A 62,925-nucleotide genomic window follows, 5' to 3' on the forward strand; every position below is an offset into this window, starting at 1 on the left:
GAACGAAGATCGACCGGTAGATCGAGAGCTTTGCCTTGCGGCTCAGCTCTCTTTTCGTTACAACGGTGCGGTAAAGCGAACGCAATACCGCCCCCGCTGCTCCGATTCTCCGGCCAATCTCATGCTCCATAGTACCCTCACTCGCGAACAAGACCCCAAGGTACTTGAACTCCTTCACTTGGGCTAAGGACTCATTTCCTACCCGGAGTAAGCAATCCATCGGTTTCCTGCTAAGAGTCATGGCCTCAGATTTAGAGGTGCTGATCCTCATCCCAGCCGCTTCACACTCGGCCACCAGCCGATCCAGTGAGTGCTGAAGGTCACAGGCCGATGATCCAATGAGGACCACGTCATCTGCAAAAAGCAGTGACGAGATCCTCAGACCACCGAACTGCAACCCCTCCCCACCCCGACTACGCCTCGATATCCTGTCCATGTATATCACAAACAGGATTGGTGACAAGGCGCAGCCCTGGCGGAGACCAGCATCCACTGAGAACGAAACTGACTGGCTGCCGAGGACGCGAACACAGCTCTCGCTTTGGGAGTACAGGGATTGGATGGCCCTGAGGATAGACCCCCTTACCCCATACTCCCGCAGCACCTCCCACAGTTTCTCCCGGGGGACCCGGTCATACGCCTTCTCCAGATCCACAAAACACATGTAGACCGGATGGGCATACTCCCAGGCCCCCTCCAGGATCCTTGCGAGAGTGAAGAGCTGGTCTGTAGTTCCACGTCCGGGGCGAAAACCGCATTGTTCCTCTTCAATCTGAGGTTCGACGATCGGCCGAACCCTCCTTTCCAGCACCTTGGAGTAGACTTTACCAGGGAGGCTGAGAAGTGTGATGCCCCGGTAATTGGCACACACTCTCTGGTCCCCCTTTTTGAACAGGGGAACCACCACCCCAGTTTGCCACTCCTTTGGCACTGTACCCGACTCCCACGCGATGTTGAATAGGCGTGTCAACCATGACAGCCCCTCAACACCCAGAGCCTTTAGCATTTCTGGCCGGATCTCATCAATCCCTGGGGCCTTGCCACTGCGGAGATGTTTGACCACCTCAGTGACCTCCACCAGGGAAATTGACGATGAAACACCATCAACCTCGAGCTCTGCCTCCAACATAGAGGGCGTGTTATTCGGATTCAGGAGTTCCTCAAAGTGTTCCTTCCAACGTCCGACAACCTCCTCAGTTGAGGTCAACAGAGTCCCATCCTTACTGTACACAGCTTGGATGGTTCCCCGTTTCCCCCTCCTGAGGTGCCGGATAGTCTTCCAGAAACACTTTGGTGCCGACCGAAAGTCCTTCTCCATGACCTCTCCGAACTTCTCCCACACCCGCTGCTTAGCCTCCGACACGGCAGCAGCTGCAGCCCTTCGGGCCTGTCGGTACCCTGCAACCGAGTCAGGAGTCCTCCAGGATATCATATCCCGGAAGGCCTCCTTCTTCAATCGGACGGCTTCCCTGACCACCGGTGTCCACCACGGTGTCCGAGGGTTACCGCCCCTTGAGGAGCCTAAGACCCTGAGACCACAGCTAGCCGCCGCAGCTTCAGCAATGGAGGCTTTGAACACCGCCCACTCCGGCTCAATGCCCCCAACCTCCACAGGAATGCCAGAAAAACTCCGCCGGAGGTGTGAGTTGAAGATACCTAGGACGGGGGCCTCCTCCAGACGTTCCCAGTTCACCCGCACTACTCGTTTGGGCTTACCAGGTCTATCCGGAAATTTCCCCCACTCCCTGATCCAACTCACAACCAGATGGTGGTCGGTTGACAGTTCCGCCCCTCTCTTTACCCGAGTGTCCAAAACATGCGGCCTCAGATCAGATGACACGATCACAAAATCGATCATTGATCTTCGGCCTAGGGTACTCTGGTACCAGGTACACTTATGAGCACCCTTATGTTCGAACATGGTGTTTGTTATGGACAATCCATGGCTAGCACAGAAGTCCAATAACAAACGACCGCTCGGGTTCAGATCAGGGAGGCCGTTCCTCCCCACCACGCCTTTCCAGGTGTCTCCATCGTTGCCCACGTGGGCGTTGAAGTCACCCAGCAGAACTACGGAGTCCCCTACTGGAGCCCCATACAGGACTCCATTCAGGGTCTCCAAGAAGGCAGAGTACTCTGAACTGCTGTTTGGTGCATACGCACAAACAACAGTCAGAGTTTTCCCCCCTACAACCCTTAGTCGCAGGGAGGCGACCCTCTCGTCTACCGGGGTAAACTCCAACACCGCGGCGCTCAGCCGGGGATTTATGAGTATCCCCACACCCGCCCGACGCCTCACGCCCTTGGCAACTCCGGAGAAGAATAAAGTCCAACCCTTATCCAGGAGTACGGTACCAGAGCTGAGACTGTGCGTGGAGGTAAGCCCCACCAGATCTAACTGATAGCGCTCCACCTCCCTCACAAGCTCCGGTTCCTTTCCCCACAGCGAGGTGACGTTCCACGTCCCCAGAGCCAGCTTCTGCCGCCCGGGTCTGGTCCGTCGAGACCCCCTACCTTCGCTGCCACCCATGTGGCTGCGCACCCGACCCCAACGGGTCTTCCCACAGGTGGTGGGCCCATGAGATGAAGAGAGGGGGGGTGCCACGTAGTTTGTTCGGGCTATGCCCGACCGGGCTCCGTGGCAAACCCGGCCACCAGACGCTCGCCATCGAGCCCTCCGTCTGGGCCTAGCTCCAGACGGGGGCCCCGGGCTTCCTCCGGGCTGGGTCCCATCTCCTCTTTTGTCGATATTCATTGAGGGTTTTGAACCATTCTTAGTCTGGCCCCTCACCTGAGACCACTCTGCCATGGGAGACCCTACCAGGAGCACAAGGCTCCAGACAACACAGCCCTCAGGTTCACGGGGACACGCAAACCTCTCCACCCTGTGCAGAGCTTACTATTATAAATACTCAATGGCAACTCCAGTCTGAGAATCTCATTATTTCAAATATCAAGATGAATTTCCATCACAGGAACTAATGCAACAAAAAGAGGACTCTAAACCTAGAGTTAACTATCTTCACCCAAAAAAACTTACATAAGAAATGGGAACAAAAATCCTTACGATCTAATTCAGTCTAGAAAAAAAATACATAAGAGACAGCACCTCTTAACCTACTGTCTCTATCACACATTGACAAACCTACCAAGTGACAGTAACAGAATGTCAGGCAGCCCAGTCAAGCTGCCCTGAAGGGCAGGGGATCTGGGTATATATAATTTTCAGGTTCCTGGCATCTCAGGGATTGGAGTAGTGGAGACTGGGCCGACAAATGACGGAGCAGCAGGGGCGGATTCTGGCATAGGCGACATAGGCAGTTGCCTAGGGCGCAAAATGCCGAGAGGGCACCACAAGAGACTGATATATCATGACGTAACACATGCAGTATAAACCAATACATTCACATCATCTTCTAAACCCTGTGACGTACCGGAGAGAGAAGCACCGCTAAGCGCCACTAAAGCTGTCCTACTCCTTTCCACGCCTATGTTAAATAATGGGGCTGTTCGCACCGGCAGTGTAGTGCCAGGAAGCTCCGGGAAGCGCCGCAGCCGGCTCGCAATCTGCAGCGATGGTTTTGGGGTCTGTTCTATTTTTTTTGTTGCTGAGAGCAAATCGGGGCTTTCGATTTCTCCGCTGTTCTACTGGAGTTTCATTTCCCAGATTTTTGTCCCCACATGATGAAATTTCCCATCTTCAATTATGTACTTAATCCACACATTTGTCAGTTGCGTCTAAACAGACAGACACACACAAGCACATACTCTCTTGTGGGGGAGTGGTGGTTACAGGCTTGCGTAGGTCAGTCACCTGTGAAGACCATGCTAATTTACCCCTGAACCAGCGCGGAGAAATGCGCCTGTGTGAGCAGCCAGGCGGCTGCTCGAACAGAATCTGCGCGTCCGTCTCAGGTGTGTCCCTGACGTTCATGCTGCGGTGTTAGACTTGTGGTAAGAGTCAAAGATGATTCAAAAAAGAATTAAATTATCAGGTGCAGGATTCAGAAAATGCAGCAAAGTAGAGGAGGAGAAGAAAGAACAATTTGGAGGTAAGAGTCACCCCGATTGTGGACATCATTAATGTTTATTTTTGTCAGCATGACATGATATGCTATCAGTACAGCTGACTTCAGACTCTTTTTATATTTTTATTATATATTTTTATTCTTTTTATAGCTTACTTTTTTTTCTGCCTTTGTGTGCATCTGTAAACAGTCCAAAAGTTATTGGGGATGCATGACAATTTGCGTGTCTATGTTAGGGGGCGCCATTCTGAAATCCTGCCTATGATGCCAACATTGCTAGGGCCGGCCCTGCAGAGCAGGCACCAGTAACAGCACTCAAGCAGCTAGTGAGGATGAATGAAGGCCACCTGTACCCAAACTTTTTCATTACGATACATTGAATTCATAATTATCTGTTATAAATTCTTCCTTAGAAAGCTGTCAGAATAAAAGAAATGTCACAATAAATGTCAGACATTGGCAAAATTTGACCTCTAATGAAATGAGTACTAACCAACATATGGGCTGAATCATTTGAGTAGGTCTTTATATCCAACACCTCTGTCAGGGAAGGAATGAATCATCGTCATAGCAACAATATGATTTTCACTCTAAATAGCACATACTGAGAGAGCAACATAATTTAGAGTACACATACAAGTCTCCCAGAACTTAGTCAGCAAAGAATGAGAAAAGAATTGTCAATTCATCACAATTGGCTCAGACTTCTAGTCGGATCTGAAAGTACACTCATCAAAGCTTTTCACACATTTGTGATATTCAAACAAGAACATGATTCTAACAGTGAGTAACTGTTTCCAGAATACATCTGCATATCTGATGTTTGACAATTCATCAAAATCAAACAAATTGAGAATCAGAAGATTTCAAATTGGATAAACTGATGAGCCCTGATACTACTGCCATTTGTCTGCTCCCCAACTAGAACGGCCTTGCATTCTGCTTGAAATAATTTGATATAGCATATTTAACAAAACTTCTAAAAGAACTCTGTTGATCTCATCAGAACAAATAACACAAACTAAATAAAACAAAAATCTTGCAACAGATTCAGTTCTTAGAGCACAGCATACTACATATAAATATGGGATCTGGTCCAAAGTCACCATCAACATTTCACAAATTTCTGCCACAATGTATGCGACAATTTATTAGTCACATACACAATGTGAACATGACTTCAAAAAAATTGTCCTACGAAAGTTTAAACATGTTTTTACTGATTTAAGGTTAGTTCACTTGATTATAAAAATCAAATGTTACTCACAGGCAGGTAATGAACACAAGGCTTAATTTATCTAAATTCAACTATCTAAAAGAGTTTATTTTTATAACACATCTCATTAATTTGTGTCTTAGAATGTCCAATTTCTTCAGAAAATGCAACAACTGCAGTGTTTAACAAATAATTTTAACGTAATCTGGGGAAATTAAGTAAACTATTAAATCAATAAATAATTATAATGGAATCTAGAAGGTGAGATAAAAAAAGCCTTGCTTTCACATTTAGATCAGAAGGCTAGACATGTGCGAAGGTGAACAAAAGCAGTGATTTCCCCAGGGCTTTGTGAACTTTAGCACAAAGATGACTTGTTTGTTCTTTTTATTCAATGTAGAATAGCCTACTTTCCAACGCACATATTTGACATGTAATCAGAGCAGTGTTTTGGAAATATTTTTTTTGGGGCTTTTTTTGAAGTTTTTGGGGTTTTGATTTGCTGAGGAGATGGGCTTTAGGTCTGCTCTGTTTCCTGCTTTGCAAATAAATACAGTGAATATCTCACCGTTTGAATGTGCCCTCTGACATCAGGTGAGTGTGTGTCTTTAACATCAATTTCCTCAAACAATCTTTTAAGGTAGCTTGACTGCATACTATATTTGACCTGATAATCTTAGTTTTCTTTCAAACCAAAAGTTTAAAAGAAAGTTTTTCTTTCAATCTAAAAATATAAATGCATAAGAGTGCTCATTATAAATGGTATGGTTTAGATTTTATAGTGGAGTGCATACAAATTTTTCTTGAGTTCTTCACCTAAATTCTTCAGATTGACATCTGTCTATCATGTTTTTTGTCAAAAACCTTACTTCCTGTGGAAAAACTCCATGTCTGAATCGTTTCTAAGTATCTCATCAGCAGGTTGTGCCTGAACATGATATACGGTAAGCACTAATTTGACTATTTTATCAAAAGTTAAAATAGTTAAAATGGGATCTGCTCAAATGGAAAAGTGCACTCCATATATGTCTTTAAATTTGAAATCATAACTATGTTCAAAAAAATTAATGTTTAGGTGAATCCTAAATCAAATAATTCTGCTTGATTACATTACATACATTACATTTTTCCTTTAGCTGACGCTTTTATCCAAAGCGACTTACAATAAGTGCATTAAACCCTGAAGGTACAAACCCAGAACAACAAGAGTTAAGAAAGCACAATTTCTTCAAAAATGAAACAAAACTACAAAGTGCTGTAAGTAAGTGCCATTTAAGTCTTACTAAATTGTTACTTTAAATTTTTTTATTCAAGGTATAGTCGGAGGAGGTGTGTTTTTAGTTTGCGGAGTTTATTTTTATAGAGAATTCTCACTGACCAGTTTTCACATTTCTTCTCCATAATGGTTCTTCTCAAATAAAGGTTCTTCTCCAATAAACGGTCAATTATAAACTATGATCTATCTGCTCAGAACATTAATATAAATTAGAATTTTTCCAATTAGTTACTCAGCAAAACATTTGCTCATGCCATGTGAATAGAAATGTTTAAATTGTATTTGATTACAGTTTAATTTGAAGTGAAATGGCAGTTAACGAAGGAAACAGCAGAAAGATGTAACTTAATATAAGATGATTCACTGGTCAAAGCCAATTTATTTTATCTGGGTTTCATTCGAAATATACTCACCTGCCTAAATGAACCATTGAATATCTAACAAGATCATTAAATATTTTTTTTTAATGTTTAATGTATTTAAAAACATAACATTCTTTATTTTGTTAAAAATGTTTACATTAAATAGCATCATCAACCATTCAACCAGCATCATCAAAGTCTTCATATATGAAGTACAATTTATATAAGCTTTAAAAGACAATAATTTAATTTGATAATGTGTATCAGAGCAGTTCTCATCGTGTTGCAAGATATATATATAAACATGTTCTTTATATAGAATTAACAGGGGGTGTTAATCGTTCCTTGTTTATCATTAATTACTGAATATTTAACAGTCTTCAAGCTTCTAAAGGTGAATATATAGATATATAGAGAGAGATAGATATACTTCTAGACTCACTTACACATATTTTTCAATAAGTCTGTAATAAAAGTTAAGAATAGTAATTTGTTGTATTTCTCTATTTTCAGTTTATTTGAACAATATAATGGGTTAGCCTCAATGCTTTTCAATCAAATAACCTGACAAGGATGTTGGTTTTTACTGATCCAGTGAAGAAGTAGCAAGTAAAACCATTCAATCCTCTGTTACCCAAAATGTAATCCTGCATGTCCAAAATGCTATTACTAGAGATAATAAAAGATACAAATAAAAAAGCCTGTATTGATACAATACCCAAATGTCCTGTTTACCCTTAGTCCCTCATGATTGATAAAGAGGGAAATCCACTCAATGGATAAAGGATGCAGCCTCAGCTTCAAGATACGAGATACCTTGGTGTTATCATTTACTTGAAACGAATCAGTTTTTATGATGTCTAAATGCAGACATGTTTATAGTCTGAACGGCCTCACATAAAAACAGGACATCCAGTTTTGTTTAAATCCTTCCTTATTTCATCATTAGTATCAGCGAATTGGACAACTCAAAAAATAACTAAATAACAAGTTAACTAAATAACATTCATTGTGAAAGCTAAACTTTTTTTTTTTCTTTCTTGGCATTGAAATAATACACAATCATTATTACAATGACACCCCATGGACACCCCCACCCAAACAAATGAAATTAAATTAAAGTAAACTCAAAAAATACACCCAATACATATATATCATACATGTCACAAATATACATCCATATACATTCTTAATGCTACATCCTCTTTAACAGAACACACACACACACACAACATCTATTAGTAATGTGATTATGTGATTGGTTGTGATGTGTGCTTTGAGATGTGAGACTTTGTAAATAATAAAAACCCACACATAGTAGTAGCAGAATGAGGCATCTGTAGCTTTCCAGACAATAATGTGACTGATTACAGAATCCAAATAGGAAATACTTTATCGAACCCATTTCTTGCCGACAGATGTTGACTCACAGAAATATCAGCCAACCATGACATCAAATGACTTTGAGTGAGTAGTCTTGTATCTAAAGCTCTCCTAATTTAGACAAAGCAGACACACTTTGAACAAAGGGAGACAAAGTGAAGAAGGAAAACCAGAGTGAGAGATGACAGTGAGAAGCCACAACATCTTCAGTGCTTTCACTTTCGACTCAATTCCCGTTTCTGTGGGTGTGCATTTGCAGAACACATATGGTATCGGCTGTGTGGTTTGTTATCTCGATGCATGCTTCCCTACAGCTTTAAAGAAATCTCTGATGTGACAGTGAGATAGCTGAAAAAAAGGGCCCCATTTCACATGATAACTTGCATGCTGTGCACATACCATCGTGACTGGTTCAAGCATAAAAAATATATAAGGAGATACGAGTTAGATGTTTGAAAGCATAGGGGATGGATTTATAGTAGGACTGACATTCTCACTAGAAAGTGAAAATGATGATAAACTAAAAACCATATAGAACAAGAAACTTCAGCTAAAGACTACATATTTACCAACTGAATGGTTAATAAACAATAACGGTAGTGAATGTAACAGCCAACATTAAAATATGATTTTAAAACAGAGAGTAAACATTGTGTAAACAGTCAGCACAGTTTAATTATGTAGACCAGGGGTCTTCAACGTTTTTCAGGCCAAGGACCCCCAAACTAATGGAGATATGGAGCAGGTACCTCCTACTTTATACATTGTATACAATTGTGTTTAATATTAAACTGGGCCTAGTGCCATGTATAAACCTAGCTACCTTGTTATTATGCATTCAATACTCAGCTATTCCAATAATACACAGCTTCATATATTCATGTTTTATTTAAACATGTGCAAGGTATAGGAACTGCAGTGTGTGCATTCCTGACTGAAAGATAACTTATTGTGCATCTATGTATCTGTTCGCTGCAATCTGCTGGATTCATGTTAATGTGTATTTAAAGACTTTTAAATTTGCGGGGGGGGGAAATTGTTGGAAAAAAGAAATACAAATTTAAATTAAATTAAAACTGTCTTATCAGCCCAAAATTCACACCCTGTTAAAGACCTCTGATTTAGACTAAATTAAATGGTCAAATAATTATTGAATATTCAAGAATTTAATGTAGCATTTCACCCTGGTGCCACTCCACAGGTTTCCTTTACAGTTACACTGCAAGAAATACATATTTTTTGATGATGGAAGATATTGATTTACAGCATTGACTAAAGCTAGTTTCACCAAGTAGCCTTTAAATATTAAAACATTAAAATATTGGCATTATTGTGGTAACAATCCTACAATTGCAGTGGCCATCAGAATAAACAATATTAAAGTTTTCTTCATTTCAGTACATTTACATTTTACATACATAAAGGAATATTCCATGCTATATTTTGAATGGACATCTGCCTCTTTTAGAGTTTAAGAGGGTAAATTAGTGTTTGGAACATACTAGCATACTGAGTAATTGAATAATTATTTGCACTGTAGACGTTTTTTTGTTTCTATTTATGTTTTGATGGCCTTTTTCCCCCCATAAATACTTTGTGGTGGCAAAAAAGTGCAGTGTAAAAAGTACTACGAATGTATGTTTGCAAAGTACAAGGGTGCTTGATACTCAAAAGACAAAGTATCACTGGAAAAATTTAGAATTTGTATCACATAGTGCAACAAAACTCCAGGAATGACAACATCTGATCTGAAAATACCATGCCAGCATCTTTGACAAACACACATTCGTTGCAGGTGACACATTTCATGGTGCTGCACAAAAGTATTATGTGTGTGTGTGTGCATCCATTTGTATGTGTGTCACTGCACCTGCTGTGAACAACCACAACCCTTCTGTCAGAGGATCTACTACAGGAAATGTAATGTTTTGAAGACTTTGATGTGTACATGGCGGCTATGAATGTTGGATGTCGATTAGCTTGAGAATGTGCCTTATTTTCAGATTAACTCACACACAGCAGTTTTTATCCGTAGATAGAAAAAATAATAATAATCGTGTAGACCAAAGTACACAATACTTGAAATTAGGAGTGATGAGTTTTTTTAAGATTTTAAGATTTTCCGGAACAACAGATTTTACAAGAATTATGACATCAAATGCAGCTTCCTCAAACAACCAAAAAGTCAATACATCATCTGAAGTACTCAAGGGTGACTTAAATCCTAGGCTAAGTGCCTGAAAACTGTGCTTAAGTTAGTTAATAAGGACAGAGTATTTTATTCAGAGAGCAAACCCAGTACTTAACCTCAATACATAAGAGTAGTTCAACAACGTTGTGCCTACATTCAGTGCATGCATCAGGATCAATACAATATCAATATTAGCAGGTACTATATTTTGTATCAATAGTAGCTGTACAGCTCATGATATAGTGAGTACTGAAAAGAATAATAATAATATATAATAATGATAGCACATATATAAAAGTTATACCATCTTTACATGAGTGTAAACTGCTCACTAGCGACCAGCTGACTGTTTAGTAGAATATTCATATATATTGAAAAAAGCCAGAATAAAGATAAGGACACTATACTGATGTGATGCAAGTTCCTGGTCTTAGTGACCATTCAGCAGCACTGCTCTTCGTCAGCTGCAGTCACTTGAATTATTTTTAACCCTGCGCAACAGGAGCACCCCTATAAGAGTGTGTGAACAAAATAACTCTAAAAGGCATGGAAAGATTTTCAAACTTAATTAGGGTATATATCAGCCCTTGAGCGTACCCCTTCTTGCATGTCTCTGAAAACGCAGACGCATGCGCCGGCCTTAAGTACATCAACCCTGAGGGTACAAACCAGAACAACAAGAGTCAAGAAAGTTACATTTCTTAAAAATACCCCTGGTATATATGGTATCTCAGTGCTCAGGTGTGGTCAGAATGCTGACTGACTTTTAGTTAGGAGGTTTATGAGTGTTTGGAAAATGTATGTGAGCTTGTTATTCATTCTTTAAGTTTCTAGTATTTTAATAACTAAATGGGCCTGTGTGAAAGTCTGAGAGTAATGATTGCAGATATCTGTAGACTACATTGTATCCATTGTTCTACGAGTGAAGAGACCGTCTCTCCTATGAGATAAATACTCAATGTGTATCTCAGTGGAGAGATAACAGACAACATGCTATGCTGTAAACAGTTATTACTTTAAATTTTTTTTAATTTTCAAGTAAATTTTAAGTTTATAGCAGTATCTTGTGCTAGTGTGCCCATTTGGAATGATATTGTGTTTTTTTTCTCCAGAAATCATTTTGGGAGATGTCCAGTGAGAGTGTGCGATGTGAACAGTTCCAAGCCCAACCTCCTGCTCCACCTCAGAACATGGACATGATTTCCCCATGTGCCTCAGAACACCAGGTATGACACAACTGACACAACACAACTATGCTGAGACATCTTAATCGCAGATGTAGCAGACATCCCTTGCCTGGCTCCAGCCCTCACTCCGCCAAATGTGGGAAACCAGATACCATGACCTGCAGGTCAACCCCTTCCCAATCCTTGTACCATAAAATCTCTATTCTCTACATGAAACCAAACACATCCAATGCTATTCTTCCAAACAAACTGCCTTTAATCTGACAAAAGAGATATTTGCCTGGCACTGCAGATATTCGAGCACAACTGGCCGAAGGGGGTTGGCAGGCAACTCCTTAGCTTTAGTTCCTTGAAAAAATATGCAACCTCGCCCTTTACAGGCTAGGTTGCACAATGTAACAATCACAGGACATCCCCAGCGACCCCTTAACGTTACTGTTACCACAGTTTTTCATCTTCCACCATCACAAAAATTATACGTTTTAAATTTCTATAAATCCAGATTTTTCATCTATTCCATTTAGCATATTCATCATTCTTGTAAATATTCCCTTCCTCGTAGCTAAATCTCATATCTTTATATCTATAATTGCAACGGAGATCCATTGAATTGAGAATTCATGATTTTATGATTTTAAGCTGATTATTAATTAAATTCTATAAATTTTCTCCTAAATAAGAGGAGCTGGTGCCCCTTTTTACAACAAGTGCAAATTCATCTAAACGTTTCACAGATATACATCGTTTCTTAGTAAAGATTGGAGTTACAGGGTAATTTACATTCAAAATTACAGTTCAATGGCGTGACCATGTATAAAATTACCACAACAACCCAAATAAAGTTTTGGGTTTATTTATTTATTTTCTTTTTCTTAAAAGCACAACGATCTGTGGTTTGTGATCAGCTCAAACAGTGCTCCAATTGGTGCAGGCTTTAGGCTCAAGGGAGCAGAATGGTTAGTTGGCTTCAAAAGCATTTGCTTTCAGTTACTTGACAACTTCAAGTGTTCAACAAGAGTATTAACAGTTTGAGGGGAGTCCTTTAAACCTCAGGTCAGCTCTATCCTGTATCGTGTTGTGACGTTTTCAAATGATCAGATTATTTTTGCAACAGCTCTTTGATATGATCGGAACTGAGTTGTTCTTGAGGGGCCTATCTTTATATCAGTGTGCCGAATTTCATCCACTGCGATTTGAGGCTGTGCGTCAGTGTTGCGTGCTTCTCTAACTAGTTGTTATATAACTAGCTAGCTAAGGAAACTTTTAAATAAACTTAAAGTAAATCATTTTGTGACATCTAGTGGAGAAGTGTCATGTTGCAGCTGAATACCCCTCCTCCTCCCTCCTTCCAAACTTGAAAGAGAATCTATGGCAGCTTCAGTTGTCAACGGTAAACGGTGTTTAGTTGTCCAGTCTGGGTTACTGTAAATAACATTGCAGCCTCCGTAGAGAGTATATAGCTCCTGATATAAATATTTACTATTTAGATATAAAGGGCCCCTTAAGGGGTAAAGAAAATAACAATTAGTACAATTTAGATGAAAAACACTCTTAAAAACATCACTAGGATTTTTTTATATTGTCTTATTTGCCAATAGATCATTTCACCCTAAATCGTACACAGTGAAACTTTAGAGGGATAGATCACCGAAAAATGTGTGCAGTGTTTGCGGTGTGTGCGGTGAATGCAGCTCAGAGGAGGATATCAGTTGTTGTTCAAAATTTGAAAACTGATTCAGTTCAGCATTTATAAAATATGAACTTGTTCATTGAACACCGTTCATGCACAACACTGTATATAAACAACTAAAATTGGTGTTTTCCATCACAGTGTAGCATGGAAGGAAAATGGCAGAGACAACAGAGACCATCAGTACTGCGTCAAGTTTTCCAAACACCTTCCAGGCAAAAAAATGGTATGGAGACAATTCAATGTACTAAGCTCCACACCAGCCACATACTTTTTCTACATCCCACTTACTGTATGTGTTCTGACTTCTGCAGTTGTGCTTCATTCTATATGTTTTCAGTGAGAACTTATCAAAGTATTAAAGCCTTAAAACAAAAGTGAGCAACTACACTTTTAAAACACAGCATTCTCGAAGTGGTACTTGATTGAGTTGTCCGTCTTACGTAATTGTATGAATTAAAAAAAAAAAATGACCTCTAACCACCTGTATAAGCAGAGGTAGCAGTACATTAATAACCATCAAGGACTTAAGTGAACACAGCACATTGAACATTATGCACCTTGTTGTCTTTTTTCACAAATTCTTATAATTCTGCACTGACTTTTATAGCGTCTTTTACAGTTTTTAGCACACCTAAATCACCTTTATCTACTGCAGCTGTTTATCTCTTATCCCTTTTATTTATGATTCACACTTAGTTTCCAGTATACTATATATGTATACATATTTAAATGTTTCTATTTTTCTTTGGATATTTCTAGCTTTTTTATTTATATATTTAATTTCAATAACTGACAGCACCAGGCCAGACAAGACAACTTAGAATTTTATTGCATTAATTACTTATTATAATATTGTTATTTCTGCATATGACAATAAAGCCTTTGAACTTTTTGAACCTTTACATTGTATGTGTAGGTATTTGAACAGGTCAAAAACCTATACTAATGCTTTCCATTCCTTCTGCCTTTAGTAAATAATGCAACCTCTTCCATTTGCGAGGAAGAGGTGGATGGATGGTGTTTTCCCCAGTCCCCTTCACCACCAAGGGCTTCCTTTCTCAGTCAAAGCCATCGTAAGATCACTTTGACGACAGATGGTCCAACACAGAGCTCCATCGAGGCCAGAATTCATGATGGGTGACTGTTGCATTGTTACATCAACATTTACATTGAATGATACATTAGACATACCAGTGTGTGCAGGCATTCGGCAAATCACTGCATCATAGGATAGGAAGATTTTCTTCTGTGTAATTACTGGTTGAATAAAAATACATATACATTCATAGTGGAATTAAAATAACTTACTTGAGTTCGTCAATTCATGCAGATTCTGTTGTGGTCACGAAAAACTGGACCAGCTGGAGAAGTCATTTTTTCCCATACAGTCGACTTCTGTGTTGTGGACTAAAAAGAGCTAATGAACTTGTCCTATGGAATATCTATGAAGGGTTACTGTTGGAGTATCTCTGTGATTTCATGGAAAGAATCACAATGTGAAGCACAGCCATTATTACTGTCCTGTTCAATGACCAAGGTAGACTGAGCTGATTTTGTACCACTGAATCCATGAAATTAATTGTGGATTGGTCAGAAATCTCACATTCAAATGTTTATTGCAACAGTAGAATGTGTTTGTGGTCTAGGCGCTGACTTCATAATTTCCCCAGATCTGATGACATGGATATGATGGGAGTGATGAGCACATATTTATATATATATATATTATATTATAAATACTATATTTATTCATGGATGATGGAGAGCTGAGTGAGGATAATATTGGTCAATTGTTAGGCCACAGTTCTGAGATTTGAGATCTCGTCTTGGGTTTCAACAATTGTTGGTGAGCAGGGGTGGCAACAGAGGGGTTGGGAAGCAATGCGAGTGTTTCATTATAAAAGAGAAAGAACAGAAAGCAGTATTATTCTTAGCAATGATAATTTGTGTGTCTTGACAAGATCTATCAGTCTTTAAGTACTTATTTGGTATATACTGGGTATATTGGGTACATGTGTTATTCTAAGGTTAGAGAAGGTAAGGTCATGTAGGGGATTAAATTAGAGAATACCCTTATCAGGACTGCTGGCAAGATTGCTTCCATCATCGAATCAATTGACAATTACTTAGTAGTACTATGTAGAAAACCAAACTAAATGATGCATAAACAGTACAATTGGGGGGAATATGAAACCTCTCTTATAGTGAGTATGGCCACAACAAACCAGGATTTAATATCTGCTTGATGACAAACCACTTGTCTGACAGAGATGCTTGCATAAGCAGACTATCAAGACTTATAATGAGATATTCCTTTTGGAACCTTTGCACAGTTGTTGCAAATTGTAATCCTACAGTCAATCTGAGACAGTGTGAAAAACTTCCATACCATCAACGCAGTTTTCAGTGACCAGGCACTGTGTTTATTGGCGATATTTTCCATTCCGATGAATAAATAATAATATAAAATTCCCATTATCGACCAATAATATATATCGGACCAATATATATTGTCCATCCCTATTGATATATTCTTTAGGAAGTGTCCATGACCATGGTAAATCATTGTCTCTGTAATGCTCCTGAAGGGCTGAAGCTGTTTTTTCCATGATTATCAGAAACAAATATGTTTTCTCACTTTCCAGTTCATAAGTATGATTCTTTTCAATTATGTATAAGCTAAATATATATATGTATTGCGCCTTCGCTAGATAATCATTTATACTACAATGGAGAATTTAAAGTATGGGATGCATATTTGGTAATTTATATCATATAAAATATGTCAACAATATCGTTTAAAATTATTTTTCAGTGTGTTTCCTGGCGCGATACGCTCGCATCAAGCGCAAAAAATAGACTCAACATCGAAACGATCGCTGCACGGTGCGAGGCAGCCTTGGCGCAGCGCTTCAGCCTCTGTTGTGACCCGCTCAAAGGTTTAACATGGGAGTGGATGGGAGCCAGCTGTTATTTAAGGCTTGGCGCTGCGCTTAATCGTCGCTTTAGCGTCGCATCTGCGTCAGCTGTGAACCCGGCGTTAGTAAATAACTCACAATACGTTGCTTAACATACCTCAAATACTACGTTGCTCTGATTGGTTCTAGGTCTATCCAATAGAGCGAAGAGGCATTTTATTTCCTGGTTTGGTTGAAACACACCCCATAATCACAGCCCAGTGGAGAGGTCTCAGACTCACATTCTGACTAGAATTGTGAGTATGACAACGTCAGGATAACGAGTCACATGACCATGGTCAGAATTGTGACATTTCCTCAAACCATTTAAACATTGAGGTGCAGCGAAGGTTGATCCTTCGCCAAAAGAGACAAAGCTGTCATAAATCCACTGTGCATTGTGCACCAAAATACTCATCTATCAATCAATATATCCAATTGTATTTCTATAGCCCATATTCACAATTTGTCTCCTAGGGCTTGAAAAAGGTTGACATCCTCTGCCTTTAATTCTCAAAAAGAGTTTGGAAAATGTCGTCGCCAGGCACTAAACTTGACCTCGCCTCCGGCTATTGGACAAGCGAGTTTGTTGATCCAGGATTTGAGAAGGAATACTTAGATACATGAAGTTCTGGAAATTGAACATTTCTTGTAAAACAATGAAATTCTTACAGAGAGTCTCTGGGGTTCTGCCGGACACGTCACCAGGTTCACTGGATCATGTCGAGAAGAAGCCCCCCACATCCTAAGTCCACAGTATTTATACAGACACAGGGGGCAGCACAGAGGCGGTTCTTTTTCTTTGAGAGAATTCAGTTATTGGCCAGATGTATACTGTTTCCTCAAAGTGTAGTTTTTTGCAAGCACATCACTTTCAACTGACCAGGTGTCCCACTACTGTGGCCTTGGCCAACAGGGAGCCTGCTACATCGGAGAGAGACAGATTAGACAGAGAGGAGGATTTCATATCTTTTTCTCACCACGTTTCATGAAACACCTCTTTGTATTAATTCTGACATGACCTCTCTCTTCCTGAGAACCTGTGCTTGTTGTGCAAACCCTGTGTCTGAGTCAAAAAGATAGACATCATCCCAAGAAAAGAAACAGTTGTAGCATAAGCATTATTAATTATCTAGATTATGCAGCTAATATTTATTCACAGGATATAGTTAAAAAAATATAGTCACAAGATACAGAGAAACATAGATATCTCAACAAAAACTACAAAACTAAATCCTTTTAACAGGGTAAAAAGAACTTAAAAACCTCAGAGAGAGCCACATGTGAGGGATCCCTCTCCAAGGACGGACAGAAGTGCAATAGATGTAATTTGGAATGGACAACATTAGAAAGATAAGGGTATTTACAACATAATAACAGAATAAACAGTTAGCATAATGGAAGGTACAAGCACTGTGGCAACTGTGGAGAGAAAAAATTCCCTCATTAACTGGGAGAAACCTCTGGCAGAACCAGACTCTGTGTGGGCGGCCATCTGCCTCGACCGGTTGGGGTGAAGAGAGCAAATGGGGAAGAGTGGAGGTGGGTGGAATAGAGAGAGAGATTGGGGTGGGGGGAGGGAGAGAGAGAGATCAGCAACATCACACATTAACTCTGTAAGACAACATTCATGTCAGAATGAAATAATTACAAGTCACGTGTTAGAAAAGCTTTCTTGTAGAAATCGATTTTGGAAGTGAAAGATGTGTAATCGTGGGAGAGCGTGGCCCAGGGGATAGAGCGGGTGCTCTGCAACAAGAAGGTTGCCGGTTAGAATCCCACTCTATCCCATCTGCATGCCTAAGTGTCCTTGGCAAGCTACTGAACCCCTAGATGGCCCCTCATAAAATGATGAGTGTTCTAAAAATGTAAGTCGCTTTGGATAAAAGCGTCAGCTAAATGACATGTAATGTAATGTAATGAGTTAGCGAGTCTAATCTCATCAGGCTGGGAGTTTCAGAGCCTGGGAGCCCTGACTGACAAAGCCTGGTCATCTTGAGTAGCCAGCCTTGACCTAGGGACAACTAACTGGGACAGTCAGGCTGATCTCGGTTACGAGTCAAGAGTTGCTAAATGTATGTGGGGGCCAGCCCATGTTGAGCTTTAAAAGTTATTAAAATAATCCCATAATGGGATTGGAATTGGCGTGATATGAGCCCCACAGTTTGTGTTTGTTAAAATACAAGCAGCAGTGTTTTGAACAAACTGCAAACAAGTTAATACGGATTGGCAGAGGCATGTATACAGGCCGCTACTATAATCCAGGCAGGAGAAAACAAAGCCATGTATTAACTTTTCTAGGTCCGGGAGAGATCGAACCAATTCGATTTTAGAGATGCTTTAGTAGATGGAAGAACAAGATTTAATGATTTGATTATTGTGTTTTGAAATTCAGAAGAGAATCGAATGTGAGACCTACATTTTAAGCTGTAGTTTTAATATTGGCTGCCAGGGGACTGAAAATGATAGGGATTCTGCTTGCTAGCTGGTCGGGACCAAAGATTTCTGTCTGGATGTCAAATCAGTATGCAGAGCACCGACCACTAAATCAAATATTGCACAAAATAAATACTGAGCCAGGTCACTTTTGACTGTAACAAAGGGTTAAATGGATAGTTCACCCAGAAATGAAAAGTCACTAATTATCTATTCACCAACGACTTTAGGAGTCTCATGGGTAAACAGTTTAGCAGCCAAATCCAATACAATTGAAAAAATTACGTAATAAAACAAAATAAAAAACACAACATGCCTCCATACTGCTTGTGTGGTGTCATCAAAGTATCCGCAAGGTAAATGTTTTGAGCCTTAATGTACGCGGTACATTAAGGCTGTAATTAGTGTGTATTTAGTGGTAGTGATGGCTTCTACTGCCAAAAAGAGGTGATCCTTGTTTTACAACTTTAATTCGATTTACATTCAATTTTCACCTTGTGGTATACAATAAATGGCATGGAACGCGTGATTACTGGCATGTTCCATGCAACGGACGCAGGAAGTGACACGTTTATCCTTCCCGTGGTGTACACCAAACGCACTTACCAGAGGGCGAGTTCAGAAATTATAGCCGACCTCAGAAGCAAGGGCACCACTCGTGCTTTTACTTCTTGTGACTGATGAAATCCTGTTTATGAGTTGCCTCCTCCACTGGTGCACAGAGAAACTCGGATGGTATACTACAGGGATGCCCTACTAGCATTGCGGCTCGAGGGAGTTTCACCTCTGATGCTTCTCCCGAAGACTGTCAGAGGGAAGCCAGCTGGAAAACAGCGTTGGCAAAGGAGGGGCAGGAGAGGAGGCAACAGACGCCGCTGCCCCCTATGATCTTAAGCAACGTGAGGTTGCTGTGCAAAAAAAATGGATGAGCTCCGCTTAAACACAATATACAGTCATGAATACAAAGACTTGGGTATCATGGTGTTTACTCAGATTGAAATAAATCATCAGGGAACTGCAGAAGTGGAGGCTTATGTATCTACGTAAGCAACAAGTCATGATAATAAACATAAATATGTGCAGCCCTGACTTAGAGATCCTCTTTCTCTCTTTGCTACCGTTATACCTCCCTAGAGAATCTGGGAACATCATCATGTGTGCTGCTTATCTTCCTCCAAGTGATAATGCAAAAAAAGCTGCAAATCTCCTTGCTGAATGCACTCACACCCAACTCCAGTGCACTCCAGAGGCCCCTATTTTCATCCTCGGTGATTTTAATCAGTGCGAACTGGAGGTTGCATTGCAACCTGCTCTACCAGTTCGATCAGTTGATGCTGGAGATCGAGCAGTTCGATCTCAAGCAGTACGATCATCGTAGAACAAGAAAGTGCTGCTAATAGATGCACTGTATGAATGTGTGTGTGAAAGGGCTGAATTTAAGTGTACTGTAAAGACTAGAAAAGCGATATATAACTAGGGCTACGTTGTAGCACTAACGGGCCTGAGCACAGGCGATTTCCAGTCTGTTGCCGTCGGTGAAGAGAGAGCGTTCGATGACCAAGCGCTTGTCTCCGTGTTACATGCGTTTGAGCACTGAAGCAAGGATAAACGCCTCACTTTCTGTAGCCAGCAGGTGATGCTATCGTTTTAAATCATGGTGTCTTTGTAGATGTCACCAGGTCACGACTCTTGTCTTACATGTCTGGTTTGGACTGGATTGGACCAAATATGTCCAAGATACAGAAGCTCATGTTTTAATGGCGTGTAATCAAACTTTGACGTCATGCCAAGTTCACACCGTGAGACAAGAAATCGATCTTTTAATAACTTTTCATCTCCATCTTGTTGTGATGACACTCAACTAAATTTCATGTTGATCTGATGAAAGCTCTACAACAAGTACATCAAAGTAAAAGTATGGAATAGGGCCAAAATGGCTACCAAATCCAAAATGGCGGGCTTCCTGTGTGGTTTAGCATATCTGTCCAAGAGACTTATTTCTTTGTCATGAAAAGACACATGTCACTATTGATTTTTGTAGATGTAGACCAATCGTAGTGCCGGGGGTGCCCTTTAGGGGGCGCTAGTCAGTTATTTTGACACGCCTATTCCTTAAAACTGTATATCTTCAGGGGTGGGCTGTTGATACACACATGTAGTTTGAGGGAGCTGGACCCATGAACACAGAAGTTACAGCAATTTCGTGTGTCATGACGAGTTGAACTTTGATGACACCCCATTAATAATCCGCATGATGAAAAGTCACAGTAATCGTAAGCCCTTTGACACAGTTTGACATGGTTTCACAAAGTGGATGAGGAGAAATACATCCAAGTGTAAAATGTACCAAAAACAAGACATTTCCTGCTGCCACCAGGAGGCGCTGTGATTTTAAGTCACAATATCTTGTAGATGTCTTCAGGTCGCGACTACTGTCGTACATCTGTAGTTTGGAGTCGATTGGACCAAATATGTCTGAGATAGAGAAGCTCGTGTTTTGATGGCCTTTCATCAAACTTTGACGCCACGCCACGGTCAGACAGTGTGACGAAAAGTTTATCTTTCAATAGCTTTTGATCTCCATTTTGTTGTAATGGCACTCGTCTAAATTTTAAGTTGATATGGTGAAAACTCTACGAGAAGTACATCAAAGTAAAAATATGGAATATGACCAAAATGGCCACTTAATCCAATATGGCGGGCTTACTGTTAATTTTTTCATAATGGTCATTGAGGCTTTTTTGTGCATCTTGTCAGGATACACAACTATCCTCATTTTCGTGAGGATCAGTGAATGCTAAATGAGGGGCTTTTCCGTAGGTGGCGCTGTTCAGCCATTTTGCCACACCCATTTCCAAATACTCCAGAATACGTAAATTTACACCACTTTCTAATTTACTGCAAACTTTTACAACTTTTTGAGCATGTTTAAAAATTCTCAGAATAATCCTTTCAATTTCAATAGGGCCTCTCACCAGAGGTGCTCGGGCCCTAAATACAAAACCATTTACAATTTACTTCTTCCGGGAGTCCCTTTGCCTTATCGTCCGCAGATCCTGGGCCGCGGCTTTGGCGACTTCGTGGATTATGATCTGTGGATCACTTACCAGCCATCGTGATCGTAATGGCTGATCCTGTATCGTGTTGGCATCTGATAGTGTTGGTGGAACATGATCAAGGTGGCAGCTGATGGTGGATCCTGATGGCGGCAGTGGACAATGACTGTGGACTGTAGTGGCATCCAATCTTTATAGTGGATCCTGATCTTGCTGGTTGCTGACCATGGACTATGATTACAACAAAACTGCTATTTCTCATCAGATACTCGACTATTACCGACAATAATCCATCAATTCATTGACCTTCCACTATGCTACAAAGTGTTTATTCTAATGAATGCTGCAAATACCCTTATTTTGCTGATGTTCACCTTTACAGGTGACATCTATTGCACTTCTGAGGGTTAGGGCAGAGGATGTCACACCTTGTTAAAGCCCTATGAGCCAAATTGTGATTTGTGAATATCAATCAATCAATCAATCAAATTTTATTTGTATAGCCCATATTCACAAATTACAATTCATCTCATAGGGCTTTAACAGGGTGTGACATCCTCTGTCCTTAACCCTCAGCAAGAGTAAGGAAAAACTACAAAAAAAACCTTTTAACAGGGTAAAAATATGTAGAAACCTCAGAGAGAGCCACATGTGAGGGATCCCTCTCCCAGGACGGACAGAAGTGCAATAGATGCCACGTGCAGGACAACATCATCAATAATCAAAGTCTCTAGCAGCATTGATGAGGGTAGACATCCCGAAGGACAACCCCAACATGACATGCCAAGCAGTCCCGCTGCAAGCACAGTCCATGCTCAGCAACCATCTAGACCACGATCCACCATCCAGACCAGACGCCACTCCAGTCCTCAGTCACCGTCCATCGCCGCCCACCAGGAGGACCCATCACAAGCCACCACCGAGGTCCTGGTCCACCGCCCGTGCCCAATGCCAACGCGACACAGGGTCCGCCACCAGCACCACGATCAGCCCACATGACTCAGAATCCGCCACACTGGATCCAACACCGCGACCCCCGGTGCGCGATCCACAAACCGTAATCCATGGTGCGGCCACAGAGGCCCTGGATCTGCGGGTGATAAAGCAAAGGGATTCCGGGGAAGGGGGATAGGGGTGGAGAAGTGGAAGGAGAAGCTGGAAAGAGAAGCTCCGTGTGTCATGTGTCACAAAATAGAACAAGTAACGTTCTGGCGCACTAATAAGCTCTAACTATAAGCTTTATCAAAAAGGAAGGTTTTGAGCCTACTTTTAAATGAAAAGATGGTGACTGCCTCCCGAACTGAAGGTGGTAGATTATTCCACAGCCGAGGGGCTTGATGGCTAAAAGCTCTGGCTCCTGCTCTACTTTTAGAGAATTTAGGGACGACAAGTAGGCTTAAATTCTGGGAGCGGAGTGCTCTAGTGGGTTTATAAGGTATTAACAGCTCTTTAAGGTATAAAGGCGCTATATTATTAAGGGCCTTGAAGGTGAGGAGGAGAATTTTAAATTCTATTCTGGATTTAACTGGAAGCCAGTGTAGCAATGCTAATATTGGAGAAATATGCTCTCTTCTCTTTGTTCTCGTCAGGACACGTGCTGCGGCATTTTGGACAAGCTGTAGAGTCTTTAACGACTTCCTGCTGGAGCCTGATAATAATGAATTACAATAGTCCAGTCTCGATGTAACAAAGGCGTGGACTAGTTTTTCTGCATCTTTTTGTGAAAGGACATGTCTAATTTTTTAAATATTATGCAAGTGGAAAAAAGCGGTCCTAGAAATTTGTTTTAAGTGACTATTAAAGGATAAATCAGGATTGAAGATCACTCCCAAGTTCCTGACTGTTTCATTGGAAGCAAGGGCAATGTCGTCTAGCGCAGCTATATCATTAGATAATGCATCTCTAAGGTGTTTGGGGCCAAGTATTATAACCTCTGTTTTGTCTGAGTTTAATAAGAGAAAATTGCGGGTCATCCAGGTTTTTATGTCCTTGAGACATGTTCGAAGTTTAGTTAATTGATTACTTTGTTCAGGTTTTATTGACAAATATAACTGGGTGTCATCCGCATAGCAGTGGAAATTTACAGAGTGTGTCCTGATAATGTTTCCTAGTGGAAGCATATATAATGAGAATAAAATTGGGCCGAGCACAGAGCCCTGTGGAACACCATGATTAACTTTGGTGCGCACAGATGACTCATTAATTTGCACAAATTGGGAGCGATCAGAAAAATAAGATTTAAACCTGTTAAGGGCGGTTCCATTAATGTTAATTAACTGTTTTAGTCTTTGTAATAAAATTTGATGGTCAATTGTGTCGAATGCTGCACTGAGATCTAACAGAACGAGGACAGACACAAGTCCCTGATCTGAGGCTATTAAAAGGTCATTAGTGACTTTTGCCAAGGCTGTCTCTGTACTGTGATTGGCTCTAAACCCCGATTGAAAGTCTTCATATATATTATTTTCCTGGAGAAACTCACACAGCTGATTGGCTACCACTTTTTCTAAGATTTTAGAAATGAAGGGGAGGTTAGATATTGGTCTGTAATTGGCTAAAACCTCTGGGTCTAGGGTGGGTTTTTTGAGAAGGGGTTTGATGACAGCTATTTTAAAAGACTGTGGTACATAACCTGATGATAATGACAGATTGATAATGTTAAGTAACATCTATAAATTAGGGGCAGAATTTCTTTAAGTCATTTGTTAGGAATGGGATCTAAGATACAGGTTGTTGGTTTAGAACCTGAGATTAATTTGGTAAACTGATCACGGGTGATCAGAGAGAAGCTGTCTTAGTAATGGGTAGGATTCTCAGCCGTTTCTGAGATCTCTGTTGTTGGGAGGGTATTAGTGCCAATTGAGGGTAGGAGATGGTTGATTTTATTTCTAATAGTTTGAATTTTATCATTAAAAAAGGTCATAAAGATATTGCTATTTAGGGATCGAGGAATACTGGGTTCTGTGGAGGTGTGACTCTCTGTCAGCCTGGCTACAGTGCTGAAGAGAAACCTGGGGTTGTTTTTATTCTCTTCTATTAGTTTTGAATAGTAGGCGGCTCTTGCTTTGTGGAGAGCCTTTTTATATTCTTTAACACTATTCTTCCATTCTATGAGGTTTTCAACATTGTTGCTGGAGCGCCACTTCCTTTCTAGTTTTCTTGATAATTGTTTTAACTCATTTGTCTGGGAATTATACCACGGAGCTAATTTACTATGTTTGACATTTTTCTTTTTTAGAGGCGCTATTGAGTCTAATGTTAATCTTAATGAGTCTGCAGAGCTATCGACGAGGTGGTCGATCTCAATGGAGCTCAGGGTTTTAAAGAATTTGTTGTTTATATCTACTGCTAATACGGGTTTAAATGTAATTGGGATTATTTCCTTAAATTTAGCTACAGCACTATCAGGTAGACATCTAGAAAATGAATTTTTTATTAGTGGCATATATTCAGTTATTGAAAAATCAAAGGTTATTAAATTATGGTCTGATAGAACTTGATTGCGCGGAAGTACTGTTAAATTTTCAATTGCGACACCGTACGATAATACAAGGTCAAGTGTGTGGTTACCACAATGAGTAGGTTTGTGCACACACTGACTGAAACCAATAGAGTCTAGTATTGAAATAAATGCTACGCTAAGGCAATCTTTATTATTATCAACATGAATATTAAAGTCACCAACAATAATAATTTTATCGGTATTTAGGACTAAGTTTGATAAAAACTCAGGGAATTCCTTTAAAAATTCAGTATAAGCCCTGGGAGCACGGTAAACTACGGCAAATATGATTGGCTGTTGGTGGTTCCTGGATTGGCGTGGAAGACTAAGAACCAGACATTCAAATGACTTGTAGCTGAGTTTAGGTTTAGGATTAATTGATAGACTGGAGTTAAAAATAGCAGCAACTCCACCTCCTCGCCCAATTTCTCTAGGAACCTGTGAATTGATATGACTGGGGGGAGTAGATTCATTTAGACTGACATAATCATCAGGATGCAGCCACGTCTCAGTGAGGGAAAATAAATCTATGTTGTAATCAGAGACTATTTCATTAACTAAAAGAGCCTTTTTTTCCAGTGATCTACTGTTTAAAAGACCACATTTAAAAGTTGGGTTTCCTGTATTGTTTCAGAGGTTGTTTTAATTTGTATAAAATTTTTGTGTGGAGTTCTCGCTCTGTTATTGTTTAATTTCAATAATTTAATCGGACGGTGAACAGACACAATCTGTTCATATGGGCTATACAAATAAAATTGGATTGATTTGATTGAAGGGGACCCCATTAAACTTGATTACATATGTCATCTGGCCTTGTTACATAAAAAGATCACCCAGGAAGAGCTGAAGGATGTGGCATTTTTTACATTACACATGATGTCACTGAGACCTTTCTTTTCCCTCCAGCATCTCTGAGGGGGCCAGTGCTCTGTTTGTGAGTGGCCTATGTCGCTGGCCCGGCTGTGAGGCTTTTTCTACAGATTTTACGAGCTTCTTAAAGTAAGTAGATGGCTGAATACATTTTTATATACAATATTAGTACTGTGGTCAAAATATCTTTTAAATTTATGTAATGTATTTCTCACCTGTTCCTTGAAGTGGGCGTTGGGTCTCAACATTTATTTTCAGATTTTTATACAATGGCACTTAGCCATTATGGACGGAGATTTATTATTCTGAGCCTTCACCTTCCTGCTCTAGTGCTAAATGTACCTTCTTCTACCTTCTTCGTTTAAGTTTTTGCTCTGGTTGAGGACAGAATTCTTTATATTGCCTAAAAGAGGGAGGAGAGTTTCTTATCTAATTTTGGATAGGTTTTTGACCTAAAAACTTTCCCCTGTTTTGTCTTTTAGGCATCTCCATTCTGAACACAGTCATGGTGACAGAAGTATTGCTCAGTGCAGGGTCCAGGAGGATATTGTGCAGTGCATGGAGAGTCAGGTGGGACATGGAAGAACATAGAATTTTACGAGTACACAATGAATATCAATGTAGTTTCCCATCCCATTTTGGGGTTACAAAAACGCCCTAATTTACAATCACAAATATTATTTTCTTACTAAATATAATAAACCTGTTGAAAGACGAACAATGGAAAAACACATTGCTTAGACAACTCTTGCTTATACAAACTGATTTGATAGAGAATTTTCTTTTTGTCTTTGACTTCTTTTTTTTTAGTTTTTCTATTCTCCTAGGCTTTCTCCGGATAACTCAAGTCAATCTATGCACTTCATCCATGTGTACAAAATCATTTTAATTATTTTTTATCTTAAAAAAGCAGACCATTGCAGAATAAAAAAAAAGAAAAAGGGACAGTAGGAAACAATCCAAAGCTACATCATTTAGACATCACATCGGACAGATACGTTCTCTAAATTAATGTATCATCCAGTTTTCACAGTCAAAAGGTAAAACACTTGATCTCAGCTGGTCACACTGCGATATTTGCTTTTTTGACAGATCATATACAACAAATCTTTCCTTAATGTATTCAGTTTTTATCCTATACAAAAATACAGTATTGCTGTAGAGCATATAGATATTCTGCCATACTAAACCATTTAACAATGTACATTTTTAGATTATAATATGCTTGTGAAAAAAAGCCTTATTTCTAATATGTACAGTGTAGAAGCATTGCTTTGTATGAAATCAGTATTTTCTTAAATAATGCTTACTTTGGGTGAGTGTGATGACTTATTAAAGCACGAATGAGGTAAATCCAATACTTATTGTTTCAGCTCATCCTGGAAAAACAGAAACTATTTGCAATGCAACTTCATCTACACCTCTCGGAACTCAAACAAACTGGCTTGGTATGTTGGCTCTCTATTCTTGGCTTTAACTATTTCTGTCTGCTTGATTTACTTGATTAAACAAGGGTAGCTTCTGTAATGTTAAGAAGACTAAAATATAAAGTTTTCTGGTTATGATTTCTCTGCATAAAAAAAGCAAGTATCATTGTCTGTTACTGTCCACTTCTATCACTGTACGCAGAGGACAGATTCTGAGTGGCCACACAGCCTTCCTCTGTTCCTCCCCCAGCCTCACGTGACAGATGGAAACAGGAGAGGGCAACAGTGGTGCATGAAACAGCTGGGGGGGTTATACCAGCATGGCTACAGAACTACTGCTTCTGCCAGCCTGCTGCCAGGTAAACCATTTCAACAGATATTTATAATTGACAGAATATTACAGAAAAAACAATAGGAACTTGTTCAAAGATTTCAAAATGTATTTAAATTTCAATATATATTTTACAGTATGAATTGATGACATATCATTATTATTATTGCACAGATTTGGTCCCCAGCATTGAATATTACAAATACAAAAACATCAGGCCTCCATACACCTATGCCTTCTTGATAAGATTGGTGAGTATCATTTCAATTTGGGTAGTAAAAATAAATCGTTATTATAGTTGCTATTTAATTAATGCTGAGTTGTCACAGCTTATCTTGTGTTTTGTGTTGCAGTCCATCGTGGAGTGTCCAGAAAAACAGCTCACACTTAATGAGATTTACAAATGGTTTACCACAATGTTCTTCTACTTCAGACACAACACTGCTACCTGGAAGGTTTGAAATGTTTTTATAACAAATTTATTCAAGCTGCTTTGAGCCCTGGTTCCTCTGAACCCAGAATTGCCCCTCACATTGTATCAATGGTGTGTGATAGATAAGTGCTGCATATAGAGTCACTGTATGAATAAATGTGTGAATGGATGAAGGTGACATTAAAGAATTTTAGAGGTAGCTATACAGATACAGTCCATTTACCATTTAGCCACTTACAGTATCCACATCCCTTAGTGAGGTCAAACAAAATGGCACAAACATGTGATTAAAGAGCTTGGTTTTTTTTGGGATGCAAGGTTTGTTAGAGCAACACTATGAATTCACATAGGTTGGATGGTGGAATAAGGAAAATACCCATAGCTATCATTTGCAAGTGTCAATATTACACAACAACTTTTTGATTAATTTAATTCTTCTTCTCTTGGTTTACGTGTGGATGGCAAACAACTTCAAGGTGTATACCGCCACCTACTGTTCCTGTTTCACACACCAGGAGGTCACACAATAGCTACGTTGGACTTGGTCTGACTGCAGATGTCTGTATCCTCCGATGGCTGCAGGGGTAGAGTAAAAAAACTCCACCCCTGCAGTGGAGTAAAAAAAACGGACACAGTATATATATATATATATATATACAATTGAAGGGGAAAAGATACATCCAAATGTATTACAAAATTAATAGCTGTATCTTTGTATTTCAAATATACAAAAGAAAAATTTCCCTAGGCAGCAGGACATCCCATTGCAAACCATATAGTTTAAAATAGTCTGACCAACAGTACCATAGCAACTACTTTCTAAGTAATTAATTAATCAATCATTCATTTGCCCATGCAGTCTTTGTCAATAGCAGAGAGTTATTTGAGAACAACTCACCAACACAAATTAGCCACGACTAACTTACGACTTGGGAGAGAAGTTTTGAGCGACAAAAAACACCAATGGTGGAGGGGATACCACCTTGTTTTTTCAATGCTTTGCAGCGCAACGTTTTTGTTGATAACAAGGCACGTGTCCATTTATTAAGTTAAACTCTGTTGTGGCATTATAAAGTAATGTTATACAACAACAACTCTGAAACTCTTTAAATTGTTTTCCTGTGCACAGCTGATGAAAACGTAACAAAGGCTGAAAGTTCACATTAACTGTGAGCTGGTCATGTGAGACATAATATAAGTTTAACAATGAGGCTTGAAACTGGTGTTTACAAGTTGACTTGAACATTGTTAAACACCATTGTGTTGTTGCCTTGTGGTTTGCTAATGGTTTGGTAATATGATACATTGTAGGCGGTTCGATCCAAGTCTTCCGCATATATCATGCCAAAGTGTCCTTGGGCAAGATACTGAAACCCAAAATTGCCCCTTCTCCTAGAGAAAGTTCTGCACATACAGTATATGCACTGTTTGTATGGCAAAAACTGTACTGTAAAGAGCTGAAGAGTTATAACTAGAAAAGCACTATAAATACAGACCATTTAACCTTACCTTTATGACAACAGAAATCTTCTGTTCTCTACAGAATGCTGTGCGTCACAACCTCAGCCTACACAAGTGTTTTGTACGAGTGGAGGGAGTAAAGGGGGCTGTGTGGACAGTCGATGAAACCGAGTACCAAAGAAGGAGGGGACAGAAGTATCACAGGTACAAACATCCTAACAACAAACACAAACTTGCAAGTTGTTTTTAACTCTGCTGTGAATAGTTAAGTGCTGTAAATGGGTAGATATTCATTCCTTGAAAGGTTAAACTCTAGCCCCTTTGGTGATATTTGGGGGAAACAAACATTCCGAAGTCGTAGCCACAAGCTATTTAGTTGTTGGAATGAGACACAGTAAATAACCTGTGGCCATGAGTTATGAATATACATCTTAAAGAAAAGACCTGGTGAACTAAACTGAAGAAGCCGCTTCGATGAGAGATGAATCACTTCACCCAATCACATGATGTAGCCTCTGTAACGGACATTATGTGGCAATGTAGGGTGGTTGTGTTTGGCTAGATGAGCATTAACCAGTGTTTTCAAGGAAAACTATGCCTGGATGTTTACCCAGGGAATGAACTACCTCAGACATAAGGCATTCAGATTCATTATACTGAAGAGCAAGCGACATGGTTCCATCCAAAAATATTTATTTATTAATAATGACAAAATTGTAACTATTAAAGGAGCTGTCACACACCATTCCCACATATAAGCAGGGGGGAATGATCTAGAGCTAAGACTTACCAGTGGAGAGGCAGGTTATAGCAAGGAAGAGAGGTATTCCAGGGAGATTCACCCTGGTCACAAATGCTTACACATTTGTCCTCACACTCATGCAATTGTGAAACCAGGGGTGTAAGGAACGCACACAAGATGGAGACACCAGGCTCCATCACCTTAGGCTCTCAACTTCTGCAAAATAGCATTAGTAGCGCTGCACTCAAATTAAGAAAACACAAATAAATAAACTGTCCCAAAACAATATTAATTTATATCAGGTAAAACGAAAACTACCAGTAGATGTTAGAAGGTGTTAGTGGATTTGGGATATAATTTCAGTTGTGCACCTTAGTGTCACCAAGTGTTTTGGCCTTGTAATCAATGATACAGGCCGAACTTTATGGTATGCTGAGGCTAAAGTTAAAACTTGTATGGCAGTACTATGAAAGCCATTTGGCCCGCTTAGTAGATCAGACCCATGCCTTTTTTAAACTAAGAACTGTCATATTTTAGAACATGAGACAAGTGGAGAGTATACCTTGTATATTCTACCACACTAATGAATGCCTACCACTAGTTGATGGTATCGGATGCACATGTAGGGGACAAACAGTTAAAGGTTACCAACTAACAGTAAATGTTGGGGGGGGGGGGGATCAACTGCAAGCTGGGAGAGAGACCCACAGATCTAGTATTTTCTCCATTAATAAGGATTTAAAAATTACGAAAATAATTGTAATATCTTTTCACAACAACATTAAAAAAAGATCACAATCGCTTTAGCTCTAGCATACTATTGTTAGCATGCTAGTGATCTTTTTGTGTAATTATAATCACGTATTTTCGCATCGACTACTGATGACGTGTCGGGTTTTTCGCGATGACTACCCAATTCGTAGGGGAACATTTCAACCACTACTCTTTGTGCTCCATTTCAAGGCTCAAGATAACCAACGGAAAGTAGGAGTCGTCGTAGGGCCAAGGGATGAATTGGGATTAGGCCACATCTCTCAGCAAGAGCAGTTAGGCTCCCCACTCACAGGGTGCATTATGGCACATGAGGATAGGGCCTTGTGTTTTATCTGACAAAAGTTTTCTCCACGGTGTGACCATAATCAGAGTCAGTGCAGACAGTGTTATTCAAACTAAAGCCTATTATAGTGGTTCCAACATGTGATTATGTGAAACATTTCATCTCTCATCCAAGCAGCTTCTTTAGTTCAGTTCCACAGGTTGTCTTATTTATTACTTAAGGAACTGATTTATAACTGGTGGCCATGAGTTATTTAACTCGTTCCCCCGACTTAATAACGTGTGGCCATGAATTATAAAATTGTAATTATTAAAATGATTTATTTTATTAATCATGTGATTCATAGATTTTTTTAAAGTGTGGCTAAAGTGAGCATACAGTGAGTGTGTGTGTGTGTGACTAAATGTGTGTTCCCAGGGACTGTCCTGTCAAGTGCCTCACATCCTTCTCCCATTATTGTCCAGTGGACCCCTGAAGACCAGCAGATGGCAGCATAATGCTGCTGGCGTAATCAGTGTTTGCAGCAGTAGTCACATGTCCATTTCTATTATTTTCAAATTACTTATTAAATATTGCTATGTTGTTCGTTACATAATCTACATCTGTTTTCATACTCACTGATTTCTAATTAAAAAGAGATGTTGTTAAGTAACATATATGAGGCTGACGTTTGTGGCTGTTTTGTCCTCAGCCTGATTTTATACATTCATGGACTAGTTTTATTCAGTCAGAAAATAAAATAAAATCACGTGCAGAGAACATGTTCATAAACTACGTCATCTGTTTTTTTTTATATTCTCTGATCCTGACTAAATTGATCTCTCATCAAATTGAAATTGGACATGAACCACTGAAATTCTATTTCCTTTTGCACACAAAAAACACAAATATTTTAAAAGGTAACTGTATATTGTTCTATGATGGCATTAGTGGGACTGAGACAGCACTGGTTGTCTTTTAGGAATATGGTTTAAGGAGTATGAAATCAAACTATTAAACAAATGTATCAGACCATGAAGGGTAAAGTTTTTTTAATTCATGTTAAAAAAGTCAATTTCTGACTACTCTGATTTGCTCTATTTCTGAAACCAAAGCCCGTTAGTTCCAACTAAATGTAAGTTTCTAATAAATATAACATTTGGATTTCCTTAATCCACTGGTCGAATTGAGTGTTGCAGTATTTGTGGCAGCATAGTTTATTTACCTGATCTTGAGAATGATCACTTCCCCTGTCGGCGGAGTTCTGGTACTGCAACAGAAATCAATATTCATTCTTGTATGTGGTTTCACAGCATTTGATTGGCTGGATTGGAACACAATTTTAATGATTCTCAAAAAGTCTTATGAATTGTATATTTGACCTTCAAATAATTCATGAATTAATCCTCAATTACCAAGGAACTCTCAGTTTTTAGGTTAACATTTACTGCTGATTAGTTAAATAACCTCAGAATTTACGTAAGAATGGCACATAACAAAAGAACGTACAAAGAGTCTAACAGCCTAAAAAGACTTGATTTATATTTAATGTGATATTTTGATCAAACATATTGATGACAAATATAATAACTAAATTTAAGCTCTATAATACGTATATGTTGTCATATTTTTCATTATTAAGGGAGGGGTGGTGGTCTATTGGCAGAAACTTGGACTATGGGCAGAGAAGGTCTCCGGTTCGACTCCACGGAGAGACAACAAAAGACGAACCTGGATTGATCTCTCCAAAAATCCAAGAGTCTCCCTACCCTGTCTAGTGCCCCTGAGCAAGGCACCTTACTCCCCCAACATCTGCTCCCCGAGCGCCGTACATGGTCGCTCACTGCTCTGTGTATCTTGCACCAAATGGGTCAAAAGCAGAGGTTAAATTTCCCTACCTGCATGAGTGTGCCTTTGCATGTCTGTGCATGTGTTTGGGACTAATAAATCCATCTTAATCTTAATCTTAATTATGAATTATATAAGATATACAAATTCCTTTTCTGACTTATCAATTTCTATATCAGGATACACTAGTTGTGAAGCTGTAACAAAATGTGAAATTATAATCATGATAAATGTGGCTTAATGTTAAAAACCAAAAAAAAAACAGGTCAACAGGCCATCAGCCAGGCTTAAACACAGTTAAAAAAACTGAGCAGAATTTTTAGCATGTCAACTCCCGAACGGCATGGCAGGAAATCAAAATCACAGCTGCTGTGGACTCAAAGTCTGAAAGAAAACAGACTCCTCTATACCAAATGAACGAAGCAGGTTTTACACCAGGCTGGAGAGGCCATGTCAAGAGGCTTGTATCTGACATGATGGAGCACAAACAAAGCCCCCCACCATACTCATTCCATACTTATTGAATGCTGGGGTGCTTAAACCCAACCCGCTAAGGAAGCTGTGGAGAATAGCTACACATGATGTGGCAATCATCTTCAGTAAAGCAGAGACTTGAGGATCAATTAACAAAGGTTGAATGAAAGGTGGCAGAATCAATGGGAGGAAGACCCACAGGAAAGAACGAAGCTTTTACCAAATTCAATGTACAGTGGGAGAACATAGACATTCATAAAGAAACAGGAGCGAAGAAACATTAGTATCAAGTCTCAGATTTGGACACAGGACTTAACAGTAATTTGAAAAAAATAGGAAAACACGATACAGGTTTTTGTGAGAATGAGATTATTGTGGGCAAGAGGAAACAGTTAGGCAGGTCATAGTAAACTGTCAAAAATGTATTGAAGTTAATCTGTCTCACTGACTTTATTTACGTGGAAGTTATGCATTTGTATTTTTTTCCTACTGAATTAAGTCTTCAAAATGTAAGTATAATATTCAACTGCTAAAATTCAGATTAAACATATGGGATACCAGTAAAAAGCAATCGATAGTCTGTTATCGAACCAAACCTCATGCTGGTTTGATGCCATGGCAGGTCTAGTAGCGTAGCTGACAGTATGGCACTTCTCATTGTCACAAGCATCACCTGACGTCACATGACCACTGACAAATGACCTGATTGGTTAGAGGTTTGGTTCGAAGCTGGTTCTAAGTGAGACTATTGATTGCTTTTCCTGGTATCCCAGAAATTTAATCTGAATTTTTGCATCAGTATTTTTCCAACTGAATTTAAGCAGTTGAATATTATATTTTGATAATGTGAACACAATTTTTCAGTGGACATAAATACAAATGCATAACTTCAACGTAAACAAATTCAGTTCTAGAAATTCCAAGGCTTTAAAATGTCTAAATCTGATGGGACTGATTAATTTCCATAGAAATATGATCATGAACAAATAAAGGTTAATTGTAAAGTTCCAGGTCATGATCCAGAAAGTTTAGCAACAAGCAAAAGCCACAGTCTTTTACCTTCATAAACATAAATATAATTGTTTTTCATTAAAATCAGTTCTCTCTGGAGACTAGACTGATGATTGGCAGAGGTTTGTCTAGATTTTGTATAGTGCCTTGTGTTACGAACCTTGTCGACAACACTTTTCTGATGATAGTCTTTAGAAGAAGAGTGTTTCCCCCTGAAAAACTTTCACACAAATCCTATGAATATTTCTGAATCTATTGATAAGAGACATGAAGAAAATATAATGTAGATGACTTTAAACCTTGATAGGATTTTTTATATTTTCATAAATATATATTGCCTTTTAGTTCATCAATAATTTTAACACTACTTTTCAGAAACCTGTTTTGTGTTCATGAAATTACACAATAACAATGTACAGACATCAAAATAAATAAAATATGAGCAAATATTCGCAGTCTATAAGCTTAGATAACACACACATTTGTTCATAATTCATTTAGGAACTAGGAGTAAACGTGGTTAGAGTCACAGGGAGTTCATTTGAAAATAAAAATCTCTTCGGCCAGAATGTGATAAACAGATGAATTAATAAAATAAATGAATAAGTAAATGAATAAAGACACACTGGTCTTCACAAGGCAGACATCCGGTTAAAGCATGAAGATATATAGCCAAACTGATACAATAATGTATATTAATTTTGTTTTTATTATTTTATTGGAATTGGGTTAATGAGTTTCAATAAATTCCAGTCTGAAATTATCAAATTGCATTACTCATTGTTAAATGTTGTTAAATGTCAAATAAAAACCCTTAATGTTTCATAGACACAAATTGTATGCCTCAAAAATGCTTTTATTGTGAAATGGTGATTGTACTATATAAATATAGAGGGGTTCCCAAATGACAATTGAAATGTAGCTATTGCCCTCTTGTGGCACTTGTACATTACTACAAAATGCAGTGAGGCTGAACCATAACACCATTGACTGAAATTGGACATTTACACCCACATTTACCTTTAGTTATGGTATACTAATTTAATAGTATGAGAAAATATAAAATATGCATCATGCTTGTTCTTGGCAGACAGAATTTTTTTTTTATCAGGATAGGCACAAAAACAAGAAAAAAATACAAGCTGGGTTCAAACATGGTTCAGGCTATTGACAGACTAGTGGTAATCAGACAGGTTGTCAATACTGTTGAGAGGTGAGGGAATTATTGAAATGTGTAAATTGTGTGCAGATGTAACACTTGAACACAGGAAAGGACTCAAGTGCACGCCTCTGGAATCAGTTCATAAAAAAGTATTTACTAAGACTTGCACTTTGATAGTCAGTCAGATCAGGCAAAGGTATCAAATCAAAGAGGCAAATGTGAGGTTAAATAACAAAGCTTGGTTACTACAAGTAAATAGGGGAAATCAGAGTGGGCATGTTATCAGTGGAGAGTCCCTACAACCTCTGATAAAACTGAAATCTAAATTTTTCTCTGAAGTCAGTTTGAGCTTCCTTTCCCACCAATCTGATGTCTGTATCATATCATCCAGCAGGAAACTAAATTATGCTGCATGTGTCTACTACAATACGCTTGACAAAACGTTTATGTTTTTGTCACAAAGATCACTTTTCCAGACCTTTGGTCACCTGCCCTAGGCCTAATCTTGTATTTTGTATTTATCTGTGCTTTTTCCAACATTATAAGCTTTAAACAGTGAACAGAAATAATTGGTGAGAGAGAGAGAGAAAGAGAGAGAGGGTAAGATAGATATAGAGAGAGAGAGAGAGAGAGAGAGAGAGAGAGAGAGCACAGCTGCTTTTCAACTCTCATCAACCTGCTGCTGATGGGAAGAAAAACATAATCTCTCAGCTCTCTCCCTCTCTTTCTCATTACGCAGCACACCCTGAGATGTCACAACATCACAGGCATCAACACCCCCCCACAAACACACGCACACACACATATAGTACAGTACATACATGCATACATCTGTGCATGGGCTGTGGGGGCAGGGGTGTCTCAGCTGTTTGTCTTGTCAAAAGCCTGGGAAAGTGGCACGTACCTCCTCATGCTGGCCTTGACTCCTCAGTCCAGCCGGATCACTGTTTCCACTCAGCCCTAACTCATGTCTGTGTGAAACCTGAAACCATAATTCTGATCATATTTGAGAGATGACTGTGCTGGGACACCAGGGCACCACCCGAGGTCTTAAACAAACATTTGGACTCAAAACATATGAGCTTTTATTTTCCAGTGATTCATGGGAAGTCATGAGTGTGTAATTTTATAATATATTCAAGAACTACGTTTTAAATCACACAATCCATGTCATTATAAAGAGGAAGTCCACACTGAATTATATATTTATAATAATACAAAGTTTCATTTGTATAGTACTATTCTTAACAAATGTTAAAAAAAAAATCACCAAAGGAAACAATTATTTTTAATCAAATTAGTTAAATTGTATTAAAATGTCATACTAAGATGATTTTTCTTTTTTTTTCTTTTGGTTTAAATAATAGATTTAAAAGGACACGTTGGTGCAGGTGAGAGCAAGATCATGTGTCCTCTTTTTTCACTGTAATTATTTTTATTATTCGGGACGCACTGATCCCTCAATAATTGGGACATGATGTGATCAATTTGCTCACAGGCACTTTGCTGTTTCCCTTTTCTCATCTTCTGGGAATTTCTATCTATCTACAATACATTTCTAACAATATTTCAATCAGGAGAGACTTCAATTCAACGTTTTAACATTTATGACATGCGCATTTTACACCCCTATGTGATGTCATCAGGATTAGAAAGGGGTGGAGCAGAACGTAGTAGGAATTCCCTACCAAAAGAAAAGAGAAGGGAAAGAAAGTGAAGATGAGTGGATGACATTGAATAACTTATTCTTACCTCGTAAATGTAGTATTTTAGGCAATGTCAGAATAAAGAATTTAGCTATTGTTAGAATGCAGGTGCAGACCGAGTGCTAAAAATAATTTTTAACGAGATAAAGGTCCTGGGACAAAACAATGTAAAGATCATAATCAAAATAAATTGAGGTGAACAGAGATTCAAATAAGTGTTGGCAAACAGAATATATGGTGCTTGAGTGATATTGGGTCAAAATGTAGAACACAACAAAAGGTCAGCAAAAACCAAAATAAAATGAATGTCATTTGACCGAACAAAAATTGGGTCGAAGGACCACAATTAAATAAAATGCTGAGTGCGAGATCTAGAGTAGTACCTAATGAAAGGTCAGCAAAGAACTGAACTTATAGGAGGTAAAGGGAGAACTAATTCATAAAGCCAATTATAATACTGCATCGCGGAGTGTAGGCTATTTCTAAGAACTGACGGCATCCTGTGCAGGACAGAGATTGTAATAGGCAGTCTGCAGTCTGGACAAGGAGGATAAACTTAAGAGATTCCTTTTAATGATACTTTAACTGCTGGATTGGACTATAAACTGAGTAAAGAAGGGTCATGACATCTTGTGTATAACTGAGTCCCTGCTACTAGTCCATAAACATAGAAGATTTTTTTGTCCATACAATAACAAATGTAGGAGACTGGGTTTATGTGACTGGATTTTAAGAGGTACAAATGGAAGCACAAACAACGCAAATGTAGTCCAGGCAAAATCAGTTTTTTAGAGTAGAAGCTGCTAATCTATTCCTCATGTAAACCCTGGCTGATTCCAAATATTTAATCAGAGGGTCTTGATTTAGTAAAGCACTGTGGAAAGAAGGAACGTGGATCTATAGGGGGCAGGCTTCTCGACAGATGTGTTGAAATGTCTGGAAATTAAAGAGGGAGAGAAAATCAGCTAGAATTTTGTAATTGCACCTGACTCGCTGAAATAATGAAGTTGTATCAATGAAATGTAAAAAAGTTGTGAGTTGTGACCAGATGATGCTTCTCATGAACGTCATTATGTCCTCACATGATGAGCGGTCCTTATTAATGATATTGACTACAGCTTTGTTGTCGCAAAGGACAACGAGTGTTTAATTTCCAGGGCTGGCTCCAGTCTGCATCATTTTCCGAAAAACATTGAACGTGAAATTGCAGATTCACCAGAACGTTTTCTAACTTCACTCTCTACCATAGACTGTTTATAAAAAGCTCTACACACAACTTCCAGAACACAAACAATAAAAAGTGAACTCTTTGTGGAGGACTAACTAATGACAAAAAATTATTCTGAAGAAGCTCCAGAGCATCAACACTGGCCAAGAGAACAAAATATGTCAAACTACAGGTTTCCAGTTAACTATAGTACACTGCACTAGTGATATCATAATTTCAGAACATATCCCTTGATGGTCCAACTCCATCTTGCTGCAAATAACCATTAAAGTGAGCAATGGAGTTTTAATAATTATTAACCTAGACAAAGATTGTAGTATTTTTCAACCTGAAACAATAAACAATACTAGGCAGTGTCAAGGTATATATCAACTTGGACCGATTGTGAAGGATGGTGATAAGGTAAGGATCCCATATATGAATATGTGGCCCAAGCAGTCATCTCACTTCTCTCCTAATAATATGTGGTGCAAATTTCAAACAATTAATATTTTGTAAGGTATATCATGGACATACATACGGGTTTGGATAAGTAAAACCTTGATTGTGATCAGAAAAATCATACAATCAGTGCAAAAGCAAACATATGGATGGATGTGTTGACCAATTGAGGAATCCTGAAAAACACCTGTATAGAGAGCATCACAGAGATCTAATCTTGTTATGCACTATACAGACAATGGTACAGCTCTTGTAAAATGATGCGTTAACACAGTAAGCTTTTTGGTGTCTGTTCTGTCTTTTTCAAATATTTGTTCAATGAAATTCAGAGGTCCCTCCGCATGATGAGATAGCCAAGACCCAGAGACAGTGTACTTAACCCAATCTATGGGTGGGATATAAAGTTAAAATCGTTATCTGTTTGGGTCCCAAAATTATCGCTATTCACAACAAATGTTAGAAGTTGTTTCCATTTACAATAAAGAGGTATTTACAAATCTTGTCCATTTTATACAAGTGATTCCATAGCATGACAGTCTCTCAATTAAGACCTTATTGCTCCGTTCTCCCTAATCCTGGCACAAATGTGCTGAAAAAAACTTTTACTTAGTCCATGAGTTATTTTAACACTAAATCTTTAAGGCCTGTTTTATGCCTTGCTATGGCCTCACTTGTTATTGGCACTTCCGCTCTTCTTTTCAGAGTTAATTTTTATATTTCCATGCTTAAACTACAAATTTCTTTAATAATTTGTATGTTTTTTCTGTGTTCTTTGTTAAATTTCAATCTTTGTTTGAGTGTGTTTCTGTTTTTAAAATAACAATTTTGCTAGTACTACCGACCATTTTCCTCTGTGGTGATACTGTCATCAGACTGTTTTATGTGTGTTTGTAATGCTTTCTTTTAATGTGTCAATTACAATGCTGCTCACAAACCTCCACCTGTTTGATAAAAGTGGAGGTTACACAAAGGAGCATTAGCATGCACTGTAACTGCTCCCTTCACTCAGAAATGTGATATTGCAGATGCTCCATATCAGTCTCCCTGCTCAGTATTCAAAGAATTGACTCTCTTGTTTTAGCTGTGAAGAAAAGCTTTCATCGAAATATACTGGATGTAGATAGGGGTGAAAAGAATTTCCATTGTTTTCTCCACTGTCTCCTCGTGTAGAATAACCCCTAAATTAATGTTGTCCTTTTTTTTTAAATTGAGTCACCTAGCCCTGGTAATCCTGTTTCTTGAAATCTCTCACAGTCCTGCTAGGATACTGATTATCATAAAGGCTTGTGTTCTTCAAAAATTAAATTTACCTCCCAGGTCTGGAGGTTTTTCATCCCAGGTGGATACCATGGATACCTCCGGTGGAGCCACAATGGAGGGTGGGGTCGCACCATCTCTGATATAAGGCTTTTGTAATCCTGAGCAGTGCTGTACATGAAATCCTGCTGTAATTGCCTTTCTTCCCAAAGGCAGGTCAGTTAGAGCTAAGATATTCACCACTCTCATGGCAGCTCACAGGGACAAAGCAGGGGATTTATTATATGCAGATACTCGCACATGCTGAATATCTTTACAGCAGGTGATTTTGAAAAATCTCTGTATGTTCTGACAATACATTCTGAGCGCAGCTGTGTGGTATAGTAAAGTTAATGAATAAGCTGCAACTGAAAACAGATGACTTATAGGTGTGATTTGTTGTCTTTGTTGCTTTGTAATACATATCCAGCATACAGCACAATTTGATTTTGTTAATTTAACATTGACACATCTATTTTCATATATATGTGTTAATAATTCTTCCTCCTTATAAATACAATATCATCACAATTTGAAGTGATGGGAACCATTTCCAACAATCAGAACGATGCATCAATACAACTTGAAGATATCCCAAAATCCACAAATGTCTGTTTCCTCAGATCATCCAACTATCTGTCTATTCTTCAATCTATTTACTTGACAACAGTTGTTCTTTTTTCTGAAATGTTTTCGTTGACAACCTGATCCTACCAGCCTACTCCTCACCAAAAGAAAATAATATTGGGGCATGACAAATGTTTAATAAAACATTCCAGAGCTACACCTAGAATAGCCTCTGGAATATTTATTCTTCTCATTCAATCTCATCAAGATAATCCTTCTTTACTATTACAAAGTTAATAATCATTATCACACATGCCCCATTTGGATGCATTTTCATATAGAATAAAATTGTCCATGTAATACAAAACTCTATGCCTCTATGTAAAAGCCATATACTGTGCAGATAGTGTTTTACAACGCTTGCAATGTTTTTATTCCAGATCATGCTGGACTTCTATTTGTGTCTGCAGAATGGTAAAGTGACTGCAAACTAATGGACAGAAGAAGAAATTATAAATTGCCATTTTGCAGTGTTGTGATGACATGAGCGAGGGCGAGATGAGGTGGGAGGTTGTCCTCCATTATAAACCCAGCAGAAGTTGCTTAAAATTCCTCTGTGTGCATTTTGCAGCGTTGCAAACCAACGTTTACATTCTTATGCCCCTCTATTATAGCAGTTAAATCTGGAGCATCCACAATTCACTCCCTGATGGCTGAAGCACATGTACATCACATAGTCAGGCCTTTACTGATCTCGCCAAAAAAACTGTCTCAAGCCCCAGTGCTTCACTATCACATTATCACCCTATCACACTCAAAAGATCAATCATGGTATTTCCAGTATTTTTTTTATTCTTTCTACTTCAATATTTTTTATTTTATTCTATTGTATTGTATTTTATTGTATTCAAATGTAACGGCTGCTATGACAACTTAATTTCCCTTTGGGGATGAATAAAGTAATCTATCTATCTATCTATCTATCTATCTAACTTGTTCCCATCAGGGCATTTGTTTGTGTATTGTACATAAATAATTTAATAGAAAAATACAACACATAGGACACTACTTGATCAATAGCTGTCTGTCCCTGATGATCTGTATGAATCTTTATCCACTCTAAATGGACTACATTATTAAAAAATGTAGTCGTATCTTGTTTTACATTTCAAGTCAAATTTTCAGATTGCTCTTCTATACATACTGCTTTTTCTATCTCACATGGCATTACAGTCTCCATCGGGAAGACAAGTCTCCATAATGTGACTGTGTTAACAGATTTAGGTCCCCACAACATGAATGGTAACTGAACATTTTTTGTTAGTTGATCAAGTGCATTAGATTTTGTGTAAAAATTGCTTTTTGACTTAGGTAAGACTTTGAGGTTTTATTGAAATCATATATTTACAGAACCAAGGTAAAAAAAAAGAGGAAACTTAAATTCCTCTTATATTTTGGTTTTACAGCGATTCGTTTTAAAGATAGATGCTGGAGTCAAAAGAGGGCAGCCCGCATCCGCCTGTGCCACGATGACATCTACTTCCTCCCCCGCAACATGGTCCACCAGTTCCAGATCGTATCTGCTGTCTGCCGCCTGGGATGGCACATCCTTCAAGGCATTACCATCACAGAGAGGAATAAGAGGAGGATGAGGTGGAGAAAAAGGAGGAGGAGAGGCAAATTTAATTGAAGGGACAGAATTGGTGGAGCTGGGGATTGTACCCCTAACTCTGGTTACTGGACATCCCTGTAAACCTCCTGAGCCACAAGCAAGTCCAAACAACCATTTGCCTGTGCTTTGATTTGCTCAGTGTCCATTTAATATGAAAGCATCATAATAAGAAAAGGTTGTCTTGGACAATGCTCGACTGGAGTCTCTTTCTCTAGATTCTGTCCTTATTTTGAACTGGAAAGGTTACATTTTTGGTGAACATAAGGGTCATGACAGACATTGTAAATAAATTAGATTAATATAAAGGTGACAGAATAGTGACATTGAAAAGGGTGAGTGGAATATGGCTGCAATACAGGTTTTTCATTTGGGTGTGTCACATTTCATTTTTGCAGGGGCCTGAAGGATAGATAAATATGAATAATAACAATTTTGCAATTCAATGATGCTATTTTACGGTGCCACAGTAGCACATGGCTCATGAATGCATAAAGAGGCTGGCTCCAGCTGTGTCATCTAACTCCATGGTTTGTAGGGGGTGGGGGTAAGCTTTGAAATATTAGGTTGCCAGACAGAACTTTCTGGAGCTCAGGACAAGGATCCAAAGGAGCGCAAACTCTATGATTGTGAAGCATTGATGGTAGTAGATCACTGTGTTGTGAAAACATCTTACAACTGTGTTGGGACCTAGTATTTGTGAACTATAGTTGGGCCTATATGTCTAACCAAAGCCTGACGCCCCATTGTTCTGCAGACAAAGGAGAGCTTCCAGAACTCAGTCTCCCAGTGTGCTTCAACTTCACACCTAGGTGTAAAAACTGTCGCTGGACACAACTTTCAACCACCTTAGGTCACTCCTGGCCCCATGGCCCATGAGGTCACCAGGCCAATATAAACCAAGTTCCCGCTCTCTTCCTCCTCCTTCTAGTCACTTCTTCCTGAGGTTGGGTGTAGCTCTCCAGCTCACCCATCTAGGAAAACTTCCTCCCTACCCAACTCTACCAATCTCCAAGCAGGCCTGCCTGGAGCAGACTGCTGAAACTTTCCAAAAGGCAGCTACGCAAGAGCCTGCCTAAGAACCTCAGCACGAGCTGCATCGACATTCAAACCCGTATTAGCAGTAGATATAAACAACTAATTCTTTAAAAACCTGAGCTCCATTGAGATCGACCACCTCGTCGATAGCGCTGCAGACTCATTACGATTAACATTAGACTTAATAGCGCCTCTAAAACAGAAAAATGTCAAACATAGTAAATTAGCTCCGTGGTATAATTCCCAGACAAATTAGTTAAAACAAATATCAAGAAAACTAGAAAGGAAGTGGAGCTCCAGCAACCATGTTGAAAGCCTCATAGACTGGAAGAATAGTGTTAAAGAATATAAAAGGCTCTCCACAAAGCAAGAGCTGCCAGGCTGACAGAGAGTCACACCTCCACCGAACCCAGTATTCCTTGATCCCTAAATATCAATATCTTTATGACTTTTTTTAATGATAAAATTCTAACTATTAGAAATAAAATCAACCATCTCCTGCCCTCAATTGACACTCATGACACTCAACTGCTTCAGCCTCCGGTGTGACCGGCACAAAGTTGTAACATGGGAGTGGATGGGAGCCAGCTGTAATTTAAGGCTTGGCGCTGCGCTGAAGCGTCGCTTCGGCATCGCTTCAGCGTCCGGTGTGAACCCGGTGTTAGTAAATAACTCACAATGCGTTGCTTAACATACGTCACGTACTACGTTGCTCTGATTGGTTGTAGGTCTATCCAATTAAGCGAAGAGGAATTTTAGATTTACTGGTCAGTTGAAACACGCCCCATAATCACAGCCCAATGGAGCGGTCTCAGACTCACATTCTGACTAGAATTGTGAGTCTGACAACATCAGGCTAGGAACCGCCCTTAACTGGTTTAAATCGTATTTTTCTGATCGCTCCCAATTCGTGCAAGTTAATGATGAGTCATCTGTGCGACCCAAAGTTAACCATGTTGTTCCACAGGGCTCTGTTCTCAGCCCAATTTTATTCTCATTATATATGCTTCCACTAGGAAACATTATCAGGACACACTCCTGTTTTCAAATTTCCACTGCTATGCGGATGACACCCATTTATACTTGTCAATAAAACCTGAACAAAGTAATCAATTAACTAAACTTTGAGCATGTCTCAAGGACATAAAAATTTGAATGACCCGCAATTTTCTCTTATTAAACTCAGATAAAACAGAGGTTATAATACTTGGCCCAAAACACCTTAGAGATACATTATCTAATAATATAGCTGCGCTAGACGACATTGCCCTTGCTTCCAATGAAACAGTCAGGAACCTGATTTATCCTTTAATAGTCACTTAAAACAAATTTCTAGTACCGCCTTTTTCCACTTGCGTAATATCTTAAAAATCAGACATGTCCTTTTGCAAAAAGATGCAGAAAACCTAGTCCACGCCTTTGTTACATCGAGACTGGACTATTGTAATTCATTGTTATCAGGCTCCAGCAGTAAGTCGTAAAGACTCTACAGCTTGTCCAAAATGCCACAGCCCGTGTCCTGACGAGAACCAAGGTAAGAGAGCACATTTCTCCAGTATTAGCATCGCTACACTGGCTTCCAGTTAAATCTAGAATAAAATTTGAAATTCTCCTCCTCACCTTCAAGGCCCTTAATAATATAGCGCCTTTTTACCTTAAAGAGCTGTTAGTACCTTATCAACCTACTAGAGCACTCTGCTCCCAGAATTCAGGCCTACTTGTCGTCCCTAAAGTCTCTAAAAGTAGAGTAGGAGCCAGAGCTTTTAGCCATCAAGCCCCTCGGCTTTCAGTTCGGGAGGCAGACACCATCGGTTCATTTAAGAGTAGGCTCAAAACCTTCCTTTTTGATAAAGCTTATTGTCTAAAAAGGCATAGAGGTATTGATGGCTGATCTACTGAGTGGGCCACATGGTTTTCATCGTACTATCATACAAACCAGTAGCCAGTCAGATTTACCTTGAGCCTCATTGTAGCCCCAAATTCGGCCTGTATTATTGTATCTATTTTTGGTTCTCGTCAGGACACCTGCTGCGGTATTTTGGACAAGCTGCAGAGTCTTTAACGACTTACTGCTGGAGCCTGATAATAATGAATTACAATAATCAAGTCTGGATGTAACATAGGCACGGACTAGTTTTTCTGTATCTTTTTGTGAAAGGACATGTCTGATTTTTTAGGTTAAGGGAACTGCTTATCATTAGTTATTGATGGCCATCTTCATCACTTTGTTGATTAGACCTATCTGTATCAGCATAGCTTGAGCAATCAGCAACTGGTAGCTGATAGCGATATCGCGATTGCTTGCTCAAGCAGTGACTTCTTGCTGCTTTTTATCAATGTTGTTCTCAGTACCTGCCAGCACCCTGAAAATGGTTATCTTTGGCAGTGTAGCTAAAGCCTTTTTACTCTCCTTCCGCTTCTTCCACTGTATCCCTTTAAAGTAGCAAACAATATTTTGCAATGATTAGCCCCGAAAAAATCTTAATTTTTGATGGGATCTTATAATAAAAACTTGTCTAGTATACAGTAAGATCCTAAGAGGTGGACGGAGTTGCGACCAGCTAGGGTTTAGAAACAAAGATGATCCAGAAATTAAAAGTATCAGATAGCAAGTGGTATATTTCAACCTTTGTTTTTAGATAAAATATGCATTGTCATTGTTAAATGTCATTATTGATTATTGAGTGTAGATTGATGGGGGATTTTTGTCTTAATCTTCAATAGGCTGCAACATAAGATATAGTGAAATAGGAAATACTTTCTGAGTGCGCTGTATCTGTTTAGTTGAGCTTGAAGTTAAATCATCTTTTACAGTTAGGGGAGAGCGGGGTAATGTGAGACATTTTTTACACTTGCTCCCCTCTAGGTGAGCTACAATGATACATCAGTAAAATATACACATTTTCCATTAATTCAGGATGTTTCCTAGCAATGGAAATTATCAGAATGTCTTCAGGACAAAGGGCGGTGAAAATATGATTGTTTTTTGAAAAGTGGTCTTTTGTCCCACTTTACCCCAGCTAAGGGAAATCAAGGGGGTAATAGTTAAAATCCTGACAGCTAGATTGAAAACCACACATTCCTAAACTAATATTGGACTAGTAACAGAATCATGGGGATTGGTCAAGTAAGCACATTTATTATTATTATGATTCATGTCTCTTGCACACCTTTGAAAAACATAATTACCACAAGACCAGTGCCCATCTTCTCCTTCATGGCAAGGGGGTAATGGGAGGGGCTTGAAAACACGATGGTCACATGACCACAAATGTGTTCCGTTGCCTAGATACAGGGGGTGTCTCAAATTACCCGATTTCTCATATTACCCCGCTCTCCCCTACCTGTGATATTGACCCGGTCATTCTGTGTTCAGCTAAATTCAACCTATGCTATTGTTTTAATATATGCAGTCAATAATGAATGTACATGACCAGTGTCTCCATTCTGTTTTTTAAAACACAGGTTTTCAGTGTGACTATCAGCTCCAAAATCCTTTTCCACGGTGAGGCTGATTGAGGTCCTGGTGTAGTGGCATAGAGGTTAGGAATACACAGAGCCTCCTCCTGGCTTCATTTCAAAGTGCTACTACAATGATGAGATTACAATGAGAGGGGTAGTGGGATTGAGGGGGCAGGGTGTGAGAGCAGGACTCGCAACAACGGCATTCTTAGTAATCGTACATTCAGGGGGCTGCTGCAATAACAAAATAAAGACCCGGGATTTAAGGAAAACCCTGACACTCAATCAAAGACATGGAATGTGATAGCAGCAGCAGACGGTGGCTAGGGAAGGTGGTGGTGGGGGGGTGAAGTGGTTACAAAATTATAGTACATCTCACTTTCTTTTGTTGTAGAAATTGTAATCTGCAGGAACAGCGGGAACGACAGTGGATATGAGAGAGGATCTAGCAATTTATTTCACATTTATTCTTACGTCTGTTTTGCACTGCTTAAGCACAGTACTTACAAGCTCATATTATTAGCCAATCATAACAATCTGTCTCCTGTAAGCTGATTGTAGAAGGTGCAATCCCCTCACAGTGGTGATCAGACAGCTGGAGCCCAGGTACATAATATATCCTGGAATAATTATGGGATTTAGGGAGATGTTAGGCTTTGTAAGTCCTTTCATTGTGACAGTGTGGAGTGTCTGACAAAGCAGTTCTCCCGATGCACAATATCCCTAGAGGTTTTGGGCGGGGGTAGTTGAACTTCTACTATCAATTCATGTAATCACTGCATGCTTTGTGGCACTTTCTCTACTCAGACAGACTGATGATATTAATGGTTGACAACAAACAAACGTAAATGCTCGAATGTCTTCTGTTTAACCACTAAAGTTTCCATGTGATATACTCAGTTAAGTCTTAGGGTTTGCCTAACGCCGGGTTCACACCAGACGCGGAAGCACCCCAAAACGCCACACAGCGCAGTTCTCTGGTGCGCAGCCACCTGGCTGTTCACACCGGTCGCGCATTTCTCTGCGCCGGTCAGCCCACGATTCTGCTTTCTCCCTCTGTCTCTCTGCTTATAGTGGATGGGCAGAGGGGGAAATTTAATCAGGTGAGGGGAAAAATCTGGTAAATTGAAACTCCAGGACAACAGCAGAGAAATTCAAAGTATGGGATGCATATTTTATCATTTAAAATAGTTTTTCAGTGCGTTTCCTGGCGAGATACACAGATACACTCATCAGCCAGTGCTTTAAATGGAGCAGTATAGACTGAATTTGATTAAGGACAGCAATTTTCAGCTGAATTTAGGTTTTTGCCTAAATTCTCTGAAAGAGACCTGGAGGCCAGCTTCGTTGTTTGAGCGTATGGCCAGGCACATGCACAGATAGACCCCTAGTGGTGCTCAAGCACTGTTCTTTTGCCCTGGATGAGAAAAGTGCCCTTCTGCTGGAGCAAATTTTTTTCTTCATTCATCAATATTTAAGAATAAAAATTACTCTCTCTGTTATCAATTCCCCCCAAATGTGTTTTGATATCTGACGGGACATTTATTTGAGTTCTTATGAGAATTTCGCCCCGACATGCAGGCCATCAACATGTAAAACAGATGAGGGAGAATCAGTAACCCCAACCCTAACATATTATTTGTTTATTAAATATGGCCTTGTTTTGTCTGTTTTTGCCTGTTATTCATTTATTTATTCAAATTGATCATTTGAGTAAGTTTGTTAACAAAAATAAATAAATATATACTGTGTTATTTATTAGGGCCCGAGCACCGAATGGTGAGAGGCCCTATTGAATCTGTAAAGATTTTTCTTATTATAATTTCCCTTTACGGGACTTTTTGAGGGTCTAGACCTGCTCAAAAAGTTATGAAACTTTGCAGGAAATTCAAGGTGTACGGATATTTTAGTATTCTGGAATAATTTGAATTGGGCGTGGCAAAATGGCTCAACAGCGCCCCCTGGAACACAGCCCCTAAGTTTCACTTTGTCCGATCTTCACAAAAATCGTTGCCTACGTGTATCATGACCAGATGCACAAAAAACTCTCAAAGGGCATTATGAAAAACACAACAGGAAGACCGGGTTAGGGTCATAGCGCCACCTACTGATCAGTGTGAAAACTACGTTGTGGTAAAATTGTCCAATTTACACAAAATTGCTCACGCTACATCAGAGCGCCTACTTGAACAGATCAGGTCTGTGTGTAATAATAGTGATGGCGCCACCTACTGGCAAAAAGGAATTAAACTTTGTTTTTCAACTATCATTCGATTTACATGTAATTTTCACAGTGCGACGTTCAATTGATAGCGTGGTCCGTAATGAGCAATTAGCAGGCAAGGATCGACATCACGTGACGGAAGCAGGAAGTGAAGTGTTTATCTTTCCGCAGTGCGCAAAACGCATGCAACGCGGAGACGTGCGCTTGGTCATCGATCGCTCTCACCACCGACGGCTACAGGCTTCAACGTGCGGGTGCTCGGGCCCGCCAGTGCTACAATGTCTGACTGGCTTCTGGTTTGTAGGATAGTATGATGAAAACCATGTGGCCCACTCAGTAGATCAGCCATCAATACCTCTATGCCTTTTTAGACTAAATGCTTCCTATTTTTGAAAATACAACAAGTTACGTTCTGCCGCACTAATTAGCTCTAACTATAAGCATTATCAAAAAGGAAGATTTCGAACCTACTCTTAAACGAACAAATGGTGCCTGCCTCCCAAAATGAAAGTGGTAGATTATTCCACAGCAGAGGGGCTTGATGGCTAAAAGCTCTGGCTCCTTCTCTACTTTTAGAGACTTGGGACTAGGGACGACAAGTAAGCCTGAATTCTGGGAGCGGAGTGCTCTAGTAGGTTGATAAGGTACTAACAGCTCTTTAAGGTAAAAAGGCGCTATATTATTAAGGGCCTTGAAGGTGAGGAGGAGAATTTTAAATTGTATTCTAGATTTAACTGGAAGCCAGTGTAGCTATGCTGGGATGCTGGGATTTTGGACAAGTTGTAGAGTCTTTAACGACCTGCTGCTGGAGCCTGAAAATAATGAATTACAATAGTCCAGTCTTGATGTAACAAAGGCGTGGACTAGTTATTCTGCATCTTTTTTGCGAAAGGACATGTCTGATTTTTGAGATATTACGCAAGTGGAAAAAGGCGGTCCTAGAAATTTGTTTTAAGTGACTATTAAAGGATGAATCAGGATCGAAGATCACTCCCAAGTTCCTGACTGCTTCATTGCAAGCAAGGGCAATGTCGTCTAGCACATGTATCATTAGATAATGTATCTCTAAGTTGTTTGGGGCCAAGTATTATAACCTCTGTTTTATCTGAGTTTAATAAGAGAAAATTGCGGGTCATCCAGGTTTTTATGTCCTTGAGACATGTTTCGAAGTTTAGTTAATTGATAATTTTGTTCAGGTTTTATTGACAAGTATAACTGGGTGTCATCCGCATAGCAGTGGACATTTACAGAGTGTGTCCTGATAATGTTTCCTAGTAGAAGCATATATATAATGACAATAAAATTGGGCCGAGCACAGAGCCCTGTGGAACACCATGGTTAACTTTGGCGGTCACAGATGACTCATCATTAATTTGCACGAATTGGGAGCGATCAAAAAAATACGATTTAAACCAGTTAAGGGCGGTTCCATTTATGTTGATTAACTGTTTGAGTCTTTGTAATAAAATGTGATGGTCAATTGTGTTGAATGCTGCACTGAGATCTAACAGAACGAGAACAGACACAAGTCCCTGATCTGAGGCTATTCAAAGGTCATTAGTGAATTTTTTGCTGTCTCTGTACTGTGATTGGCTCTAAACCCCGACTGAAATTCTTCATATATATTATTTTCCTGGAGAAACTCACGCAGCTGATTGGCTACAACTTTTTCTAAGATTTTAGACATGAAGGGGAGATTAGATATTGGCCTGTAATTGGCTAAAACATCTGGGACTAGGGTGTTTTTTTTGAGAAGGGGTTTGATTACTGCTATTTTAAAAGACTGTGGTACATAACCTGATGATAATGACAGATTCATTGTGTTAAGTAACAAACTATCAATTAGGGGCAGAATTTCTTTCAGTAATTTTGTCGGAATCGGATCTAAGATACAGGTTGTTGGTTTAGAACCTGAGATTATTTTGGTAAACTGATCATGGCTGATCAGAGAGAAGCGGTTTAAGTAATGGGTAGGATTATCAGCCGTTTCGGAGATCTCTGTTTTTGGGAGGGTATTAGTGCCAATTGAGGGCAGGAGATTGTTGATTTTAATTCTAATAGTTAGAATTTTATCATTAAAAAAGGTCATAAAGATATTGCTATTTAGGGATCGAGGAATACTGGGTTCGGTGGAGGTGTGCATAGATTTTTTTGAGGCTGGTGATCGACATCACTGGACGAACTCACGGACACTGTGACGTCATCAGTTTTTGTGAAGGCATGTGCGTACCCACTAAAACGTACTGCATCTTTAATAACAATAAACCGTAGTTCTCAGCAAAGCTCAAGCGGCTTCGTCAAGCTAAAGAGGAGGCCTTCAGGAGTGGGGACAGGATCCTGTTTAGCCAGGCCAGAAACACACTGACTAAGGAGATCAGAGTGGCAAAGAGGAACTATTCTGAGAAGCTGAAAAACAGGTTTTCCGCTAACGACCCTGCTTCAGTGTGGAGAGGCCTGCAGGACATCACTGACTACAGGAAAACCTCCCCCCGCCCCTTGGAGAACCCTAAACTGGCTGAGGATCTGAATGTGTTCTACTGCAGGTTTGATCACCCCACATTAACACCTCTCACCCGCTCCAACCCGGTCTTCACACAACCATCAGCACCCCCTGTTATCACCTCCTCCCTGACTCCCCACCAGCGCTGACGGTCCTTGAAGAGGATGTGTGCCAGCTCTTTCAGAGACAGAAGACAAGGAAGGCACCAGGCTCAGACGGTGTGTCACCCTTCTGTCTGAAAGTCTGCGCAGAACAGCTGGCTCCCATCTTCGAACGGATATTCAACAGATCTCTAGAGCTGTGTGAAGTCCCCTCCTGCTTCAAACGCTCCACCATCGTCCCAGTCCCTAAGAAACACTGCATCACCGGACTGAATGACTACAGACCCGTCGCCCTGACGTCTGTGGTCATGAAATCATTGGAAAGACTGGTGTTGACCCATCTGAAGGACATCACAGGCCCCCTGCTGGACCCCATGCAGTTTGCCTACCGGGCTAACAGATCAGTGGATGATGCTGTCAACATGGGGCTGCACTACATCCTGAAACACCTCGACTCCCCAGGGACCTATGCAAGGATGCTGTTCGTGGACTTCAGCTCGGCGTTCAACACCATCATCCCAGAAGTCCTCCTCACAAAACTCATCCAGCTCACTGTGCCTGCCTCCACCCGTCAGTGGATCACAAACTTTCTGATAGACAGGAAGCAGCAGGTGAGGCTGGGTGAAATAACATCCAGCACCCGGTCAGTCAGCACTGGTGCACCTCAGGGATGCGTGCTCTCCCCACTGCTCTTCTCCCTCTACACCAACGACTGCACCTCAGGAGACCCATCTGTTAAAATCCTCAAATTTGCAGACGACACATCAGTCATCGGCCATATCCAGGATAATGATGAGTCTGCATATAGGCGGGAGGTCGAACAGATGGTCCTGTGGTGCGGTCGAAACAACCTAGAGCTGAACACGCTTAAAACCGTGGAGATGACAGTGGACTTCAGGAGGAGCCCCCCAGCACTGCACCCCCTCACCATACTAAACAATACTGTGTTGGCTGTGGAAACATTCAGGTTTCTGGGATCCACAATCTCCCGGAACCTGAAGTGGGAACCCAACATAAATAAAATCCTCAAGAAGGCACAGCAGAGGTTGTACTTCCTGCGCCAGCTTAGGAAGCACAACCTGCCTCAGGAGCTGCTGATCCTGTTTTACACTGCAGTCATCGAGTCTGTTCTGTGCACATCCATAACTGTCTGGTTTGGATCGGCCACCAAATTGGATAAGAACAGACTCCAACGGACAGTCAGGTCTGCAGGAAAGATCATCGGTGCCAACCTGCCCACCATCCAGGACCTGTACACATCCAGAGTCAGGAAACGGGCAGGAAAGATCACTGCAGACCCCTCTCACCCTGGACACAACCTTTTCTAACTCCTCCCCTCTGGTAGGCGCTACAGTTCGCTGTCCACCAAAACCACCAGACACAAAAACAGTTTTTTTTTTTTTTTTTTTTTTTTTTTTATTTGACCTTTATTTAACCAGGAAAGTCCCATTGAGATTAAAAACCTCTTTTTCGAGGGAGTCCTGGCCAAGAGGCAGCAACAAATAACATATGTACACTCACAATATTACACTCACAACATATAAACAGAAATTAAAATGATATAAAAACAATTACAAGTAAATTAAAATTCATAAAAAACATCTACAAGTAGAGGAAGTGGTCTGAAATGCTCTCATCGTAGATTTAAAAGCGTTCAAAGAAATCATTTCGGTTAATTTAAAATCTTTTTGCAGCCAGTTCCATGTGGTGGGAGCAGAGTGGACAAATGCCCTTTTTCCTGATTCTTCCCCCTCGCCGTCTCACTACTGAACAGTCAACCCACTCTGGCACTGTGCAATAACTCTGGATCCTTATAATAACCACTGTACAGTTACTCCCGGAATTATATTATATTATATTATATATATATTATAATTATATTTAATTATGTTTACTTATTTCACTCACACTGGATAATTGTAATATGCACACCTGCACTTCTTTTCTTAGACCGTCTCACTGTTCCGACTGTTTGTTTTGTTATGTTTGTTTTTGTGATGTGTATTCTGTGTAAGCACCTGAGAGCCACTTTACTGAGTCAAATTCCCTGTTTGTGAAAACTTACTTGGCCAATAAAACTGATTCTGATTCTGATATATATATATATATATCATGGCGGCCATCTTGCCACAGGCAGCTCGCCCACCCATAACATTGTGTTGGTAGTGGTACGTGTACGTTTTAAATAAAAAAAAAATAAAAAAATCTTGATGTATATTTGTTAAGGTAAATCTTGTATATAGAACATTATTCTATTTTTTAGAAAATAACATAATTATTCATAAGTATGCAGTGTCAAAACTTCATCTCTGACGTTTGTAACAAACCGAACCGTTTAAAAATCGGTTGAGAATTTAGCAAGTTATGGTTATTTAAAAAGTACGTACCACTACAACACAATGTTATGGGTGGGCGAGCTGCCTGTGGCAAGATGGCCGCCATGTGCGGACGTTTGACTCCGATGGCCGAAACATCTAGACTTTATATATATCTATGGAGGTGTGACTCTCTGTCAGCCTGGCTACAGTGCTGAAGAGAAACCTGGGGTTGTTTTTATTCTCTTCTATTAGATTTGAATAGTAGCAGTTCTTGCTTTGTGGAGAGCCTTTTTATATTCTTTAACACTATTCTTCCAGTCTATGAGGTTTTCAACATGGTTGCTGGAGCTCCACTTCCTTTCTAGTTTTCTTGATAATTGTTTTAACTAATTTGTCTGGGAATTACACCACGGAGCTAATTTACTATGTTTGACATTTTTCTTTTTTAGAGGCGCTATTGAGTCTAATGTTAATCATAATGAGTCTGCAGAGCTATCGACAAGGCGGTCGATCTCAGTGGAGCTCAGGTTTTTAAAGAATTTTATGTTTATATCTAAACATTGTGCGGAAGTACTATTAAATGTTCAATTCCGACACTGTATGATAATACAAGATCAAGTGTGTGGTTACAACAATGAGTAGGTTGGTGTACACACTGACTGAAACCAATTGAGTCTAGAATTGAAATAAATGCTACGCTAAGGCTATCTTTATTATTGTCAACATGAATATTATAGTCACCAACAATAACAATTTTATTGATCTTTAGGACTAGGTTTGATAAAAACTCAGGGAATTCCAATAAAAATTCGGTATGAGCCCCCGGAGCACGGTAAACTACAGCAAATATGATTGGCTTCCTTGTTTCTTGGATTGGCGTGGAAGACTAAGAACAAGACATTCAAATGATTTGTAGCTGAATTTAAGTTTAGGATAATTGATAGACTGGAGTTAAAAATAGCAGCAACTCCACCTCCTCGCCCAAATTCTCTGGGAACCTGTGAATTTAAATGACTGAGGGGGGGGGGGGGGGAGTAGATTCATTTAGACTGACATATTCATCAGGATGCAGCCTCGTCTCAGTGAGGGACAATAAATTTATGTTGTAATCAGAAACTAGTTCATTAACTGAAATAGCCTTAGTTTAGTTGACAGTGATCTAATGTTTAAAAGACCACATTTAAAAGTCTTAGTTTCCTGTGTTGTTTCCTGTGTTGTTTTAATTTGTATTAGTTTTTTGTGTGGAGTTCTCGCTCTGTTATTGTTTAATTTCAATAATTCAATCGGACGGTGAACAGACACAATCTCTATGGGGTTGTGTGACTGATCCAGAGGGAGCACAGAGAAGTGTTTAGCACTGCAGCTCTGCTTCCTGGTCCCAACTATGGGTTGTCATGTTATAGACTTAGTAGTTTTCCTAGATAAGAGAGCTGCTCCATCCCAAGTGGGATGAACGCCGACTCTCCTAACAAGACCAGGTTTTCTCCCAAAAGTTTGCCAATTATCTACAAAGCCCACACCGTTTACAGGACACTACCTCGACTGCCAGCGGTTAAAAGATAACATGCGGCTAAATCTGTTGTATTAGGGAGCGGGCCAGAGAAAACGACTTTGTCCGACATCGTTTTTGCGAAAGCACACACCGACTCAACATTCACTTTAGTGACCTCCGACATGCGAAGCCGGGAGTCATTGCTGCCGACGTGAATTACGATTTTGTTGTATTTACGTTTAATTTTAGCCAGCAACTTCATTTTAGATCCGATGTCGCCGGCTCTGGCCCCTGGGATACAATTTACTATGGTCCCTTGGTGTCGCTAACCTGACGTTTCTCAGAACCGAGTCGCCAATAATTAGAGTTTGTTTATCAGCGGGTGTGTCACTGAGTGGAGCGATTCTGATGATGAAAGTCGAAGTATTCTGTCAAAAAGATGAATGAATTACAATAAATTCAGTACAATTTTAAAGGCCAAATCAAAACATAATAAGGTCAAAACCCTAAAATGTGTCGAGAAACCCAACAGTTCCCACAATCAGCACAATGACGGATGAGAGAAAAAACTCATAAACTGGAAGAAACCTATAGCACAGTGGTCTCCAACCCATCAACTGTTTTTACTTTGAAACGGGTTCGGGAAGTGTTATAAAAACGTTGGTTTCATAGACAAGATAAAATCAGAATTTTCTCTTCTATCCTGCTGTAAAACACCACAGCAGGACAAACAGAGAGAATTATCTTTCAACTGAATTTTAATGTTTATCTGATGAATTTATGTCACAAACATAGATGGTTGCAATATTTTCTGTATATGTTACAAAATAAAAGCAATACAGCGTTTCTGTTGATAACAATCCATTCTTTTGTTTAAAAACAAAAGCAACGATCCGATTGGCCGAAGCAGAGCAGAGTGAACGAGCTTGGGTGTAACGTTTGACCATGTCCTGGAGGTAGACTGGACAGGATTTAATGATTTCATTAATGCATGTTTAAAATTACATAAGAAATTCAAAAGTGTAAAAGTTTACGCTTTCTTCAACAGAAGCGTATGCCTATTAACCCTAGAACACTAACGTAACATTAGTTAAATCATCACTAACGGCGGATACATTATACCCGATATAATAAACCCGATAAAAAATACTTCTGACCAAAATATATTAATGTACAACAATACATGGCAATTTGAAGTACTCTTCTTTTATTTCCCGACACAACATCTCCTTTAAAAAGGTTAAAAAAGGCTCTAAAATTTCACAACATTTGTGAAAAATTAGGTAGTCGTTACAGAAAAAATTCAAAATAAATAAATAATACAGCTGGAACCTTGTTCTATGGCCCAGCCGCTCCTGGGACATGTCCGGTGAAGGGACAGTCTTCCTGCATCATTTTCAACTTATATCATATTTAACTAGGGCTACGTTGTAGCACTAACAGGCCCGAGCACAGGCCATTTCAAGTCTGTTTTGGTCGGTGAAGAAAGAGCGTTCGATGACCAAGCACTCTTCTCCGTGTTACATGCGTTTGGGCACTGCAGCAAGGATAAACGGGGAGAGCGTGGCCTAGGGGATAGAGCGGGTGCTCTGCAACAAGAAGGTTGCCGGTTCGAATCCCACTCTATCCCATCTGCATGCCTAAGTGTCCTTGGCAAGATACTGAACCCCTAGATGGCCCCTCATAAAATGATGAGTGTTCTAAAAAAAATGTAAGTCGCTTTGGATAAAAGCGTCAGCTAAATGACATGTAATGTAATGTAATGTAATAAACGCCTCACTTTCTGTAGCCAGCAGGTGGTGCTATCGTTTTAAGTCATGGTGTCTTTGTAGATATCATCAGGTCACGACTCTTGTCTTACATGTCTGGTTTGGACTGGATTGGACCAAATATGTCCAAGATACAGAAGCTCATGTTTTAATGGCGTGTAATCAAACTTTGAAGTCACGCCAAGGTCACACCGTGAGACAAGAAATCGATCTTTTAATAACTTTTCATCTCCATCTTGTTGTGATGACACTCAACTAAATTTCACATTGATCTGATGAAAGCTCTACAACAAGTACATCAAAGTAAAAGGGTGGAATATGGCTAAAATGGCTACCAAATCCAAAATGGCGGGCTTCCTGTGTGGTTTAGAATATCTGTCCAAGAGACTTAATTCTTTGTCATGAAAAGACACATGTCCCTATCGATTTTTGTAGACGTAGACCAATCGTAGTGCCGGGGCTGCCCTTTAGGGGGCGCTAGTCAGTTATTTTGACACGCCCATTCCTTTAAACTATCTGTATATCTTCAGGGGTGGGCTGTTGATACACACATGTAGTTTGAGTGAGCTGGACCCATGAACACGGAAGTTACAGCAATTTCATGTGTCATGGCGAGTTGAACTTTGATGACACGCCATTAATAATCCGCATGATGAAAAGTCAAAGTAATCGTAAGCCTACATATCAATGTCTTGAGACCCATTTGACACAGTTTGACATGGTTTCACAAAGTGGATGAGGAGAAATACATCCAAGTGTAAAATGTACCAAAAACAAGACATTTCCTGCTGCCACCAGGAGGCGCTGAGATTTTAAGTCACGATTTCTGTGTAGATGTCTTCAGGTCGCAACTCTTGTCTTACATGTGTAGTTTGGTGTCGATTGGACCAAATATGTCTGAGATAGAGAAGCTCGTGTTTTGATGGCGTTTCATCAAACTTTGACGCCATGCCACGGTCCGATGGTATGACGAAAAGTTGATCTTTCAATAACTTTTGATCTCCATTTTGTTGTGATGACACTCATCTAAATTTTAAGTTGATATGGTGAAAACTCTACGAGAAGTACATCAAAGTAAAAATATGGAATATGACCAAAATGGCCACTTAATCCAAAATGGCGGGCTTCCTGTTAATTTTTTCACAATGGTCCTCGAGACTTTTTTGTGCATCTGGTCATGATACACAACTGTCTTGATTTTCGTGAGGATCGGTGAATGCTAAATGAGGGGCTTTTCCGTAGGTGGCGCTGTTGAGCCATTTTGCCATGCCCATTTCCAAATACTCCAGAATACGTAAATTTACACCACTTTCTAATTTACTGCAAACTTTTAAAACTTTTTGAGCATGTTTAAAAATCTTAGAATAATCCTTTCAATTTCAATAGGGCCTCCCACCGGAGGTGCTCAGGCCCTAATAAATATTTTACACTCTATCACTAACGTCGGGTAAAAATTACCCGAACACGTGCCTACAGGGATGGGAGCAGGGAAACTAGCCGACCTTCTATGACGTCAGTGAGCAGACTGAGGGTACCCAAGGACCCACTTCACTCAGGCAGCACAATGAAAATCCCATGACCACACTCACGCAAATGTAAATAACACCCAACGTTAGTGTTCTAGGGTTAAGAACATGGCTGTGTATCATCTACACAGCCATGAAATTGTTATGTACTGTATTGGGATGGCCGCACCAGCAACCACACACTGACAATCCAAAACATGGTGGTAACTTCTTGATTTCTAATTTGCTTAGTTGTTTGTTTTTGCACACGCACCCACAAATAACTGGACACATTTTGATTTCATACAACATACTATCATTTGTTAAATATTTTCTTTCTGTGATAATTAATTACATTTTCTTTGAGTTACCAGTTCCTGGGGGGTTGTTTCAGGAGTCATCTGGCCATTCAGCAAAAGGAGGCCCAGCTGCAGCAGACCACCTTAAATGGCTGTGAGTCCTAATTGGACTGCACCATGTCTATTGCCATCATGGGGAAGGACATTGTTGCCTTATCTCTATTTGTAATTGTTAAATATTAAATTTTTGCTTAATATTTATATTTAATTCATTTTCCTTAGTTAATGTTATATGGTCTAATACGGGGAGGTTATGTTATGGCGGTAGTTTGGTTTCAACGTTAGCCTGTCTATGTGTATTCCCCTCTTTGTTTTGGGTGGCTTGACCAGCCACCATATATGTTCCCATCGCCAGTCGAGGGGGGGCTTTTTTTTGTTGTGAGGCTGTCAACTGGTCGCCAGCTGCTGTTTGAGGATAATTTGCCTTTTTACCGGTTGTGAGATTTTCTTTCTACTTCCTGTTAATTGAAACTGAATTAAAAAACAACTTTTCGTTCAAAGAAACTCTGTGGCTCTCTGGTCTTCCTGCTCGGTCCCTCACATGTATATTAAACATTTTTATAAAGTAACTATATAGATTTCAATTACATTTACAGCTCATTTATATGACAAACTACCTACAATTATACAAAAATTCATTCCTTACTACATTATTCCTCCGGCGTCTTTACTACATTATTAAGTTAGAACTCGGTATTCATTACTATGTTTTGCATCAGTTGTCAATACGACAGTATTCAGTTAGTACTCATTATTTATGACTACATTATTACTCAGTAGTAAATATGACATAATTGCATGAGTCCTCAGTATCTATTACTCCATTACTCCATTACCTTAGTAGGCATCACTACATTATTAGCTGAGCACTCAGAAGACGATAATACATTATTACATGTTTATTTAGTCTCATCTCATCTCATTTTCATCCGCTTATCCGGGGTCGGGTCGCGGGGGGAGCAGCTCAAGCAGGGGGCCCCAGACTTCCCTTTCCCGGGCCACATTGACCAACTCTGACGGGGGGATCCCGAGGCGTTCCCAGACCAGTGTTGAGATATAATCTCTCCACCTAGTCCTGGGTCTTCCCCGAGGTCTCCTCCCCACTGGACATGCCTGAAACACCTCCCAAGGAAGGCGCCCAGTGGGCATCCTTACCAGATGCCCGAACCACCTCAGCTGACTCCTTTCTAAGTAAAGGAGCAGCGGCTCTAATCCGAGTTCCTCACGGATGGCTGAGCTTCTCACCCTATCCCTAAGGGTAAAGCGAACGCAATACCGCCCCCGCTGCTCCGATTCTCCGGCCAATCTCACGCTCCATAGTACCCTCACTCGCGAACAAGACCCCAAGGTACTTGAACTCCCTCACTTGGGCTAAGGACTCATTTCCTACCCGGAGTAAGCAATCCATCGGTTTCCTGCTAAGAGTCATGGCCTCAGATTTAGCGGTGCTGATCCTCATCCCAGCCGCTTCACTCTCGGCCGCCAGCCGATCCAGTGAGTGCTGAAGGTCACAGGCCGATGATCCAATGAGGACCACGTCATCTGCAAAAAGCAGTGACGAGATCCTCAGACCACCGAACTGCAACCCCTCCCCACCACGACTACGCCTCGATATCCTGTCCATGTATATCACAAACAGGATTGGTGACAAGGCGCAGCCCTGGCGGAGACCAGCATCCACTGAGAACGAAACTGACTGGCTGCCGAGGACGCGAACACAGCTCTCGCTTTGGGAGTACAGGGATTGGATGGCCCTGAGGATAGACCCCCTTACCCCATACTCCCGCAGCACCTCCCACAGTTTCTCCTGGGGGACCCGGTCATACGCCTTCTCCAGATCCACAAAACACATGTAGACCGGATGGGCATACTCCCAGGCCCCCTCCAGGATCCTTGCGAGAGTGAAGAGCTGGTCCGTAGTTCCACGTCCGGGGCGAAAACCGCATTGTTCCTCTTCAATCTGAGGTTCGACGATCGGCCGAACCCTCCTTTCCAGCACCTTGGAGTAGACTTTACCAGGGAGGCTGAGAAGTGTGATGCCCCGGTAATTGGCACACACTCTCTGGTCCCCCTTTTTGAACAGGGGAACCACCACCCCGGTTTGCCAGTCCTTTGGCACTGTACCCGACTCCCACGCGATGTTGAATAGGCGTGTCAACCATGACAGCCCCTCATCACCCAGAGCCTTTAGCATTTCTGGCCGGATCTCATCAATCCCTGGGGCCTTGCCACTGCGGAGATGTTTGACCACCTCAGTGACCTCCACCAGGGAAATTGACGATGAAACACCATCAACCTCGAGCTCTGCCTCCAACAAAGAGGGCGTGTTATTCGGATTCAGGAGTTCCTCAAAGTGTTCCTTCCAACGTCCGACAACCTCCTCAGTTGAGGTCAACAGAGTCCCTTCCTTACTGTACACAGCTTGGATGGTTCCCCGTTTCCCCCTCCTGAGGTGCCGGATAGTCTTCCAGAAACACTTTGGTGCCGACCGAAAGTCCTTCTCCATGGCCTCTCCGAACTTCTCACACACCCGCTGCTTAGCCTCCGACACGGCTAGCCACCGCAGCTTCAGCAATGGAGGCTTTGAACACCGCCCACTCCGGCTCAATGCCCCCAACCTCCACAGGAATGCCAGAAAAACTCCGCCGGAGGTGTGAGTTGAAGACACCTAGGACGGGGGCCTCCTCCAGGCGTTCCCAGTTCACCCGCACTACTCGTTTGGGCTTACCAGGTCTATCCGGAAATTTCCCCCACTCCCTGATCCAACTTACAACCAGATGGTGGTCGGTTGACAGTTCCGCCCCTCTCTTTACCCGAGTGTCCAAAACATGCGGCCTCAGATCAGATGACACGATCACAAAATCGATCATTGATCTTCGGCCTAGGGTACTCTGGTACCAGGTACACTTATGAGCACCCTTATGTTCGAACATGGTGTTTGTTATGGATAATCCATGGCTAGCACAGAAGTCCAATAACAAACGACCGCTCGGGTTCAGATCAGGGAGGCCGTTCGTCCCCACCACGCCTCTCCAGGTGTCTCCATCGTTGCCCACGTGGGCGTTGAAGTCACCCAGCAGAAGTACGGAGTCCCCTACTGGAGCCCCATATAGGACTCCATTCAGGGTCTCCAAGAAGGCAGAGTACTCTGAACTGCTGTTTGGTGCA

General features: G+C 40.2%; 1 protein-coding gene across 1 annotated transcript; it reads left to right on the plus strand.

Annotated features, from left to right (window-relative positions):
• The first annotated feature begins 11,571 nt into the window (after positions 1 to 11,571).
• Positions 11,572 to 32,371, plus strand: foxp3b (forkhead box P3b). The gene is made up of 11 exons (XM_062392872.1): positions 11,572 to 11,682; positions 13,475 to 13,559; positions 14,308 to 14,473; positions 26,194 to 26,286; positions 26,640 to 26,727; positions 27,531 to 27,605; positions 27,787 to 27,943; positions 28,090 to 28,166; positions 28,269 to 28,370; positions 29,892 to 30,013; positions 32,026 to 32,371. Exons 1-11 carry the CDS (start codon positions 11,584 to 11,586, stop codon positions 32,081 to 32,083), a joined length of 1,122 nt encoding a protein of 373 aa, XP_062248856.1. The 5' UTR covers positions 11,572 to 11,583; the 3' UTR covers positions 32,084 to 32,371.
• The last annotated feature ends 30,554 nt before the right edge of the window (positions 32,372 to 62,925 follow it).

This window comes from Platichthys flesus, chromosome 7, assembly GCF_949316205.1.
Source record: "Platichthys flesus chromosome 7, fPlaFle2.1, whole genome shotgun sequence".
Classification (NCBI taxonomy): domain Eukaryota; kingdom Metazoa; phylum Chordata; class Actinopteri; order Pleuronectiformes; family Pleuronectidae; genus Platichthys; species Platichthys flesus.

Coding starts and splice junctions, on each gene's coding strand:
- foxp3b (XM_062392872.1), top strand. CDS start 11,584: ATGTCCAGTGAGAGTGTGCGATGTGAACAGTTCCAAGCCCAACCTCCT. Junction 11,683..13,474: donor CATGTGCCTCAGAACACCAG/GTATGACACAAC, acceptor TTTCCATCACAG/TGTAGCATGGAAGGAAAATG. Junction 13,560..14,307: donor ACCTTCCAGGCAAAAAAATG/GTATGGAGACAA, acceptor TTCTGCCTTTAG/TAAATAATGCAACCTCTTCC.